Source organism: Urocitellus parryii, chromosome 5 (assembly GCF_045843805.1).
Source record: "Urocitellus parryii isolate mUroPar1 chromosome 5, mUroPar1.hap1, whole genome shotgun sequence".
NCBI lineage: Eukaryota > Metazoa > Chordata > Mammalia > Rodentia > Sciuridae > Urocitellus > Urocitellus parryii.
In genome coordinates this window covers 178366775-178438863 of record NC_135535.1, presented here as the reverse complement: position 1 = coordinate 178438863, position 72089 = coordinate 178366775, and the positions used below count along the sequence as shown (strand labels likewise).

Here is a 72089-nt window from a genome sequence, read left to right as displayed (position 1 = left end):
GCAGCACAGTTCACAACAGCTAAACTGTGAAACCAACCTAGATGCCCTTTAGTAGATGAACAGATAAAAAAATGTGGTATATATACACAATGGAATATTACTCAGCAATAAAAGAGACTAAAATCATGGCATTTGCAGATAAGTGGATGGCATTGGAGAAGATAATGCTAAGTGAAGTTAGCCAATCCCAAAAACCAAATGCCAAATGTTTTCTCTGATACAAGGAGGCTGACTCATAATGGGGCAGGGAAGGGGAACATAGGAGGAATCGATGAATTCTAGATATGATAGAGGGGTAGAAGGGTAAGGGAGGGGGCAGGGGATTAACAAGGATGGTGGAATGTGATGGACATCATTATCCAAAGCACATGTATGAAGACACAAATTGGTGTGAATATACTTTGTATACAACCGGAGATATGAAAAATTATGCTCTATATGTATAATATGAATTGTAATGCATTCCACTGTGATATATAATAAATTAAAATTTTTTTTAATTAAATATTTTGTAGCAGCCAAAAAAAATAGTTTATTATTTACAGGGAACACAATAGATGAGGCCTGCACTAAGAGATGCCTAGGCAAATAAATCACAGATAAGCACCACTCCTGTCAGAAATTGCAGGCATGGGTCATAAAACAAACCCAGACATGTCAGTGAGGCTGATGGAACAAATATGAAACAATTAAGTGACAGCACATGTCACTTTCTTATGCTCCATAAAGATGTGATGAGGTCATTCCCACCATGTCTACTTGACAAGTGCTCCCTGATAAAATGCTCTAGGAATAGTTGATCCACAATTACATGACAGGAAAAATGTTAGTCTTTAACGACTTTTTTTTTTTGTAATGAATCTCATAACTTTCTGTCTTCATGATATATGGATTTCGAAACAAATAAATAAGCTGGAGAAAATGTAGGATTCAATGAGTGTTTTACCCACACTTCATTCATAGTCATCATGAACAAAAACCAAGCATACAGACACGAAAGTCCCATTGGCTCTCTGCCTCACACCATTGCCTCCTCCCCATTAGAGACAGCAATTACCACCAAAGGATGAAATATCTGGCCACCCTGCAGTGTTTGGAAGGACCTCATAAGAGAAGAGAGCAGTGTGTTGAGGTCAATGACATAAGAGGCACCCACCACTGTTCTTCCTCAACTCCACCACAAGGCGGCGGGCTTCCTCTTGAACACAATCCTCAATGCTCCTCTTTCCCATCCCCAAATTCCTCAGGGTCATGAGGGAAAAGTGTCGGAGCTCCTTCCATTTTGTTCCATTGCTGAAAATGACTCCTAACAGAATGAAATAGATCCCAAGCAAAGAAGAGGAAACTGGGGCTGCCATTATAGCTCAGCGGTAGAGTGCTTGCCTCTCACTTGTGAGGTATTGGGTTCAATCCTCAGCACCATGAAAAAAATAAATAAGTAAAATGAATAAAAATATTTTAAAAAAAAAAGAAGAAGAAGAGGAAACTTACACAGGGTAGCTAAGATCTGTCTGAAGAGCTCAAATCTCATCCCCAGGATTACTGCCTGAAACACACTTGCACACTCATGCACATTCACACTCACCAAGTCCGTTATTAATTCTTTCAAATACTGGGAAAGTGCCTCTTCCAGAAAACGCCTCTCCTAGATCATCCAGGGCTTCCTTCACAGCTTCATATCCATGCACCACCACCATGGGCTTCCTGCCCAAATACAGTGTAAACACAGGGCCATAGACTTTGACAGCTGGAAATAGGAAAGAAATGTAAATAATAGCAAGTCATAATTTCAAAATGTGCATGATTCCAACTAACATTATTATGTTGTTGCTATTTTTATTCTGCCAAACACTACTTTTAATCTTGCTGAATTTTATACATAAATAAGATGGTGGTTGTTGATTGTTACAGCCACTACATACAGAATGACTCTCATTTGCTAGGAAATTGTCAGGGAAATTACTATGTGAATGGTCACAATTAATCAGCACCTTGAGACAGATGCATTTACTGTTTTACAGGTAAAGACACTGAGGTTCAAAGACTTTTACATTCATTTCAGTTTCCCATAACTAATAAACAGAAGATCCAAATTTGTCAACTTCTGGTACCTGAGCAATTTGTATCAGTCACCAATGCCCAGACTAGCTGCTGTGGGATACTGCTTGAGTGTCACATGATCTGACTCAATAGCCCCATGATAAATACCAGAAATCTCCATTTTTAAACAACCCTCCAGATGATTCTAATGCACAGACCAGTTTGAGATCCACCAGTATTATTAACTCAGGAAGAGAGTGGGCACAACAGAGAAATATCAGGACATGCAGGATCCCATAGAAGGACAATTCCTTCCATGCTGGACATTCATAGGTCACAGACAGGAACTCTGTGCAGTGCCCAAAAGCATTCTGATGCCACTCAGCTGGCTCTCATTAATTCTTTCTTTTATTCACATATGTTTTTATAGACCCGTGGGCATTTCCTTGACAACAGACAAATTTGCTTCTGTGAAGAAGTTTATCATGGCTAATCTAAACAAAATATACAACAGGTGCAGTAAATGATTTCTTGAATAAAATCTCTAATCTCAAAACATTTGTGCTCCCACTTACCTTCAGGCAAAAAGTCATAGCAAATGACTATGAATCAAAGAAGCTTAGTGCTTTATCATTTTGAATCTACCATACAATTTAATTATTTCTCTCCTTAAAAATGCATTATTATCATTTCACTTTATCTGACAGTGACAAATCAAAACTGATAATCCACAGGGAGTATGTGCCTTATAAAAATATCTTTTAACAATTTGCCTCCAGTGGTATATTTTATTTAAAAGAGTGAATTATTCATCCTTTGCAAGCCACTGAAGGATCATAAAGCATACTTACATTGGTTAAGGATTTGCTGATGTTCTTAACATCTACCTGCAGGATATTTCCAATAATTGGGAGAGGAGTAGGACCAGGAGGGAGCTTCCCCCTCCCAGAGCTCTGTCTCCATACTGAGAGGAGAAACAGACAGGAGAGACCAAGGACCAAGGCCACGACTAGGTCCATTGAACCTTCTCTTCTAACTGAAACAACTGTGAGCCTGCAATCCACAGCTTTTATAACACTCCCTGCTAACTTGTGACTCTTTGACACATAAGTGGCCCATGAGCTGACTGTCTTTTAATCTCTCTTCTGAGTGGACTTCGACCCATTGAAAAAACATGAAAATAAGGTGTTCCCTACACTTGCTCTCCTTCCCACAGCCCCACCCTGGAGACTCTGGCATGTACCTAGTCTGGGGAGAATCCTAGGTACTATTTTTAATGTTTTTAAAACACCCCCATTGCTTCCAATGTGCAACCAGAATTGAGAACCAATGAGACAATTTTTTTAATGAAAAAATTGTTCAACCTTCTCAGTTCTTATGAAGTGGCACCCCCTTTCTCCACTGAAAAGTCTTAACTGGGCCTCTCCAGAAATCTTCCCTATGGCTGATTTTAGGATTGTCAGCAAAAGTGTCTCTGCAAAAGGGTCCGATGTAGATAAACTTCCTATTTTCATGCCGCCCTGTTTACTTGGCCACTGGCCGAGAAGATACCAGTACTCCAGGGGCTGGGGATGTGGCTCAAGCGGTAGCGCGCCCGTCTAGCATGCGCGCGGCCCGGGTTCGATCCTCAGCACCACATACCAACAAAGATGTTGTGTCTGCCGAAAACTAAGAAATAGAATGTTAAAATTCTCTCTCTCTCTCTCTCCTCACTCTCTTTAAAAAAAAAAAAAATACCAGTACTCCAGGTGCTGGACACCCCCTTACTAGTTTTTCACAAACATATCCAGTATAGTACTTTGTAGAAACATGCAAAAAAAGGCCTCTGGTCTTGAGCTGGGCTTCACAGAGATGTCTACATTTTTAAGATAAGTTACAAATGGGCTCCATGGTAACAGCTGGCAGGGGGAGGAAAGAAAGGGAAGAAGCAACTCTCCCCTTCTCAGGTGTTGTCCTTGAAGGGTTAACCTGCCCAGAACAGTGAAAGAAAAAGCTGCTTTTATGTGAACTTCTGCAGACTGTGAACTTCTGAGCCCCTCCCTTACATGCTGGGTATACAACCCTGAAACTCCTTGAACTCGGGGTTCAGGGGATTAATTGATCGCACAGCAAAAGCGGTGCCCTCTGAACCTGGCTGCAGCCAAATAAAACTGTTTCCTGCTATCTTCGGTATCTTGCCTCGTTTGTCCCTACAACACTTAGACTTACAACCAATTGGAAATTTCTGACATTTAGGTCAATCCATGTTTTTTATCCCTTGCATATAAAATAATGATTACCCAGTCATGACTCTCAAACTCTTCATACCATTATAGAAATAACTCTTTTTAAATGTTTTGGTCTGTTGTACTAATATTACAATTGCTTAAACATGAAAAAGCTAATGTAACATAAGTCTTGAATGACTGAACATTATCAAGTAACTAGCTAAAATACACTTCTTTTACTAATAAGTCTTTTATAGAGGACTTGAACAGAGGTTATTATTTTTTTTATTTTTCAAATAAGGAAAGAAGAGTCTGGGAGAACAAGAGACTATCAGTGTCACACAGCTCAGAGATGGCAGAACTGGGATTGGAATGAGCTCTTCCAATGCCAGTTGTGGTGGGCTATGGCTTCCCCACAGCTCTTCCTGGAGAACAATTTTAGAAAAAAAAAAAAAAAAAACTTTAGTTATTGTGAATGTAAACCACCCACAAGCTGTTCACAAAATAACAGCCATACACTAGTGAGGAAATCAGATAGGGTTTCTCTCCTCTCCATCACTACAAAGTAAAACTTGCTTAGTGCAATGGAGGGAAGAACCAATCTCAGAGAAATTCAGAGGAGAAAAAAACGAAGATGATAGAACAAATAATAAGCATGTGCTTTGGTGGTGGGTAAGGGAGACAGACCATCTTTCAATAGTACACACAGCACAGAAGGACCCCATTGTGCAAACCTGAACAGAAGATGACATTCAGTGGTCATGAGGGTCTAAATATCAGTGAAATAACATACACCACTAGATCACTAATGGCAATGCTTGTACAAAAAAAAAATTACAGACAGAAGAGCACAGAGGTAGGGAAGTCTTTAAATGCACAGCACAGAATGTCCCCATCATGTGGACCTGAGTAGGATAAGATGTTTAGTGGTCACCAGGATCTAAATATGACTGGAATGATATATATTACTAGACAGGTAATGAAAAATCTTATGTATAGGCTTGTTTTCTAACAATATCATCACATTCATCCTAAATTGACTAGTGCAGTTATTTCTAAGCACATTTAATTTTTTTAAAAAAATTAAATCTGTGAAGAATGAATTACATAAGGATTTATCAGTCATGTTTACAGGGATTCTGATGATTTATAGAAGATTATCACACCTGTCATATCCTTTTTGATTCTCTCAATTTCCTTTGACTAAGATAAATTATCCTCACTGTGGAGCTGAAGAGTTGGGCCTTGGAGATGCATTGCCTTGGCCAAGGATACAGAGACTGCAGAAGGGAGAGCTGAGGCTGGATCCCACCTTCCTGACTCTTGCACCCTTCCCTCCACACCAGACATTCACTTCCACTGGATTTACTAACATCCACATGTACTTTGATTCAGTATTTCATGATTCAGTCTCAGACTTTCAAAATGAACATTAATTTAGTTAATTATTAAACTACAAGTTTATTAAAATGACACATCACATTTATTAATCAATTAAACACAAGACTTAGTGAATCCTTTATGCAGGACAAAGAGAAACAGTAATTTGCTGCCTGACTCTCATAGTTCTAAACTCTATAAGAACCACAGTAACTCTATTTAGAGCCATCATTTCATTCCTTGGGACGGCCCTCTCCACTGAGCCTGCCCTATGGGCTGGGACTTTGAACCTCCAGAACTGTGGAGGGAAAAAACAAAAACCTCATCTTCATAATAGACTCTGTCAGGTATTTCTTTACAGTGATGAAAAATTAATGTAGAAATAATAGGCATGGTCTTCAGTGGGTTCTATAACATCTTCACAGCAATAAACACACCCATTGCACTGATATTGACTCTAAACCAGATTTTCAAATAAAGGAATGAGGAGTATTTAGAGAAATGGCTAATTGCAGAATACAGACAGGAAACACACAAAGGAGTCTCAGTGACTAAATACTAAATAATAATTTAGTTAACAATTATATAATTAATTTTATTCCATAAAAGTTATTTTTCCCATGATATTGTTATAGACACTTGGATTGTTTCCAGTGTAGGGCTATTTTGAATAGTGCTAATATAAACATTTCTATTCATGTCCTTTGGATATCCCAATGGAATGCATTTTGTTCAATACATATCTATGAGTGGAATTGCTGAATATGCATATATTCTCTCTAAGTAATATTGACAAAAAACTCAGATGATTAAATCAATTTGTAATTACACTCTGAGAGTGCCAGTTGCTACAAGTTATTAACAGCACATAGAATAATCTGTCTTTATTCCATTTTAACCATTCTGATAGATTATATCATCATATTTTATTTAAGTTTTAATTTGAATTTCCATAAAGCTTAATGCTACTAGATGTTCTTTCATTTATAAAACTCTAGTTATCATATACATATATATATAGAGAGAGATTATATATATACACAGAGACACACAATTATGTATATATAATATAAAATAAATATATATTTGTATACACACACATATATGCCTACAACTGGATTCATTTTTTTTAATAATCACAACAGTAGAGAAATTGTTACTATATACAGGGAAACTTTTGCTTGAACCATATGAAAACAAATTGATAGCTGGGCACATTGGCACATGTCTGTAATTCCAGCATCTCAGTAGGCTGAGGCAGGAGGATTGCGACTTCAAAGCCAGCCTCAGCAAAAGTGAGGCACTATAGCAACTCAGTGAGACCCTGTCTCTAAATAAAATATAAAATATGATTAGAGATGTGGCTCAGTGGTAAGTGCCCCTGAGTTCAATCCCCAGTATTAAAAAAAAAGGGTAAATTAACACCATGCTCCCAAAGAACAGAAATTCAGAAATATTTTAGTGTATATTTTCTTTTAAAAAAAAGGTTTTTTCTCCTGTATAATTATACTCAAAGTATTAAAATCAGGAATTAAGTATGAATATATTGGGACTTTCTAATCCTTATTCCTAATGGTGTTTCATCAATCAGTCCCAAAGATATCCATTATATTCCATTAAAAGCTTGTAGAGAATCCAGAATCATGTTATAACTAATTGTCACATCTTTTTAGTAGACTCTAGGATACTCCTCCAATCTTTCCTTCACTTACATGACCTTCACACTCTTTAAGAGCATAGACTTCATGTTTATAAAATGCCCCTCAATTGAATTTATTAATCAGTTTCCTACTAATTAAATTCATCTTAAGAATTTCTGGAAGAAAGGTCACAGTAGGATATTTTCTTCCCTTCCTAGGTGATAAACAATTGTATCTGTTTCATTAGGAATGTTTACTTGATTAGTAGGTTCAGATATTTCTGGAAGAATTCTCCACTTTATTCCTCTCAATTTTTTTTCTTTGAAAGTATGTTGTCGAGGGATTCTTTGAAATTATTTAACTATCCCACATCAACTTTTCAAGTTAGTCATTTCTCTGTATCAATAAGAAATCAAGGATTCAATTGTGTCAGTGGGTTATAATCCATTATTATTATTATATATTTGGGTGCTTGCTGCGCCCCTCCCTTGACTCAGGCAATGGCAAGGCCCTACTGAGGTGGATGGCGCAAGGCGTCCATCCTCTGGAGGAGCGCAGTATGTTTCTGGGAATGGGCTGATTTGTTTTTGTATTCCTTTAATAAGTATAGTTGTGATTTCTCATATGACCATTAAGTATGAAGGAAAAATCATGACTTTCCCAATTAATGCAACTACTTCTAAAGCACAGATTTGTTTGCTCTAAATGCAATGATTCAGCTGTGGAGTGTAAATTGTTAATGTCTAATGAAAAACTCCCTGTATTCCTGTCAAGGAAGTTTTTGAGAAATTAAATTAAAATCTAGAGAAGAAAAATTAATGTTAAGAAGATAGATTAGTGCTTAGTACTGAGCAACTTGTTCTTGTTCCTGTGCACAATAGTTTGTGCTCTTACTTTTGTTTGATTAAAAGTAATAACAAATCAACCACTTGCCGTAACCATGGCACCGGTTCCAGTCAGTAAGTCAAGAAACAATAGTCAAGGTATAGGCCAATAGTTTGGGACATTTGTAACTATTATTAAAAGTTAACTAAGCAGAAACAGCTCAAAACAAAACACGAACTGAAAGTACAAATGCTTGCTTATGCATAAGCCAAGATACATTCTTCTATTCTAATTGTAACTACGTAATATTTTGTTTCTTTGAATAATGATTACTGTTTTGTAACCACAAAGTACTGTAAGCCTGCCAAAATGAAAAGTATATATGATCAACTTCACAAGTAAAGATGGGGATCAACACCTTCACTTTGGTGTCTGTGTTGTTTCTCCACCCCCTCTTTCGCCGACTCCTCACCATCCGTTCGTCTCCTGAGACCCCCTGTTGGAGCTGGTCTCCGACAGGTGCTCAACTTGTCTCCTAACGATTATATTTTGTGCCTTTTTCCATGTCACTAATAATCCTTAAACAATTCCTTACTTTGGGATGCAGCAACATACTCTAGGCTCGTTTGTATGTTCCCTGCCCCTACTTTGCAAGTAGCCATTTCTCCAAAGAGTCTTATTTTCTTTATTTTAAAGTCTGATTTGGAGTTAATAACAGTGCATTGGGTGTGTTTATTGCTTATGAGGATGTTACAAGATACAGCGCTTCTCAGGAAACAGAGGTAGAAAATATGTGCATTGAGAATACAGCAAATCTCTTGTGGAGAAAATGAAAAGGTAGAATTCTATTCAAAGAAGAAACAGACATTGGCCATTATCAATAAAGGCAAATCATGGCTTGCTATAAGATTTGAGATCAACATATCTTGCATACAGAGATATGATAAATTGTGGTATAAAGGTGTATTAAGAATTGTAATGCAAAAAATAATAATAATAAGAGAGCTCATGTAAAAATAAATAAATAAATAAATAAATAAGATTTGAAAAGTTCAGGTGAAAAAGACTCCATGAGCTAAGAAATGAAGAGCAAGAGACCCACAGAAAGGGTATCAAAATTCTAGGAAAAAGTGCTCAAAAGGGTCATTTTCTCATCTCAATGGCAAATTCTGTCCCTGGAACTAAAAGCTCATGATTGTTGGATGAGAACTTGAGAGGCTAAAAGAAACTTCATATGAGGACAGAATGTGGCAGACATGAGACAAAGAACCACGCAACTGGTCCAGAGCTTTTCTTTCTTGGAAGGCTTTTAATACCAACTTCATTTTCAATATCTGATATCAGCCTTTTACATTTTCTATATCCTCATGGTTCATATGTCTCTGAGAATTTGTCAATATCTTCAAGATATTGTCTAGCTTATTAGAGTATTAATTTTTGAAATAGTTTTTAATGATCCTCAAGATTTCAGAAGTATCTGTGATGTTATGTATCATTTTTCATCTCTGGTTTCATTAATTTGAGTCTTTGTTTGTTTAATTTGGCTAAGAATCTTATTTATCTTTTCAAAAAAACAACTTTTGCCTAGTACAGTGGAATGTGCCTATAATCTCAGCAGCTGGGGGATGGGGGCTGAGACAGGAGGATCAGGAGTTCAAATCCAGACTCAGCAACAGTAGAGCACTAAGCACCTCAGTGAGACCCTGTCTCTAAATAAAATACAAAATAGGGCTAGGGATGTGGCTCAGTGGTTGACTGCCCCTGAATTCAATGTCAGTGAATTCACCCACCCCACCCCCCAAAAAAAACTTGTTTCATAGGTGCTCTGTATTTTTTTTATTCTCAATTTCATTAATTTCAGTTCTGATCTTACTTATTTCCTTTCTTCTACTGAGTTGGGTATTAGTTTGTTCTTTTTCTAGGAGCTTGAAGTATAACATTAAATTATTCATTTGGTATCTTTCTATTTTTTTAATGTAGGAACTCAGTGCTCAGTTTCTCTTAGAAGTGTTTATATACTGTCCCAAAGATTTTCATAATAACTCTATTTTCATTTGTTTCTAAGAATATTTTTTATTACTCCCCTTATTTCTTCTATGATCCATTACTCATTCAAAGGTATATTATTTAATTTCCAGGTATTAGTGTGGTGGTTTCTGTTTTTAATGTTGATTTCCAATTTCATTTCATTATGATCTGACAAGATACAAAGAATTATTTTTTTATTTGCTAAGATTAGCTTTTTTCTACTAAAATATTATCTATTTAGAAAAAGTTCCATGTGCCACTAAGAAGGTGAATTCAGTTGTTGATGGGTGAAATATTCTATAGATATCTGATTTGATTTGATTAATAGTATTTTAATAATAGTTTTTCATTCTGAAGAGTATTAGTTTATATCTGCATGACCTATCTAATGGTGAAGAAAGTGTACTAAAATCACTCACTATTATTGTATTGCAGTTTTTTGATTCTTTATATTGAGAAGAGTTTGTTCTATATATGTAGGTACTTTGTTGTCTGGGGCATAAATACTGACAATCATTATACCTTAATGATTATTAACCAATATGAAGTGACTTTCTTTGTCTATTCTGATTAATTTTGGTTTGGTGTATACTTTGTCTTACTTGTACAAAGATCTCTCATAAACAGCATAGGGTTGAGTCATATTTTTAACCCAATCTGCCAATTCTATGTCTTTTGGTTGGAGAGTTTATATCATTTATTCCATGTTATTTTACAGACAGGATTTTTATTTCCTGTCTTTTTATATATTTCCAATTCTTCATTCAGACTTGATTCATCTTTAATTAACTATTCTTCTAGTACAACTCATCCCTTTGCTGGTTTTAATTTTATTTTATTTTCTTCTGCATGAAATGGTTCATTGAGTATGTTTTTTAGTGCAGACTTACAACAAAGGCCAACATCACACTGAATAGAGAGAAATTGAAAACATTTCCTCCAAAAACAATAACATGACAAAGATGTCCATTCTCACCCCTCCTATTCAACATAGTTCTAGAAACTCTAGCCACAGCAATCAGGCAAAAGAATGAAATTAAAGGGATACAAATAGGAAAAGACAAAGTCAAATTATCTCTGTTCACTCACAACATGATCCTATATTTAGAAGACTCAAAAAACACCACCATAAAACTTTTAGAGCCGATAAACAATTTAGTAAGGCAGCATACCTATTCATAATAACCTCAAAGAAATAAAATAATACATGGAATTAATCTAACCAAGGAAGTTCTTTTAGTTAGCTTCTTTGCTGCTGTGACCAAAATACATGACAAGAACAATTTTATGGAGAAAAAAATCTATCCAGGGACTTATGGTTTCAGAAGTCTCAGTCAATAGACACCTGGCTTCATGCCTGTGGGCCTGAGATAAGGCTGAAAATCATGGCAGAAGTATGTGGTAAAGAAAATCAGCTGGAAATGCGGCACCAGGAAGCAGAGAGGAAGCTCTATTCAATAAGGACAAAATATAAACCCCAAAGACAGACTCCAAATGATCCACCACCTCCAGCCAACCCTATCTACCTGTGGTAACCATCCAGTTAATCCCTATCAATTGACTAACACACTGATAAGTTTAAAGCTCTCATAATTCAATCATCTCACTTCTAAATCCTTTTGCATTGACTCACACATGAGCTTTTGAGAGACATCTCATATCTAAACCATAACAGAGGTGAAAGAGCTCTATAAAAAAACTATAGAATATCAAAGAAATAAGTTGAAAAAGATACAAGAAGACAGAAACACCACTCATGTTATTGGATAGGCAGAATTAATGTCAAAATGGCCATACTATCAAAACCATTGTACAGATTCAATGTAATCCCTATTGAAATTTCAATGACATTCTTCACAGAACTAAAAAAAATGTTCTAAAATTCATATGGAATAATAGAAGACCCAGAATAGCACAGCAATCCTGAACAAGAAGAGTGATGCTAGCGGTATCACACTACTGGACTTCAAATTATACTACAGAGCTACAGTAACAAAAGCAGCATAGTATTGGCACCAAAACAGACATGAAGGCCAATGGAATAAAAGACACAGAAACAAACATACATAGATACAGTCATGTGTACGTGACAGAGGTGCGAAAAACATACATTGGAGAAAAATTAGCCTTTTTAGCAAACGGTGCAGTAAAACTGGATATCCGTATGTAGAATAATAAAACTAGACCTCTATCTCTAACCTGCACAAAACTTGACTTAAAGTGGATCAAAGACCTAGGAATTATACCATAAACTCTGCAAGTACCAAAAGAAAATGTAGCCCCAACACTCCAACATAGTGAAATAGGCACTGACATCCTTAACCAGACTTCTAATGCAAAAGAAATAAACCAAGAATCAATAAGTGGTACAACATCTAATTAAAAAGCTTCTTCAACCAAAGGAATTAAGAGCATGAAGACAGGGCCTACAGAATAGGAGATTTTTGCCAGCTGCTCCTCAGATAAAGGATTAATATCCAGAATATATAAAGATATATCCAGATTATATAAAAATATATGAATATATAAAGAACTTTAGAAACACCAAAAAGAAAAAAAAGCTGATAGAGACTTCTCAAAAAAAGAAATACAAATGGCCAATAAATATATGAAAAAATGTTCATGATTTGTAACCATAAGGGAAATGCTAGTCAAAACTACACTGAGCTTTCATCTCACTCCAGTCAGAAGGGCAACAATCAAGAATAAGAACAAAAGTAAATGTGGGCAAAGTTGTGGGGACAAGGTATACTTATACATTGCTGGTGGGAATGTAGACTAGTACAACTACTCTGGAAAGCAGTATGGAGATTCTTTATAATAGTACCATTTGACCCATCTATCCCATCACTCAGTATATATCCAAAGGACTTAAAATCAGCGTATACAGTGACACAACCACATAAATGTTTATAGCAGTGCAAGTCACCATAACCAGATTATGGAACAAGCCAAATATCTGCCAAAAGACAAATGGACTAAGAAAATGCCATATATGTACACAATAGAGTTTTACTCAGCCATAAAGAAGAATTAAATAATGGCATTTACTAACAAATGGATGGAAATGGAGAAAACCATGCTAAGTGAAATAAACCAGAGTCAAAGTCAAATGGCAAATGTCTCCCATAGGTGGAAGCTAGAAAAAGGCAGGGCAGGGAACATCATCAAAATAGAAAAGAGGTCAGTGAAATAAAGAAAGGAGATTGAAGGGGAAGAAAGAAGGAGTCGGGAGAAACAACAGAATGAAACTGACCAAACTATCCTATGTACACATGAATATATCACAGTGAATTTCACCTTTATGTACATCTTTAATGCACCAATTTAAAATATATATAAATAAATAAGTGCATATATATATATATATATATATATATATATATATATATATATATCCATAGAATAGTGGAAACAGATTGAGGGAAGAGAGGGAAAGGGGAAATACTAGGGACTGATTTGGAAAAAATTAAATTCCATGCTTGCATACTTAGGTCAAAATGAAACCCTATCTTATGTTTAATTATCATGCACCAATAAATTTTAAAAAACACCCAAATATGAATAAGCTAGAGCTTCCAATTATGAATAATTGGGCATTTGGCAGGGAGCATCTACTCCTGATTCCTGTATGCAGGATGTTCTTCCTAAGACAAAAGGACACTTCACTTCTCTTTTGAGACCCTCCAATATGTTCTTCAACTTTATTCCCCAATCTGTTTTCCCAGGGCCCAAAGGGGGTATTTTCAAAAAAAAATTTTTAAATAGGAAGAGGTTTTCTCCTTTTCCCAAGAGTTGAATCTGAGTCCTTGCTCTTTTAGAAACAATATCTATAAAGCACAGGATCCTGGAGTAGATCCTGAGGATGAAAGCTCTGTGAGGAACCTGGTCTCTAGGTGTGGTCCCACTGGGCTCCCCACTTTTCACTGTCAAAGGATTTGCTGAGGTACTGGGTCAGAGCCTTGAAACCAGAATAAACCATCTGCCCACACTGCTCCCAGTGACTCATTGTGGGGGTAGAAGTTGGAAGCTCATTGAAGTTCAATGATGCTGTGGGAAGCTAATCCCTCTGGTCAGGGTGGAGCAGCTTCATCAGTCCCACCTTTCTATGGATAACACATTTCAATTTGGAAAATTAGTTCCAAGAACATAGTCTGTTATAGTTAAAGCTTCATCCCGGGGTTTCATAAACTGACTTCCAGACCACTCACGTATAATCAAATCAAGCCTTTATTGAAGCACACTGGTGGCGGCTGACCAGAACATAAAGCTGTTCCCCTGATCAGTCCTGAACAATTGCAAGGGCGCTCTTTATAAGCCTGAAAACCACAAAAGGGCATTTGGGGTTCTAGCCAATGCAAGCAAGCCAGGTTACAGAAGCAGGAGAATGCAGTCAGGTGGAGGGATGCTCAGCCAATCACAATTATCCCAGTCACCCAAGTTACAGAAACAGAGTCCCGTTACCCTAGTTACAGAAACAATGTCCCATTAGGTAGTTCTGTGTTCTTAAAGGTTTCTATAGCAAAAGGAAAAGAACATCTTGCCCTGGTCATGACCCTTCTAGTTGGCATGGTTGTTTTACAAAACGGAGTTACAAAACAAAATGGAGTCACTTTGGCTTGACTATCATAGTCCATGGAAATTCCTGGAGAGTCACCTAAACTAGCCAAATTTCAGAAGAGATACCCATAAAAAGGAACTACAAAGAGGGAGGTCTCTGAGTGCAGAACCAGCACTTGCTCCAGGAGTGATTTCACTTGTGCTTCCACCTCCAAACCCACAGTGCTACAGATCCAACCCAAGGCCTTGCACACACTAGGCAGTCCTTCTCTTGAGTCTTTCGCATCTTGATTACACTATAGCTTTCAGGATAGCTTTATTAAATAAACATAATTTAACATATCCTCATTCTTTCTTATATTTTACTTCATTTTTATTAACACATGTAAATTGCACATGTTAAAGGGCTCATTGTAATATTTTTTTTTTAGAGAGAGAGAATCTTTTTTGTAGATGGACACAACACATGACTTTTATTTTTTTTATGTGGTGACTTTTATTTTTTTTATGTGGTGACTTTTATTTTTTTATGTGGTGCTGAGAATTGAATCTGGGTCCCACCCATGCTAGGCAAGCACTCTACCGCTAAGCCAGAATCCCAGCCCCTCATTGTGATATTTTTACACATGCATAGAATGCACTAACAAAATCCAACCTCCCTATATGCACCCTCCCCTGTCTACCCTTCCCAACCTCTACCCACATTCCATTGTACCATCTACATAATATTAAGTAGTAAATGTTTTAGGGTAGTAAATAATTTTTAATTGTAGCAATATAAAATTTACTATTTTAACCCTTGTTATTATACAGGTTAGTGGCATTAAATAGATTCATCTTATTATGCAACCACTATCACTGCCTTCAAAACTCTGTTCATCTTGCAACACTGAACTTTGTATCATTAAACAATAACTCCCCATTCTCAACTTTCCCCTGTCCCTGATAACCACCCACATAATAACCCATACAGACTTTCTGTTATGCATTTATTTGCCTGTTTCTGACAACTCATACATACAATCACAGTATTGGTCCTTCTGTTTCTGGATTATTTCACAAAATAATGTCTTCAACTTTCATCCATGTCATAGTATGTGTCAGAATTTTCTCTCTTCTTAAGGCTGAATAATATTCCATTCACATGTACACCACACTTTATCTTTTTCTTCCTCAATGGACATGTGGGACGTTTCTACATTTTAGCTATTGTAAATAATTCTCATATGAATACGGAGATACTCTTTAATAGACTGTTTTCATTTCTTTTGGGTTTATTCAGAAGTGGAATTTCCTGATTCCAGGATAATACAATTTTGTGAAGCTAATGTCATGATACTTTTTTATAAGTAGCAAATCTTAATTCATCAAGTCAGCTCACTCTTCTCTAGATATGATATATCCTATGAGCCACCCAGGCAACAGAGTCATTAGAAGTATCAAAACACTCTTTCATGGTCTGGGGTATAATTCAGCTGACAGAGCTCTTTCCTAGCATTAGGGATGTCCTGAATTTAATTTCTAGCATCACACACACCCAAAACAAATAAACAAACAAAAAACATACAAACAACAACAAAAAGTTTCTTCCTCCTCCATTAAGTATTCTGGACCACTGTGGTAAAGAAAACCAAGAGATACTTCTAGGAAATAATCGATGTCAGCAATTTTTTTTTTAAAGAGAGAGAGAGAATTTTTTTAATATTTATTTTTTAGTTATCGGCGGACACAACATCTTTGTTTGTATGTGGTGCTGAGGATCGAACCCGGGCCGCACGCATGCCAGGTAAGGGCACTACCGCTTGAGCCACATCCCCAGCCCAATGTCAGCAACTTTTTAAGACACCCATATTTGGGTTTGGACTGGTGAAGAGATTTGTGGTATAAAAATGGGGTGTAAATATTTTTCAATAAACTGCAATTATTTCACATGAGGATGTAACCAGAAGTACAATCATTGGATCACATGATCATTCAATTTCAATTTGTTTAGGAACCACTCACTGTACTCTGTTTCACAGTGGCTGCATCATTTTTCATTCTCCACATATGCACAGGCCTTCCAACCTCTATATATTCTCACCGACACTCCTGTTTCCTTGTTCTTGTTCTGTCTCCTTCCCTCCCTCTTGTAACAGCCATCCTCATGTATGCAAAGTGGTTATCTCATTGTGGTTTTGACCTATTTTTCTTTTCATTCTACATTTTGCACAACAATAAATTTCTGAGAACGGATCCAGCAACAACAGTACATTTTATTCAGAACATGCAGGGAATTCATGGCTCCGAATTGTCATAGATTAGTTATTGTGCTGTTTTACCATGATAACATGTTAGTAACTGAGTATTAGAACCTGTGGTGGTCAATGCAAGAGTTACAGAGTACAGGGAATAGCAGACTTATTTATGCAGTGATCCAGAAAACACTTCTTAATGAAGGCTGCATGTTCATTGGATCAGGAGGGGATGGGGATGTGAGGGAGAGCTGAGAGGAGGTATCCCTGAGAGTAAGAAGGGGGATGATGCCTCCAAGGAGGAGAAGTGGCAGGTGATGATGGCATAGCAGCAGCCAGTAGCCCTTCTTCAGACAGGAATGAAGCAGAGCTGGTACAAAGGTGGCACATGGCCAAATGAACTGGCAATGGGGGTGGTGTCAATGTCCTTGGGGTCAATCACAGGTTTCAGCTTAAAATTCTGTAAAATGGTGGTCAGGAACAAAAACAGCTCCATGCGGGCCAGGCCCTCTCCCACACACATACGTTTTCCTAAAGATGACAAACACAGAGTTTTCCCTCCTTAAACATTAGGTTCTGAAATGTTTTAAAGAATATGCAGTAACTATACAATGAATGATTATTTATGTATATGGATCAAAGACAGAATGGTTAGAGATAGATGCACAGAAAATTAGTCACAGTCGATACCCACTTGTATCTCATTTTATCAGGCACCCTGTGCTAGACAGGTTTTTGCTCTTATACTTCCTTCATGACCTATGTCCTTGTCATATCCTCTTTACAATGCATGCTTAGAAGGTGGTAGACTCTAAGCCTCTATAAGTTTTCTCATAATAGTCATGCTTCCACAGAAGCATGGCTCACTTCAAATCCTACTTTCTCTTATTTTGTTTTATCCAGCTAAATATGAGTGACTTAAAAGAAGGGCTCCATCCTTAACATCTGGATATGGACAGTACCAGGCCCAACATGGGCATCAAAATCCATAGCAAAAAAATGAAGGTGACTCCATGTCTAGAGTCTTGGCACACACAATTTAACAATGAGACAGAATTCTAAATGCATGATCATGAGAAGAGGAAGAGGATGGTGCTCTGGAATCACTGCAGACTCTCCTTCCACATTCCCAAGGTTTTGTTCAGCCTTCATTTACCTGGTATGCTCTGACCCCCTAGATCTATAGAAAACATTCTCTCCTGGACTCCATTACTTCTGTAAGGTGCCCTGACTTCTCTTCTTCCCTTGCTCCCCACCTCCTGTAAGCCAGCTCAACCCTCTTTCCCTTGTATCTGGTGACCTGTGCTGGGTTCACAAATCTGACTATTCCAATAATTTAAGAAAATGGCAAAGGAAGCATGGAAACACACAAAAAAGTACCTTTTCAAAATCCAGGACAGCTCTCCAACCTTAGGGGTCCATGGAAAGAGAGAGCCACTGGAATTCTTTATTCTTACATAGGAGACATACAAGGGGAGATTCCATGGAACATTCTATCCCAAAAAGGGCAAGAGGTAGGATTACAAAGGAAGAGGTGAGTGTAACTCAATCCCACCTGGTAGTGCCTACTCCTGGAGCCAGGCCTTATTATCCAGAGCAGAGGTAAAGCCCAAGTTATTGTGGGGCACAATAATTATTTAGCATCTCTTGCTCAGGACTTAAGGGCATGTATTTCCAGAGTAGCTCCCAACATACTTGTTAGAATGTTCTGGGATATAAAAAAGCAGAATGAAAGCAACTTCATCCTCTGCCTCCCCAGAAACCTGTGCTTCCCTCTCTCACAGCACAGGTTTTCATGATTACAATGATCTGTTTGTTCATCTGCTTCCTAACTCAGGAGTGAGACTCTTAAGAGCCCATTATGTGTGCTAGGCTACTTGGCATCTAAGAGTGAAACTCTTAGAAGTTTCAGCTGAGTAGCTTGTTGATAAAGCCAGAGGCACAATTCAACCAAACTAAACTATAGCTTTATCAATTTGAAAAACTGGGTCAGACACTCCGGAAAGTCCCACCAAAGGGACCCAGTAGTGAAGATGCATCACTAATAAGGGAAAGTGCAAGGGTATTGGAGTGGAGCTCCAATTTGATAATGTACAATGAGCAAATATACCAGCTCCAAAGGAGGCACCCATGTAAGTTGCATCTTTTCCTAAAAAAATTATCTTGTTCCCTAAAGTTACAACTGGAAATGAATTTTTATTACCTGATGAGAAAGGCATAAAATAGTCACTTTTCTTAAAGTTGCCACTCTTATCCAGAAAGTGACCAGGGTCGAACACCTCTGGATTAGGGAATTCCTTATTGTCATGCAGCACGGAAGTCAGTGATGTTATTATTCTTGTTCCCTGGAAACAACAGACAGATAAAATTAGTTATAAAAAAGTTGAATGGAGGGTTGGGGTTGTGGCTCAGTGGTAGAGCGCTTGCCTAGCACGTGTGAGGCACTGGGTTTGATTCTCAGCACTGCATATAAATAAATGAATAAAATAAAAGTCCATCAACAATTAAAACAATGTTTTAAGTCAAATGGAAAGAAATAATAGAATTCACCTGATCTATATTTGAGGAAATCCAGGTCCAAGGAAACACAGTGACATTTCCAGAAAGACAAACCAGGCAAGAGTTTAAACCCACAAGCAGTAATTTCGTGAAAGCATCCTCTGTGAGCAGTTGTAGGGCTGAGTACTTGGGAATATGGATTCTAGACCTTCTGAATTCTACTTAGCACTAAGCTGGGACCTTGGTGTCTGTCCCCACCTGTTGTTCTATTTCATCAATTCAGTTTTTGCATATCTCACATGTGGTTTACGGTTTAAAATAGAATTTTGGGCTCACTCTTGATAAGTCAAGAGTATTTAGAATTTTTTCATGTGAATTTTTTAGAGCTCTGGTCTGATTTAAAATGACTACTGGTGAGATATTAACAAGTACACTAACACCTATTGAGCACTTATCATTGGAATGTAATATGTTTCATTTTATTTCAAACATGGAGGAACTCTTCACAGATGAATCCTATCTTAAAAACACAGCTGGGGTGAAAATTAGAAAAATCGCCATGTTGTAACAATTCAGGTAGGATCATCAAGTCAGGCACGGATCATCAATTAGTGTTAAAACTTCTTGTTGAAGTAGATGGGGTAGAGAGAAAAGATGGGAGGGGAGGGAAGGTACCGTAACCCGGCTGCACGAGCTGCCGCAACCCGGCTAGACACAGAAACACGAACCGCTCAAGCGGGAAACAAAGCTTTATTTTAAAAAATCCGCCAGCGATCCCTGTGCGTCTTGCTAGCAAGCCGGTCCACCCACGTGTGTCACCAGAACCGGGCGCGCGCACCTCCCCCGGAAATTCCCTCCTACTATCCTTCCCCAACCAATGGGAACTCTCCCATTACATGAGTGACATGAGTAACCTGAGTCCCGTAACAGGCCGAGGTGAACAGCAGGAGTCCAATTTTCATATGAATGTAAAACTTAACATAATCATAATCTCAATGGCTAGCTGGCAGCCACCTAAACCAAAGGTACCATGTATCAATATTTTTGCTGTGGCTCCTAGCAGGAAGGGAGGATAGTAGAGGATAGGAAAGGTAGCAGAATACAACAGTTACTAATAGGGCATTATGTAAAAATGTGGATGTGTAACCAATGTAATTCTGCAATCTGTATTTGGGGTAAAAATGGGAGTTCATAACCCATTTGAATCTAATGTATGAAATATGATATGTCAAGAGCTTTGTAATGTTTTGAACAACCAATAAAAAAAAGAAAAAAAAACTTCTTGTTGAGGGCTGGGGTTGTGGCTCAGTGGTTGAGCATTTACCTTGCATGTGTAAAGCACTGGGTTCAATCCTCAGTGCTTATAAATAAATAAAGATATTGTGTTCATCTACAACTAAAATAAAATAGTTTTTTTAAAAATGTTGGTTGAGTTATTGGAAACAAGTTATTCATGACGGACGTCGTTTTTATTTTTATTTTTAATAACAGAACCTCAGGCCGCCCCGCCCGAACCCGCAGTGGGCCTCCGCCATCCGGGCTTCCCCGGAAGGCATAGCGCTCGCTCTGGGAGCAGCTGTTTCTCCATCCCGGTCCCTAACCACGCGGCCACAGCTAACTGGCTCCACAGGTGGCAACGCGGCGGGTGCAGAAGTCAAGTCCCGGAGCCAGCAATCGTTTTTGCAGCGGCGGTTACCCTGAGCGGCTTGGGCCACCCCGCCCGAACCCGCAGTGGGCCTCCGCCGTCCGGGCTCTCCCGGAAGGCATAGCGCTCACTCTGGGAGCAGCTGTTTCTCCATCCCGGTCCCTAACCACGCGGCCACAGATAACCGGCTCCACAGGTGGCAACTCGGCGGGTGCAGAAGTCAAGACACGGAGCCAGCAATCGCTTTTGAAACGGCGGTTACCCTGAGCGGCTTGGACCGCCCCGCCCGAACCCGCAGTCGGCCTCCGCCGTCCGGGCTCTCCCGGAAGGCATAGCGCTCACTCTGGGAGCAGCTGCTTCTCCCCCCGGGTCCCTAAACACGCGGCCACAGATAACCGGCTCCTCAGGTGGCTCTGCGGCGGGTGCTGAAGTCAAGTCCCGGAGCCAGCAATCGCTTTTGCAAGCGGCAGTTACCCTGAGCGGCTTGGGCCGCCCCGCCCGAACCCGCAGTGGGCCTCTGCCATCCGGGCTCCCCCGGAAGGCATAGTGCTCGCTCTGGGAGCAGCTGTTTCTCCATCCCGGTCCCTAACCACGCGGCCACAGCTAACCGGCTCCACAGGTGGCAACTCGGCGGGTGCTGAAGTCAAGTCCCGGAGCCAGCAATTGCTTTTGCAATCGGCGTTCACCCTGAGCGGCTTGGGCCGCCCCGCCCGAACCCGCAGTGGGCCTCCGCCATCCGGGCTCCCCCGGAAGGCATAGCGCTCACTCTGGGAGCAGCTGCTTCTCCCTCCGGGTCCCTAACCACACGGCCACAGCTAACCGGCTCCACAGGTGGCACCGCGGCGGGTGCAGAAGTCAACTCCCGGAGCCAGCAACCGCTTTTGCAAGCGGCGGTCACCCTGAGCGGCTTGGGCCGCCCCGCCCGAACCCGTAGTAGGCCGCCGCCAATTTCCAGCGAAATCGAGGGGCTCCAGACAGATTTCCATCGTGCAAAGTTCGACTGCGGGAGCTCCTTTTCTCCGCACGGAGGGGCGCATAGCCTGATAGGCAATCGCCCTGCGGCTGGAGTCTGTGGCGCGCACTGGGGAGCTACAAGGTGCCGGAGCGGGGGGAGCAAAGATACCTGCGGCCCACTGGAAAGACAGGCCAGGGGGTAAATTTCAAAAACACAACAGTTGCACCAAGCAGAAAGAAACGCGAGCAGTATGAAAAGACAAGGAAAGAAAGGACTACAAGCTATGCAGGTCAACTCAACATTAGAAGAGGTAATAGCTGCAACTGATGGAATGTCAGATAAAGAGTTCAGGATATACATGCTTCAGATTATCTGGAGTCTCAAGGAAGATATGAGACAGCAAAATCAGACAATGAAAGATCACATTGACAAACAAATCCAGGAAGTAAAAGATCAATTTCACAGGGAGATAGAGGTAATAAAAAACAAACAAATAGAAATCCTAGAAATGCAGGAAACAATAAACCAACTTAAAAACTCAATTGAGAATACTACCAGCAGAGTAGATCACTTAGAAGAGAGAACATCAGACAATGAAGACAAAGTATTTCAACTGGAAAAGAACATAGACAGCTCAGCAAGTCTGCTAAGAAACCATGAGCAGAACATCCAAGAAATATGGGACAATATCAAAAGACCAAATTTAAGAGTCATTGGGATACAAGAAGGCACAGAGCTCCAAACCAAAGGAATAAACAGTCTATTCAGTGAAATAATAGGAGAAAACTTCCCAGAATTGAAGAATGAGACAGAATCCCAAATCCTAGAAGCCTACAGGACGCCGAATATGCAAAATCATAAGAGATCCACACCTAGACACATTATAATGAAGATGTCCAACATACAGAATAAGGAGAGAATTTTAAAAGCTGCAAGAGAAAGAAAGCAGATTACATTTAGGGGTAAACCAATCAGGATAACAGCTGATCTCTCGACACAGACTCTGAAAGCTAGAAGATCCTGGAATAACATATTTCAAACACTGAAAGAAAATGGGTTCCAACCAAGAATCGTGTATCCGGCGAAATTAAGCTTCAGGATAGAAGATGAAATTAAAACCTTCCACGATAAACAAAAGTTAAAAGAATTCGCAGCTAGAAAACCATCTCTTCAAAAAATCCTTGGCAAAACATTACAGGAAGAGGAAATGGAAAATAACATTGAAAACCAACATTGGGAGGTAGGACAGTAAAGGGGGGAAAGTAGTCAAAGAGGATAACAAATCAGGTTTAGTAACATCAATAAATAAATATGGCTAGAAGAACAAACCATATCTCAATAATAACCCTAAATGTTAATGGCTTAAACTCACCAATCAAGAGACACAGGCTAGCAGAATGGATCACAAAACAAGACCCAACAATATGCTGCCTACAGGAGACGCATCTGATAGGAAAAGATATTCATAGACTGAAGGTGAAAGGTTGGGAAAAATCATACCACTCATATGGACTGCGGAAACAAGCAGGAGTGGCCATACTCATATCTAATAAAATAGATTTCAAACCAAAGTTAATCAAAAGGGATAAAGAAGGACACGTCATACTGCTCAAGGGAACCATACACCAACAAGACATAACAATCATAAATATAAATGCCCCAAATAATGGCGCAGCTGTGTTCATCAAGCAAACTCTTCTCAAGTTTAAGAGTCTAATAGACCACCATACAATAATCATGGGAGACTTCAACACACCTCTCTCACCACTGGACAGATCTTCCAAACAAAAGTTAAATAAGGAAACTATAGAACTCAATAACACAATTAACAATCTAGACTTAATTGACATATATAGACTATACCACCCAACATCAAGTAGTTACACTTTTTTCTCAGCAGCACATGGAACCTTCTCAAAAATAGACCATATATTATGTCACAGGGCAACTCTTAGACAATATAAAGGGGTAGAGATAACACCATGCATCTTATCTGATCACAATGGAATGAAACTGAAATTCAATGATAAAAGTAGGAAGGAAAAATCAAGCATCACTTGGAGAATGAACAATAGGTTGCTGAATGATCAATGGGTTTTAGAAGACATCAAGGAGGAAATTAAAAACTTCCTAGAGTTAAATGAAAACACAGACACAACATATCGGAACCTATGGGACACATTGAAAGCAGTTCTAAGAGGAAAATTCATTGCTTGGAGTTCATTCCTCAAAAAAAGAAAAAACCAACAAATAAATGATCTCATACTTCATCTCAAAATCCTAGAAAAAGAAGAGCAAAACAACAGCAAAAGAAGTAGAAGGCAAGAAATTATTAAAATCAGAGCTGAAATTAATGAAATTGAAACAAAAGAAACAATTGAAAAAATTGACAAAACTAAAAGTTGGTTCTTTGAAAAAATAAATAAAATTGACAGTCCCTTGGCCATGCTAACAAAGAGAAGAAGAGAGAGTACCAAATTACTAGCATACGGGATGAAAAAGGCAATATCACAACAGACACTTCAGAAATACAGAAGATAATCAGAAATTATTTTGAATCCTTATACTCCAATAAAATAGAAGATAGTGAAGGCATAGATAAATTCCTTAAGTCTTATGAACTGCCCAGATTGAGTCAGGAGGATATAGACAACCTAAACAGACCAATAACAATAGAGGAAATAGAAGAAACCATCAAAAGATTACCAACTAAGAAAAGCCCAGGACCGGACGGGTATACAGCAGAGTTTTACAAAACCTTTAAAGAGGAACTAACACCAATACTTTTCAAGCTATTTCAGGAAATAGAAAAAGAGGGAGAACTTCCAAATTCATTCTACGAGGCCAACATCACCCTGATTCCGAAACCAGACAAAGACACCTCAAAGAAAGAAAACTACAGACCAATATCTCTAATGAACCTTGATGCAAAAATCCTCAATAAAATTCTGGCGAATCGGATTCAAATACATATCAAAAAAATTATACACCATGATCAAGTAGGATTCATCCCTGGCATAACATTCTAGCAATGTGTTTTTAGCTTTGTGTGCTAATAATATGTCATCCATATAGTGAAATATTTGTAGCTCAGGATTTTGATTTCTAAGTGGCTGGATTACTTTGTTAACATAAATTTGACACATAGTTGGGCTGTTAGCCATCCCTTGAGGGAGTACTTTCCATTCATATCTCTGATCAGGACCTTCATGATTTAGTGCAGGGATAGTAAATGCAAAACGTGGACTATCCTCAGGATGAATTGGAATTGAAAAAAAACAATCTTTAATATCTATAACTAAAACATACCAAGTTTTTGGCAAAGCAGACAACTGAGGAATCCCCGATTGAGCAGTTCCCATAATGACCATTTCATTATTAATGGCTCTTAAATCTTGCAATAATCTCCATTTACCAGATTTCTTTTTGATGACAAAAATGGGAGTATTATGGGGAGATACGGAAGGTTGTATATGTCCTTCCGCTAATTGCTGTTTGACCAGGTCATGGGCTACTTGTATCTTTTCTTTAGTTAGGGGCCACTGAGGAACCCACACTGGTCTTTCTGATTTCCAAGTAATTTTGATTGTCTCAGTGGCCCTTTTTGAAAACCCAATCCATGTTTATTTATTTCTTGATTTATTTGTATTGGTGCTGCTATACCTTGTTCTTGTTTTTCTAATCTTTTTCCTTTCCTAAAACCTTGTCTAGCCATAATAGTGGGTGCATTTTGATTGATATTATTTGTTAATGTTAAACCTAATTGATCTAAGACATCTCGTCCCCATAAATTTACAGGAAGATGATCCAATTCATATGGCTGTATAGTTCCTTCACATCCTTCAGGATCCTTCCAATCTAATACCATTGCACTTTTATCGGGATTATTCGCCACTCCTAGGCCTCGAAGCGTTTGAGTGGCTTGTTGTAATGGCCAATGTTTTGGCCATTCTTGATGAGAGATAATGCTAAGGTCTGCACCTGTATCCATTAACCCATTAAATTCATGTCCTTGAATATTTAGTTTTAGCATGGGGCGAGAATCTAAATTTAAAGAAAGCATAGCCCAATCTACACCTGTGGAGCCTAATCCCTTGGAACCTCTTTCTACAGCATGACTGGAAAATTTATCATGTAGGCATGGTATTATTAGTAACTGTGCTATTCTATCTCCTGGTGAAATTACTGATATACCCTTTGGAGAACTGGCAATAATTTTTATTTCACCTTCATAATCGGGATCAATTACTCCAGGACTTATCAAAAGTCCTTTTAGAGTAGAAGAGCTGCGTCCCAATAATAAGCCTACTGTTCCTTTGGGAAGAGGTCCTTTCACCCCTGTGGGAATGATTTGAACTCCCATCTCTGGAGTTAGTACTGATTTGACGGAGGCGCAGATGTCCAACCCTGCGCTCCCTCTAGTCTGTCTGATGAGGGATCTGATGCCCTGGGCACTACCCTGATGGGGTTGCTGGGGTTGCTGGGTTCCTCCAGAGCCCCGTATATTTGTGGTTTGGGGCCCCGGAGCATTGGGGCCCCCTGTCCGTTTTTTGGCAACGGAGCCCGATGCCTTTGTCCACGATATTGTGGATAAAAACCTTGTCCTTGCTCATTTTTTGATAATGGAGTACCCTCTATGGTGGTTTGAGAACGGCATTCATTAGCCCAATGTCTCCCTCTACGGCATCGTGGGCAAATACCCGGTATTCTATTCCTTTGATACCTAGTATTGTTAAACCCTCCTCCTATGGGGCAATTCCTTTTAAAATGTCCTGCTTGTTGACAATTGTAGCATGTTCTTGGCCCGGCATCTAAAGCCTGTTTTACTGCAGCTGCCACAATTTGCCCTTGTTCATTAATGTCTCTGGCATCTAAAGCCTGTTTTACTGCAGCTGCCACAATTTGCCCTTGTTCATTAATGTCTCTGGCATCTAAAGCCTGTTTTACTGCAGCTGCCACAATTTGCCCTTGTTCATTAATGTCTCTGGCATCTAAAGCCTGTTTTACTGCAGCTGCCATGACTTGCTCTTGTTCATTAATGTCTCTACACAATTTAATATATTTGTTTAAATCTTCCTGTTTCCATGGTCTAATGATATCTCTGCACCAACGATTCGCTTGGTCATAAGCCAGTTGTTTTATTAATGGCATTGCTTGTTCTGTATTCCCAAAAACTCTGGTAGCTGTTTGAATAAGCCTATCTACAAATTCAGCATAAGGTTCATTAGCTCCTTGTATTATCTTAGATAATTGACCTTGTAAACCTCCATGTCCTTGTAAAGTCTTCCATGCCTTAAGTGCATCTACAGCAATTTGTGCGTATACACCAGGATCATATGCAAGTTGTTGCTGCCGATCCTCATAAGGTCCCTTTCCTAACAACATATCTAGATTTCTCTGAGGATAACCAGCTGCTGCATTTCCCATAGCCGTCTCCTTGCAAAATTCCTCATTAGCAACCTTCCATAACAGGTATTGTCCTCCAGTTAGCACAGCTTTACACATATTAGCCCAATCTGCTGGCGTCATATTTAAGTTGGTAATGGATTCGATCAAGCTTACAGTGAAGGGTGCTTGAGGACCATAGGTTGTTACAGCCTCTTTTAGCTCCTTCACTGTTTTGTAAAATAAACCCTGGTGAATTCGCTGCCCTCCTACCTCAAATACAGGGCATACTTGAGATCCTGTCTCAGGATCCCAACTATCAACTGCGGGGGTTGGGAGCCTCCTAGCATATGGAGGTGGTGCTGTTGGTTGGAGACTTTCACTCTCTAATAGAAAGATGTTATTAACAGTCTCCTGTTGTAACTTTTCCCCTGATGGCTTTTGCTGCTCTAAACTTCCTTCCTCTACCTTTGAACTGAAGGCTTTGGACTAAGCAAACCAGATACGTTCGCCCACAATGTCAATGTGCCAACTGGCAGAGTCCCTGGGTTGTACTTTTCTATTCTTTTTAAATCTTCACCATGATGGTTCCATTGTGATATATCTAACAACTCCTCCTTAAAAAGCCATGGGCTATATTTTTGTATTGTATCAACGTATGCTCTGACTGCTCTTGATTTTACTGGGATGCCTCCTTCGTCTAACAATTTACTTAACACTCTTTCGGTTTGTTTTTTACTAATTGCTGATCCCGTATTTCTACTATAATACAACCCAGCAAGATAACACCAAAGCAAACCGAGACAGAATCCAATAAAAATGGAACAACAAAATTTCATTATAGTCTTTCTATCCTCCTGACATGTGCATCCGTCCTTTCTCCCTATCTGTTCCTCAGACGTAAATAGTTTTTCCTCAAATGTGAGCGGTTTTTCTTCCGTCTCACTCATCTCCAGGGACTGAAATGTCCATCCTTCCTTTCTCCCTATCTGTTCCTCAGACGCAAATAGTTTTTCCTCAGATGTGAGCGGTTTTTCTTCCGTCTCACTCATCTCCAGGGACAGGCAACTTAAAACAAAAATGAAGCAAAACAAAAGAGTAAACTTAGAATGGCTACCCATCCTCTCGCCCTGCCCTCAGGGGCGAGCAGTTTACTTACCCTCAGTCGTTCCCCGTGCGGGCCACCAAATGCCGCAGTCTGGCTGGGCACAATTCAGGAGCTACTTGTCAAAAGAAACAAACTTTATTTTTAGAACTACAAACGCCAAACAAAACAGCTCCTCAGGAAAAACCCTCAGAGCCCAACTGCCACCACCGGCTTCCACAAGCCTCTCCACACACCAACCACCACCTCCCCCAATCCTCCTGCTCTTGAGGCCGATTGGCTAGGTCGCGTGGGCGGAGCCAAAGAAGTCCCCCAATGAGCAGTTCCGTAGTCTGAAGGGCAGGGAAACAGCCCAATGAACATGACCGCAGAGGAGCCAATCAGCTAGATGTTGCTGGGGCCACTGTGAGCCAATCATCAGCTGGCAGCTTGAAGGGCAGGGAAACAGCCCAATGAACATGACTGCAGAGGAGCCAATCAGCTAGATGTTGCTGGGGCCACTGTGAGCCAATCATCAGCTGGCAGCTTGAAGGGCAGGGAAACAGCCCAATGAACATCACGGCAGAGGAGCCAATCAGCTAGATGTTGCTGGGGCCACTGTGAGCCAATCATCAGCCGGCAGCTGGAAGTTTGCTGGAAGCTGGAAGTTTGCTGGGGCCCCTTTGGCTGTGGCTCTCAACAAAGAACCATGTAATGTTATGAACGACCAATAAAAAAAAAAAATAACAGAACCTCAGCAATAAAGAGATCTGGCAAACATTCCCATACTAAGTGTGAATCTTAGTAGCACCAATAATGGAACAAACTGAAATCATGTGATACCATCCACAATCTAATACAGTAGGACATACATGATATCACCTATATAATGTTCTTTTCCAAAACACAAAACTGGCTTCTAATCTCCGAGAAAACATTCACACAAAATCAAGCTGAGGAACATTTTACATGACCGTGGATTGAACTCTTCAAAAGTGTCAGGGTGGGGCTGGGGTTATGGCTCAGGGGTAGAGTGCTCGCCTTGCATGTGCAAGGCCCTGGGTTCGATCCTCAGCACCACATATAAAAAAATAAAATAAAGTTTAAAAAAAAAAAAAGTGTCAGGGTACGCTGCTACATTGTTGGTGGCACTACAAATTAGTACAACTACTCTGGATAGCAGTGTGGAAATTCCTCAAAAAACTAAGAGTGAATCCACCATATGACCCAGGCACTCCTTGGCATTTATCCTAAAAAAAAAAAAACTAAAATCCGAATAATATAGCAATACATTCATTTTGATGTTTATAGCAGTACAATTCACATTAGCCAAATCAGGGAATTATCCCAGATGCCTGTCAATATATGAATGAATCAAGACAATAATTAAATTCACCATTTCTGTACATTGTGATCCAACTGTAAATATCTTGATAGCAAATATTTGTTTTTTAGGGTTTATATTGTTTATAATAGGATCTGTTAACATTGCCCTTAACCTCAAATGAGAGGTATTAGAACCTTACAAGGGCACTATAAGCCTATAGGGTAAAAACCATAATGCCTCAGATCCACAGGGCTAGAAAGGAAGACACACAAGCAACATGAAAGTCAAGGGAAGAAAGTGCCCCAAACAAATCAAGATACCACATTATTAGAATCCATGGCCAGCACTGCAGAAAAAGTGACAGAGAAGGAGTTTAGGACGTATATAATTAAAATGTCCTGTGAATTAAAGGATGATATAAGAGAGCAAATATAGGCAGCAAAAAATCACTTTGACAAAGAGCTACATAAACAAATACAGAAAGCAAAAAATTACTTCAATAAGGAGATAGAGGTTCTAAAAAAATCCTTGAAATGAAATAAACAATGAACCAAATTAAATGTTCAATTGAAAGCATTACCAACAGAGTAGACAACTTGGAAGACAGGACCTCAGACAATGAAGATAAAATATATAATATTGAAAAGAATGTAGACCCACACAGTGAAAATGGTAAGAAACCATGAGCAGAACATTCAAGAAATATGGAATAGCATAAAAAGGCCAAATTTAAGAGTTACTGGGATAGAGGAAGGCACAGAGTTACAAACCAAAGGAATGAGCAATTTATTCAATGAAATATCAGAAAATTTTCCAAACATAAAGAATGAATTGGAAAATTAAATGCAAGAAGCTTACAGAACACCAAATATACAAAATCATCATAGACCCACACCAAGGCACATTATAAAGAAAATGCCTAACATAAAAATAATAAGGAGAGAATATTAAAAGCCATGAGAGAAAGGAACCAGAGTAAATATAGTACATATATATATAATTTAAACTAATTAGATTATGTGCAGGTTTTTCAACCAAGACCCTGGAAGCTAGAAGATCCTGGAACAACATATATCGAGCTCTGAAAGAAAATGGATGCCAACCAAGAATCTTATATCCAGAAAAATTAAGCTTTATATTTGATGATGAAATAAAAACCTTCTATTAGAAACAAAAGTTGAAAGAATTTACAACTCAAAAGCCTGCACTACACAACATCCTTGGCAAAATATTCCATGAAGTAGAATTAAAAAACAAAAATAAAAATCAACAAAAGGAATTATTATACTAAAGAAAAAACTAATCAAAGAAGAAACCAAGTCAAGTAAAATGCCAAAAATAAACAAAAATGGCTGGGAATATAAACCAGGCCTCAATAATAATCCTGAATGTTAATGACCTAAACTCACCAACCAAAAGACATAGACTGGCAGATTTGATTAAAAAAAAAATAATATGCTGCTTCCAAGAGACTCATCTCATAGGAAAAGACATCCACAGACTGAAGGTGAAAGGTTGAAAAACATCATACTACTCACATGGACTGTGGAAGGAAGCAGTACGTATCAAATAATGTAAACTTCAAGTCAAAGTTAACCAAAAGGGGAAAAAAACGAATATTTCATACTGCTTAAGGGAATCTTATCAACAAAACATAATAATAATAAATTTATATGCCCCAAACAATGGAGCATCTGTGTTCATCAAACAAACTCTTCTCACGTTCAAGAGTCAAATAGACAACAACACAATAATTCTGGGAGACTTTTAACAGTCCCCTTTCACCACTGGATAGATCATCCAAACAAAAGCTGAACAAAGAAACTATAGAACTCAATAATACAATCAATAACTTAGACTTAACTGACATATATAGAATAATTCATCCTTCAATGAACAAATACACTTTCTTCTCAGCAGCACATGGATCCTTCTCTAAAATAGACCATATATTATGCCACAAAGCAACTCTTAGCAAATATAAAAAAGTAGAGATACCTGCATTCTATCAGATCATAATGGAATGAAATTAGAAATCAATGATAAAATAAAAAATAGAAGCTACTCCAACACCTGGAGACTAAATAATATGCTACTGAATAAACAATGGGTTCCAAAAGACATTAAGGAGGAGATTTAAAAATTCTTAGAGATGAATGAGAATACAGATACAACATATCGAAATCTCTGGGACACTATGAAGGCACTACTAAGGAAAGTTCATTGCATAGAGTTCATTCCTTAAAAGAAGAAAAAGTCAACAAATAAATGACTTACCATTACATCTCAAAACCCTAGAAAAAGAACAAAACAACACCAAAATTAGTAAAAGACAGGAAATATTAAAATCAGAGCTAAAATCAATGAAATTGAAACAAATGAAGCAATTGAAAGAATTGACAAAACAAAAAGTTGGTTCTTTGAAAAAATAAATAAAATTGATAAACTCTTAGCCATGCTAATGAAGAGAAGATGAAAGAAAACTGAGAAAACTCAAATTACTAACATACATGATGAAAAAGGAAATATCACAAGCAGAGGTTTCCATCCTCATATCAAATAGACTTCAAGCCAAAGACCTACAGAAATCACAATAGATACTACAGAAAAACAGAATTAGAAATTATTTTGAAAACTTGTACTTTAATATAAAATATCAAAGGCATTGAAAAATTTCTAGACTCATATGATTTGCCCAAATTGAATCAGGATGATATATACAATTTAAACATATCAATTTCAAGCAATGAAATAAAAGTCACCATCAGAATTCTACCAACCAAGAAAAGCCCAGGACCACATGGATACACAGCTGAGCCCTACAAGACCTTTAAAGAAGAACTAATACCAACACTATTCAATTTATTTCAGGAAATAGAAAAAGAGGGAGCACTTCCAAACTCATTCTATGAGGCCAATATCACCCTGATTCTAAAACCAGGCAAAGACACAACAAAGAAAGAAAACTTCAGACCAATATCTCTAATGAATAGAGATGCCAAAATTCTCAATAAAATTCTGGCAAATTGAATACAAAAACATATCAAAAAGATACTTGGGGCTGGGGTTGTGGCTCAGTGGTACAGTGCTCATCTACTATGCATGAGGCACTGTGTTTGATCCTTAGCACCACATAAATATAAAATAAAGATATTGTGTTGACCTAAAACTTAAAAATAAATTTTTTTTAAAAAAGATAGTGCACCACAATCAAGTGGGATTCATTCCAGGGATGAAAGGTTTGTTCCACATACAGAAATCAAAAAATGTAATTTATCACATCAATAGACTTAAAGATAAGAATCATATTATCATCTCAATAGACGCAGAAAAAGCATTCAACAAAATACAGCACCCCTTCATGTTCAAAATACTAGAGAAACTAGGGATAACAGGAACATATCTCAACATTGTAAAGGCTATCTATGCTAAGCCCCAGGTAAACATCATTCTAAATGGAGAAAAATTGAAAGCATTCCCTCTAAAAACTGGAACAAGACAGGGATGCCCTCTTTCACCACTTCTATTTAACATAGTTCTTGAAACACTGGCCCGAGCAATTAGACAGATGAAAGAAATTAATAGGAAAAGAAGAACTCAAATTAGCACTCTTTGCAGGTGTTATGATTCTATACCTGTAAGACCCAAAAAGTTCCATCAGAAAACTTCTAGAACTAGTAAATGAATTCAGCAAAGTAGCAGAATACAAAACCAACAGCCATAAATCAAAGGCACTTCTGTTATCAGTGACTAATTCTCTGAAAGGGAAACAAAGAAAACTATGCTATTAACAATAGCCTCAAAAAAAAATACTTGGGTATCAACCTAATGAAAGAAGTGAAAGACCTCTACAATGAAAACTACAGAATCCTAAAGAAAGAAATTAAAGAAGACCTTAGAAGATAGAAAGATCTCCCTTGTTCTTGGATAGGCAGAATTAATATTGTCTAAATGACCATACTACCAAAAGCATTATACAGATTTAATGCGATTCCAATCAAAATCCCAATGGCATTCCTCATAAAAATAGAAAAAAATAGTCATGAAATTCATCTGGAAAAATGAGAGACCCAGAATAGCTAAAGCAATCCTTAGCAAGAAGAATGAAGCAGGTGGCATCACTATACCAGACCTTAAACTATACTTTAGAGCAAAAGTAACAAAAACAGCATGGTATTGGCACAAAAATAGATTGGTAGACCAATGGTACAGAATAGAGGACACAGAGACTAATCCACATAATTACAGTTATCTTATGTTAGACAAAGGTGCCAAAAACATACATTGAAGAAAAGAGTCTCTTCAACAAATGATGCTGGGGAAAACTGGAAATCCATGTGCAACAAAATGAAATTAAACCCATATCTCTCACCATGCACAAAACTCAACTCAAAGTGGATCAAAGACATAGGAATTAAACCAGAGACCCTGCATCTAAATGAAGAAAAAGTAGGCCCTAATCTTCATCATGTCAGATTAAGCCCTTACTTCCTTAATAAGACTCCTACAGTGCAAGAATAAAATCAAGAATTAATAAATGGGATGGATTCAAACTAAAAAGCTTCTCAGCAAAAGAAACAATCAGTGAGGTGAATAGAGATCCTACAGCTTGGGAGCAAATTTTTACCACTTGCACATCAGATAGAGCACTAATCTCTAGGGTATATAAAGAACTCAAAAAGCTAAATACCAAAAAAACAAATAACCCAATCAATAAATGGGCCAAGGAACTGAACAGACACTTCTCAGAGGTGATATACAATCAATCAACAAATATATGAAAAAATATTTAACATCTCTAGCAATTAGAGAAATGCAAAATAAAACTACTCTATGATTTCAACTCACTCCAGTCAGAATGACTGCTAATAAGAATATAAACAACAATAAGTGTTGGCAAGAATGTCGGGGAAAAGGCATGCACATATATTGTTGGTGAGACTGCAAAATGGTGCAGCCAATATGGAAAGCAATATGGAGACTCCTTGGAACACTGGGAATGGAACCACCTTTTTTTAAGTATTTATTTTTTAGTTGTAGTTGGACACAATACCTTTATTTCACTTATTTATTTTTATGTGTTGCTGAGGATCAAGGCAAGTGCTCTACCGCTGAGCCATAACCCCAGCCCTGGAATCACCTGTTGATCCAGCTATCCCACTCCTTGCTCTATACCCAAAGGACTTAAAAACAGCATACTACAGGAACACAGCCACATCAATGTGTATAGCAGCACAGTTCACTATAGCTAAACTGTGGAACCAACATAGATGCCCATTCATCAGTAGATGAATGGATAAAGTACATATGCGTATGTACATACACACAATGGAATACTACTCAGCAATAAAAGAGAATAAAATCATGGCATTTGCAGGTAAATGGATGGAATTGGAGAAAATAATGCTAAGTGAAGTTAGCCAAACCCCCCCCCCAAAAAAAAAAAACAAATGCCGAATGTTTTCTCTGATATAAGGAGGCTGATTCATAATTGGGTTGGAAGAGAGAGCATGGGAGGATTAGACAAACTCTAGGTAGAGCAAAGGGGTGGGAGGGGAAGGGAGGGAGCATGGGGGTAGAAAAGACAATGGAATGAGATGAAAGTACACGTGTGAAGACACAAATGGTGTGAATATACTTTGTATACAACCATAAATATGAAACCATAGATATGAAAAATTTTGCTCTATATGTGTAATATGAATTGTAATGCATTCTGATGTCATACATAAAAAATTAGAATAAAAAATTTAAAAAAAGAAAAATGGGAATTCTTCCCCAAAATATTAAATATTAGTGTTAAATGCAATTTCACCAAAAATATCCACCAAGCTTTTTTTCTTTTTCTTTCTTCTTTCTTTCTCTCTCTCTCTTTCTATTTTTTTTTTTTTTTTTTTTTTGCATTGGGTATTGAACCCAGGGGCACTTAACCACTGAGCCACATCCCCAAACCCTTTTTTAATACCTTATTTAGAGACAGGGTCTCACTAAGTTACTTAGGACCTTGCTAAGTTCCTGAGGCTGGCTTTGAACTCACAATCCTCCTGCCGCAGCCTTCTGAGCCCCTGAGATTACAGATGTGCACCATTTTACCCAGCTTCACTGAGCTTTTTGAAGAGCTGATAAACTGATTCTAAATATATATGGAAGAACAAAAAACCAAGGACAATCAAGAATATTTTGAATAATGTGAGACTTTTTTCCAGTTATCAAGACTTACTATGAAGGTACTGTGATTAAGATATTGCTACTGAGATACGTTTTGAATCAAAATGAAAATCAAAAAAAAGACTCCCACATCTATAAAAATACAATGCAAAACAGCTGGGATCAATAAAAGGAAGAAGATTTAATAAATGGGTGGAGATTTTTAGCACAGTTGGTTTATTATTAAAAATTAAAATAATATTTAAAAATTTTTTAAAAATTAAAATTGAAAAAAGAAAACCACTTTCACATACTTGTCTAAATTTATTCTTATACATTTCAAAAAAAATTTGTGATAAATGTTACTTAAAAATACAAAATGAGATATATTTTCAGCAAATAATGCTGAGACAATTGGCTATTCATAAAAAGAAGTGACGGACATCATTACTTCACAGCATAAATAAAAATGAACTTTTGGGGCTGGGGATGTGGCTCAAGCGGTAGCGCGCTCGCCTGCCATGCGTGCGGCCTGGGTTCGATCCTCAGCACCACATACCAACAAAGATGTTGTGTCTGCCGCCGAGAACTAAAAAATAAATATTAAAAAAATTCTCTCTCTCCTCTCTCACTCTCTTAAAAAAAAAAAAAAAAAAAAAAAAATGAACTTTTAAAGATACATAGACCTAAATGTAATAGTTAAAACTATAAAACTTAAAGAAAATGGCAAAGAGTAAATAATATTTTAGATAGGACACAAAAGCATAAATCATAAAAGAAGTTATTGGTGAATTGTACTCCATAAAATTATATATCTTCTGCTCTTTTTAAAAAATATATATATTTATTTTTTAGTTGTAGTTGGACACAATACTTTTATTTATTTATTTTTATGTGGTGCTGAGGATCCAACCCAGGGCCTCACACATCCTAGGCAAGAGCTCTACTGCTGAGCTCTACCCAGTCCCTGAAGACATTCCTTTTAAAAAAAATTTATTTTTTAGTTGTAAATTGACACAATACCTTTATTTCTCTTATTTATTTTTATGTAGTGCTAGGCAAGTGTTCTACCGCTGAGCCACAACCCCAGCCCCCCAGCCCCCCCACCCCCGAAGAAAGAAAAGGAATTAAAACAAAAGTCACACAGACTGGGAATAAATAATTGCAAAACTTATCTACCATAATGAGCTTTAATTTTTAAAAAAAAAAACCCTTAAAAATAGGAATATAAACAACCCAATAAAAAATAGGCATATAATTTAAACAGACACATTAACAAAGAAGATATATGAATGGCCAATCAACATATGAGAAGAAGCCAACATTATTTATGAAGAAATAGAAGGGAAAACAAAATGTGGTACCACTGCAGTGGCCAAAATACAAAAAGACTAACAACGACAAGGGGTGTGGGATACCTGGAAGGGAGATTTAAAACATCACAGCCACATCACAAGACCATTTGGTGGTTTGGCCTAAAGTAACCACATAAGCAAAAAATCCCATTACTAAGTATTCTCCAGTAGAAAGGAAAACATGTCCACATAAGAACCTGCATGCAAATGTGCATAGCACCTGTAGTCAAGTAGTTAAAAACTGGAAATACACAAAATGTCCATCAATTATTGAACTTCAAACTGATAACCAATGTTTGATACTCCTTATGGAATCCCATTCAAAATAAAAAGGAGCAAACTTAAGATACAGCAATAAGAGCCAGACTGTAATCCCAGCAGCTTAGGAGGCTGAGGCAGGAGGATCACAAGTTCATATTCTGAATATTAATCCCTTACTGAACAAATAGTTTGCAAATACTTTCTCTACTGTTTGTTTCCTCACTCTGTTAATGATTTTCTTGGCTGAAGAGAAGCTTTTAGTTTGATATAATTCCACTATCAAAACTTCTTTTGTTAAAGGTTCATACAGTTTAGAAATCAGTCCAGTTTTTTTATACACATAATTCACCTAAAAATAGGTGCATAAATATATAAATGCACATATATGCAATATAATATATCATATATGTATATGATTTTTGTATGTTCATTTTTATCCTGCAACTTTTCTGAATTTATTTGTCAGTTCTAATTGGAGCTTTTTAGATTTTTCTATATATAAAATCATATCTACAAACAGAGGATAATTTGACCTCTTCTTATTATTTGGATGCCTGTCTTCCTCTTGCTGACATTGCTCTCAGCTATGTTGACTAAGAATAGCAAAAGCAGGCATCCTGATCTTATGGGACATGATTTCAGGTCTTCCTCATTCGATATGATGTTGGTTGTGGGTCTGTCATATTTAGCCTCTATTATGCTGACATACATTCATTCTTTATCTAATTTGTTGAGGGCTTTTGATTAAAAGAGGATGTTGAATTTTATCAAAGGCTTTTCTGTACCTATTGAAAAAATCATATGTTTTTTTTGTCCTTCATTTTGTTGATATGATGTATTACATTTATTGATTATATATTGAACCATCCTTACATTCCTGGAATACACCCCACTTGATCAGAAAGGTTAGCTAATGGCTACAGACAATTTTTCATATTCTGCAAGAAGGGAAGAATTCATCTGCTGAGTGGAGGAGAGACAAATACTTTATGACCAAATAAACCTCATCTAAGATTCTGCATTTGTTCAAATGTAATAATTGACACCAAAACAAAACATATTGGCATTCCAAAGCAAACGAACACAAAAAAAGTACACATAATGAAGTAAAGGCAATCAAATATAGCCACAGCAGGGAACATTAACTACCTTATTTGTGAAGCCATCACTATCCTAATGCCAAAAATTTGAAAAAGAAAATTTGAGAAAAAAAATATTGGAGACTAATGTCTCTGATAAATATAAACACAAATACCCTGAGCAAAATGTAGCAATTCAAACTGAGCTGTGGGTGTATGTATTTTTAAAATAAAATAAATAACTTTGCAGGTATTTGTGTTTGTATTTTTAAAATACATACAAACACAAATACCTGCAAAGTTATTCTATATGTACAGGCAGGCCAAATATATGACAATATTGACAGATATAGAAAATATATTTGATCAAATTGTACATGCATTTTGATTAAAAAGAAGGCATAAAAGTAAAAGAATAGGGCAAATAAAACAAATATTAACCAGATCACAGAATCCTATACACTAAAATTATAAATCAATCTACAAATTGTTAGCAATGATAAGTGAATCTAGCAAGGTTTCTAGATGTAAAGTCCTCTCATGTAAATTATATCTCCATATGCCAGAAACAAAGAAATAAAGAAAGTATTTTTAAAAGTATACAAGTCACATTAACATCAAAAATATCATTTATTTTGGGAAAAAGGAAGATAGGAAAGCCACTGCATTGAAAACAAAACAATACTGAGAAAACTAAAGAAAGCTTAAATGAATTGGGAGCATAATTATATCCATGAATTGAAAACTTCAACACATCAAAACATGCTTTCCAAACGTATTGATAGATTTAATGTCACTAATAAATAAGCAAACATGTTTTGGGAAATCGACAAATTCATACTTTTGATACATATTTTGAAATGTGAACACCTAAGTGCAGCCAAAAAATTAATAGAAAAAGTTTTAAGACACAAATCAAGACTTGTTATATAACTTTAGAAACCCAAACTGATAACAGAAGTTTAATTAGCTGCCACACATATGAGTTTTGCACTTACCTCATCTAGTGTTGATAAAGGATCAGAAACATACACTAAAATTGGGAACTTGAAGAGGATTGAAGCACAGTGTAAGAGACAAGCTCACCTTGGGAATGAAGTAGTTTCTAAATTTAACATCACAGGTCACTGCATGGGGCAGATTGGTGGGGATGAGATCAATGTATCTCTGGATCTCCTGTAACACAGCCTCTGTGTAGGGCATGCGGCTCCTGTCCTGCATGCAAGGGCTGCGGTGTCTGCCAATCACTTGGTCAATCTCTTCTTGGACTTTAGCTGAAAAGACAAAATTAAGAATTGAAGGAAAAGGAGAAAATGGCATATTTGTCATAACATTTCAGGACTACAGGAAGCATAATGGTGTGCCAACAGCATTATAAAGCCATAATTATATCTAGATTTGCTTTAACAGGTACACAACAACTCTCTTCCAATGTAGGCATTAAGACAAATCTGTAAACACATTCACAATAGCATATAAGATAACAATAAAAATAGGAATGAAAAAATAACTTGAATTATATAAATAATTAGCACGTGAACTGAAGAAATTACTGTCCTTGCAGGAAAAAAAAACACAAAATAAGAATTAATTTCATGGTCTAGGGCTGTAGCTCAGTGGCAGAATGCTTGCCTAGCATGGGTGAGGTACTGGGTTCAAATCTTAGCACCATATAAAAAATTTTTAAATGAATGAATAAATAAAAAAGTAAAATAATAAAAAAGAATTAATTTCATATCAAACTAATACAATAAATACAAACATTCTGAGCAAAATGCATCAAATCAAACTGACTCCCTTCCCACCTATAGTATCACCTTGTCCATCCTGAAGTGGCTACTCCCTCGACCTGGGGCCCAGCACACTCCCATCTTTGTATATGAGTTATTCTGATTCCTGGAGCCTATTACTTTAGTTCACTTGATTTCAGATATTTGGATAAAGAATAACCTCTAGTATCTTTGTGAGAAAATAAAAACATAGAAAGACATAAAAAGGGACATCAAGAATTTTAAATGTGAGGATAAATGGAGAGCACATGTAGAGTTTTTTTTTTACTAGCATATTTTTCTGATTTTTTATTAATTAATTTATTAATTTGTTCTAATTTGTTATACATGACAGCAGAATGCATTTCAGTTCATAGTAATCAAAACTTTCAAAATTATATAAATAAATGGAAATTAAATAACTTACTGTTGAACAACCAATGGGTCAAGGGTGAAATCAAAGGGAAATAAAATTTCTTTAAACAAATTAAATGTTTATAACAACCAATATCTACATTAATCAATCAGAAAGAAATAGGAGGGATGCTGGACACAAGGTGCACACCTATAATCCCAGCAACTCTAGAGAATGAGGCAGGAGGATCACAAGTTCAAAGCCAGCTTCAGTAACTTAACAAGACTCTGTCTCAAAAATAAAAAATAAAATGGAGTAGGGATGTTGCTCTGTGGTAAAGTGCCTCTGGGTTCAAATCCCACTACCAAAATAATAATAATAATAATAATAAAAAATGGATATCAGTAGAATAGAGCAAGCAAATCAGGAAAAGAGGGGGGAAAGAAAAATAAAGACACTGGGGAATAATATTGATCAAATTACATTGTGTGCACATACATATGGCATGAAGAATCCCACTATTATGTATATAATTATTATGAACCAATAAATTCTTTTTAAATCAGAAAAAAACTCAAATAAACAGCCTACTATTGCATCTCAAGGAACTAGAAAAACAAGAACAAACAAAATCCAAAATTAGGAAAACAAAGAATAAAGATCAGAGCAGAAATACATAGAGACTTAAAAAATGACAAGGATCAATGAAACAAAAATCTAATTCTTCAAAAAGAAGAAGTTGAAAAACTCTGAGATAGTCTAACAAAAAGAGAACAAAGACAGAAATAAATAAAAACAAAGATGAAAAGGGAGACATCACAACTGACATCACAGAAAAATAAAAATCATTAGAGATTATTATGAATAACTATCCACAACAAATTTGACAAACTAATAAAAAAACAATTGGACAAATTTCTGGACCTATACATCTTACCAACATTGAATCTTGAAAAAATAGAAAACCTAAGTAGACCTATAAAAAGTATCCAGATTGAATCCACAATTAAAAAGTCCCCCATCAAAGAGAAACTCAGAATCAGATGATTTCATTGCTAGTTCTACCAAACACTTAAAGATGTTCGATAATTCTTAATTTGTTCCCAAACATTGAAGAGGAGAGAATTTCTCCAAGCATCTTTTACAAGGATAGCATTACCCTAATACCAAAATCTGACAAGGGTACATTAAAAAAAAAAACTACAAGTAATATTCTTGATGAACAAAGATCTGAAAATCCTCAACAGCATACTAGCAAACAGAATCCAAAAGCATGTTTAAAAGATTATTCACCATGATCAAGTGGGATTCAGAGAAGCAAATATGATTCAGTATTTGCAAATCAATGATATGAAACAAAATATCAGCACAACAAAGAATTAAAACCATATGATCATCTCAGTTATACTTCATGACAATGAATGAGGAAAAGCTGAATGTTTCTAAGATCTGGCATAAGACAAGAATACCTACTTGTCACTTTTCAACATCGTACTAAAAGTCCTAGCCAGATCATTCAAGCAAGAGAAAGAAAGAAATGTCCTCCAAGTTGGAAAAGGGAATTCTAATTTTCTAATTATCACCGTTTGCAGATAACATGATCTCACACACAGAAAACCCAAAGATTCCACACACAAAAAAGCAAAAGTTAGAAAAAAATGAATTAAACAAGGTTGTAGGATACAAAACACAAAAATCAGTAGCGCAGCTATATGCCAATAGTAAATTATCCGAAATAAAAAGCAAGAAAGAAACTCCACTTACAATAGCTTCAAAAAAATAAACAAAATATCTAGGAATAAATTTAACTGAAAAGGTAAAAGATCTATACAATGAAAACTATAAGACATTGATGAAAAGAATTGAAAAGGACACACAAAAAAATGGAAAGACATTCTGTGTTCATGGATTAGAAGAATCAGAAATTTTTAAATGTCATAGTACCCAAAGCAATCTACAAGTTTAGTGCAGTCCCTATGAAAACACCAGTGGTGATCTTTTTAGAAAAAAACAAGCCTAAAATTTGAATGGATACACACACACACACACTCAAACACCCTGAATAGCCAAAATAATCTTTTGGGGGAGGGAGAGGGTACTGGAGATTAAACTCAGGGGCACTCAACCACCAAGCCACATCCTCAGCCCCATTTTGTGTTTGATTTAGAGACAGGGTCTCACTGAGTTACTTCGAACCTCAATTTTGCTGAGGCTTCTGTTGAACTCACAATCTTCCTGCCTCCACCTCCTTTCTGTTGCTGAAGCTGGCTTTGAACTCACAATCCTCCTTATCAGCCTCCCAAACTTCTGGGATTACAGGTGTGCACCACCACGCCCAGCACCTGGCAACAAAGTCATCTTAAGCAAAAACAGGAAGCATTACACTGTCCGAATTCAAAATATACTACATGACTGAAGGAACCAAACAGTGTGGTATTGGCATGAAAACAGACACAGAGACCAATAAATGGAATAAACATCTTAGAAGTAAACTCATTCATCTACAGTCAACTGATTTTTCACAGAGCTGCTAAGAACAATAATTGGAAAAAAGACAGTCTTCTCAAAAAATAAAAATTGGGTATCCATATGCCACAGACTGAAACTAGACCTGTATCTCTCGTTATTTACAAAATTCAACTCAATATGGATTAAAGACATAAATATAAGACCTGAAACTATGAAATTACTAGAAGAAAACATAAGGAAAATGTTTTAGAACATCAGAATTGGCAAGGATTTTTTGGACAAGACCACAAAGGAACAGAAAACAAAAGCAAAAATAGACAAATGAGATGATATCAAAATAAAAATTCTACACAGCAAAGAAAATAACCATCAGAGTAAACTGGAGAGTAAATTTTTTCATCAACTTGTAAATACGAAGCTATCCTTTGCCTATGAGTACACAAGCTGACAGCCACTTGTGAGAATTTTAATACCATTTTGATTCTTAATCTTTATATATTACTTGATTTATCTCTGAAAGTATTGGTAATTTCTCCCTTAAGTGTAGTGTTCTGAAATTCCATGGGTGGATATTTTCATTACATTTCCTTTTCTGGACATTCAATGAGCATTTTCTTTATAGATGGCAAAAAGAGAGAGAGAGAGAGAGAGAGAGAGAGAGAGAGAGAGAGAGAGAGAGAGGTCTTTCCTCTGGCACTACTCTTTCTCTAGAGTTTATATCTGGCTGCTGAATTTCAGAAGCATAATGGAGACGGAGGTAAGGACCTTGGAATTTGCTTCTGTTCACCCCTTCTCTCTGTCACTCCTATTTTGAAAAATTATCTTATTATTATGCTTTCATTATATTTGCACAAATTATAGCTAGTGACACAGAAATTTCAATACTGGAGCTTCTCAGAGACCCAAGATAGAGGACACTATCAGTGTCTTCACATCTTTCTGAAATTCACCCTGCTCACTGTATGTGGTCATACCTGTGATCTCTGTATGCTTTAGCAGGAGCAAAAGTCCATATCTCATAGTGGTGCTTGTTGTCTCCGTTCCCGCTCCAAACACATCAGTTACAGTGGTTAACAAGTTTTCAATGGTAAATTCAGACTGTTGATTGTTCTTTTCCTAGGAAATTACATGATTATTTTATTATTTGACAACTTTCCAGCATATTTATTATAATGAATCCAAATAACTCAGATTGTTCTAAAAAGAAAACTTCAACAATACAGAATTTAGTATTAAAATTGTAATAATCACATAGTATAGCAGTGACTGTAGCACCCCAAAGGAGGAGGAGCAGAAGGTAGCTCATGTACAAAATGTAGTAATGAAAAATGACAAGCACCTGAGTCCCTAATGCTTCAGGGCTAGTGCACTAGTTCTAGAGCAATCAACATGAGACTCCTTATATGTGAAATAAATACACTATTTTGTGAAGCCATTGTTAAACTGGGTTTTCTCCTGTTTATATACACACACAATTTTAACTAATAGAAATGTTTATGTTAGAGCCAAATCTTGAAAAAATGTTATAAGCCAGGGGGAAAAAAAGTTTGCAATTCTGCAATTGGGCAAAAAAAAAAGGCTCCTGACTCTCCCTTTACACATGTATGCACTAAGTAAACATCTATTTCTATATCAACTACCTGTGAGATAAACTCAGAATCAAGTGGAGTGATTCCAGCACACTAAGCAACTGAGAAAACGTCTACATCTAACAAGTAGGAAAAACTCTTGTATACTTATGCCTGATCCCACTCCAAACACTGTACCATAGAATCTGGGATGAAATCCCCAACACCCAGAGGAGAGGCAGGTTTGGATCACAATTATAACACCCTAATTCAAAGGTTCCTCCCAGTTTTCTCGAAATTTACTAACTCTCAGAGTGGAGGAATTAGGCATATAGGAGTCTCTCTAAACCACAGGGGGGTGGGGAAGTGGTTTTATATAGGAGCACAAGCACTTCCAGGGGATTTATACCCAATAATTGAGGCAGATAAGGGCATAAAAGTCAAACTTCCTATCTGCCACTCACAAATGAGCTTCTAATTAACCTGCATCAGAGAGCTAACCAACCCAACAAGTAGATTTCTGACAGCCTGAGAAGAGCTTGGTACTTCCTTTGTCTTCCCTCATGATGCCCCCTCTCCCCATGATAAAAAACAAGTCAACCCATTTGCACTAGACGGGGCTTGTCTATGCACTGAGCACCACAATTCCTATAGCTTTCACCTCAGGGACCACTTTCTTAATCAACACAAACAACTCTGGTTGTGTCCTTAAATCACAGAAAACAAAGAGAAGAATATACAGTAAGCCCACTTCCAGCAGCTATCTGCCCAGGATCAGAGAGAATGATTGGAATTTGAGTGCAGGCATTTGTGGATCCTCCCCCTAGATTAATAGAGAGAGAGTTAAAGATAAACACCTGATCCCAATTTCACGGTGAGGAAAGTGCATTAATAAATAAGACCCAAGGGGCTGACCTTGTACCTCAGTGGTTGAGCACTGGATTCAATCCTCAGCACCACATTTTTTTTTAAATAAATGAATAAATAAATAAATAAAACGAAGATATTAAAAAAAAACAACTAACAATATTTCTGAAAAAAAAAAAAGACCTAACTACATGATACATAGATAAGACTCACTTCACCTTCAAGAACACTCCAACTGAAAGTGAAGGGATAGAAAAAAAACATTCCATGAAAATGAAAACCAAAAGACAGCAGGGATAGCTACATCTACATCAGACAAAACACTGGGTCAAACACTAAAAAGAGACAAAGAAGGTCATTATGAAGTGATAAAGTGACTAATTCATCAAGAAGATGTGACAATTATATATACACCCAACATTGGAGCATGTAAACATTTAAAGCAAACATTAAGAGATCTGAGGGAATGCATAGATTACAACACAAAGATAGGAGTGATTCCAGTACTCCACTTTTAAAAACAGACAGATAATACAGACAAAAATTCAGTATAAAAATATTGGACTACACTTTAGACCAGATGGACTTAATGGACATAAAAAGCATTCTATCCAACAGTGGTATGCTCATCCTTCTCAAGTGCACATGGAACATTCTCCCAGGTGGATCATGGATTAGGCCACAAAACTAGTCTTAACAAATTTAAAAAGACTGAAACTTTATCAAATTATCTCTTCAGACCATAAAGGTATGAATCGAAAAATCAATAATGAAAGGAATCAAGGCTAGAAATCACAAATGCATGGAAATTAGACAAGATATTCCAGAATATTATTGGGGTAAAGAAAAAATTATTAGCAAAACTAAAACATATCCTGCAATAAATGATAATGGAAACAATACATCATAACTTATGGAACACACCAAAAGCAGTTCTAAGGGGAAGTTGGAGGAGCAGGAGAAAATTGATAATAACATGAAGCAATCTGAAATACTGACCTCAGGAAGTGTCTTTAACAAACACCATCCAATTTAACATTCCTACTCAGTGCTACAGATCAGCATTAATTTAATAAGGTTTCTATAATTCTGAATTTCATGACTTTGGTTTAGGTAATTGTTTCTTAGTTATGATCCCAAAAAAAAAATCACAAGCAATCAAAATGTAATTTCACACATAAAGAAAACTTTTCTATTTCAAAAGACATTTTAAAGAAATTGAAAACGTGGGCTGGGGATGTGGCTCACGCGGTAGCGCGCTCGTCTGGTGTGCATGCGGCCCGGGTTCGATCCTCAGCACCACATACAAACAACGATGTTGTGTCCACCAATAACTAAAAAATAAATATTTAAAAAATTCTCTCTCTCTCTCTCTCTCTCTCTCTCTCTCTCTCTCTCTTTCTCTCTCTCTCTCTCTCTCTCTCTCTCTCTCTCTCTCTCTCTCTCTCCCTCTATCACTCTCTCTTTAAAAAAACTTAAAAAAAAAGAAATTGAAAATGTGATGCACAAAATGGGAGAAAATATCTTCAATCCTTATATCAGCATAAGGAACTTGCATCTAGTATATATAGGCCCAAGGCAACTTAAGAAGACCCTGTCTCAAAATTAAAAAAATAAAATAAAAAGGGTTAGGGATGTAGCTCAGTGGCAAAGCACCAGGGTTCAATTCCTGGTATCAAACACCAACACACCACACAAACACACACACACACACACACACACACACACACACAGTGAAAGAATACTTCACACCCTCTAGGATGGCTGAAATAAAAAAAGATAGACACCTTGGTGAGAAGGCAGGAAAACTGGAGCAATCAAACACTGCAGAGAGATTTTAAAATGGTGGAGCCAATTTCATGCCTATGTCTTTTTCTAGGTTTTTCATATTTTTAGCTCTTACATTTAGGACCCTGCACCTCAAATGCTAAACATAGAGATGCCATATCAGGGAGCAATTCCACTATCATGTGGAATCCCTAGAAAAATGAAAACATGTATAACCAATACCTTATACACAAAGATTCCTAGTATTATTTATAATAGACAAAGAACGGAAACAATTCAAATGTCTATCAACAGATGAATGAAAACATTAAATGTAATATATCAAGAAACTGAAATATTTTTCTACCATATAAAGGGATGAGGTACTGATACATGCTACATCAATGAACCCTTGAAAGGTTTATGACAAGTGAACAAAGCCAGTCACAAAAGACCATACACTATGTAGTTCCATTCATATGAAACGTACAGAAGAACAAACCTATAAAGACAGAAAGTAAGAGTATTAAATTATACTTAAAATCTATACAGAGATAGTATGTAAATGAGAGCTAATAAAAATATCAACAAAAAACAAAATAACACATTTTTAATACTATACTGCGCTCCAAGGAGCAACATAGTTTTAAATACAGTTTTGAGGCAACAGCCTTTGCTGACTGAAGTAAAAAAAAAGATCTTGGAGGTCACTGTAACCTGAGCTTAATGGTGAGGCTTAATAGCATTAAGAAAATCCCTCTCAATGTGTATCAAATGTAAAGAACTCATGTAGGTCCATGCTTTTGGTAAGGTTCCATACTTTTAATGATATTTTCAAATTAATAAGACCCTGCATGATAATTGTGCCATAGAAACAGACAAGACAGAGAGTCAAAGTGATTTGCTTCTTCTCTTCACCATTTTCTTGGAACTATTCCCTCTTCTTCACTTCATCTACAACAGGCCAATCAAATTCAAACACAATTCCCAAGAAAATTTTAGAAAAGTCACCCTTTGATTCCTTGCCACCTTAGCCCACAGCCCAATGACTTACTTTTTTCAAAGTGTTACAAAGTGGTAGAGTCAAATATAGTGGATACAAAGGATGGATTTATTCTCTAGAGTTGGTTCTTTTTAGATTCTTCTACATTTGTCCTCTTCCAGTAAATAGAACTTTGTACCTATACAAGTATGCTTGTGTACTTCTCAGTTTCCAAATTGACCCTACCACCATTCACGTTCACTATCCCAGTCTTTCCCTACTTGGTTAAACTTATCAAATGGCATAACTGTCTTGATACTGAAATTTCCCACACAGTTCCTATTATTTGGCTCCCATCTACGCCACTAAAATAAAAATCTATTAATCTCTGAGAATATTATAAAATGGATACCTTGAATTTCAGAATCTGCATTTCTATAATCCAGACATTTATTAATCCAAAGTGCAAAGAGATGAAAAATCCCATAGCTAGTCTATAAATTCAACTGTCACCATACAGACCATTCTACAGAACTCCCAGGATAATTTTCCTTGCATAACATTGTTATTCTGGCCCACACATACCTGACCAAATCAAAACTCTCCATGCCAACAATCAGGTTTACAGAATATTTAACAAGTATCTTCAGATTCAATTCCAGTAGCACTCAATTAAGGCTTCTCTCCTCTATCTCTGCCACCACACACATTTGAATTTCTCACTATATCACTATCCATCTAAAATTCTGTCCCATGTTTCTCACTGCAAATACTTGAAGATTTATTTTAAACCTCAGGAAATGTAGGAAGTGCACTATTACAGTTTGAATACATGGTCTTGAAGATCTATATTAAACCTCGGGAAATGTAGGAAGTCCAACATTACAGTTTGGATATGTGGTGTCCCCAAAAAGATCAGAGGTGAAATGATTAGGTGATGGGAAGTGTAACCTAATCAAAGACTTAATCCACTAATGTGGATTAACAAAGTGGTAACTGTAGGTAGGTAGGATGTGGCTAAAGGAGGCAGGTCACTGGGGATGTGTCTTTGGGATTTATATTTTGTCCCTAGTGAATGGAGTTCCCTCTCTGCTTTCTGGTGGCTCTATCCTGAGCTGCTTTTCCCTCCACACTCTTCCCATGATGCTCTGCCTCACCCTAGACCCAGAGAAATGGAGTCGGCTGTCTATGAACTGAGACCTCTAAAACCATGAGTCCCAAACAAACTTTTTCTCCTTTAAAATTGTTCTTGTCAGGTCTTTTGGTCACAATGATGAAAAAGTTGACTAAAAAATATCCCACCTAGGTTAAACCCTCCTTTTTTTATTCTCCCATATGATGTGTGATGTATCTGTGTCAACTTTTATATTATGGCTTGATATTTTATATTTTCTATAGGTTTGAATTTGCATCTTACCTGAGATATACATTCTGTCTTTACTCAAAGAGATTATTAGTGCTTAAAAACAGTGTCCATGTACTCTAAATGTTAATTCCATTTTAAATCTTCCAGATGCTTAGTTCAGATCCATGTATGTATACAACAGGCACTTATGTGCTTATCAAGTATTTCTTGCCTGACCAGTTACATCCCAATAAGTAAAGATATTATCAATGAACCACAAAATGCAAGCAGATAACATTCTACCTCTTTCATTTTGATCAGGAAGCAATCAATGAAGTCCCGAGGATTGTTGACATCCAAAGATTCTTGGTGCTCTTTTATTTTCTCCAAAACATAACTTTTTACATAATCAAAATTTTTAATAACTGTGTTATGACTCCCCGGGAGATAATCCATGAGAGCAGGGAAAATATTGCAGACCTTAAAAATTAAATGACATTTATTAAATTAAAACCATGTAATGAAGGCATAGGTAAATATAATAATCCAACTTAAGCCCTGGTTAAAAACTGGAGTGAACAAAAAATGGTCTCCAACTTGAGCAGCATATGATTTCATGTATGAAGGAGTCCTTCACGCTGACAGGAAGATGGGAATAAACAGACCACGTCATCAAACATGAGAAGAATGTCCCATCCTGATACATTTTTTACAGCATTAGGGCATCTTTATGTCACTTCTCTCACTTGCAACCTTGAAACACAGAAGGCCATGAATTGCTCTGATTCACATGTAACACATGAGCACAGAGGTTAAGGGCATTTGGACAACCTGATACAGAGCACACAGCCACTCCCTGCTATTTCTTCCACCAGCAATAAGCCTCAGGAACAGAATCACGATTTTGTAACTGGGAGGGGTGCAAAGATACCATGAAAACCAGCACTGCATTTTATAGACAGCACTTGTACACAAGAATGGTTAAATGACTCCTATAAAATCATGCAATTATCTTTTAGGCAGAGTTTATGGCACAGCAGCTCAACACAGGGTAATAGTGTGATGTTTGCTTATGGTTCATTCACACCAAAAGCCAATCATTCTGGGATTTTGACCCTGGTCACTTTCTCAACTAGGATCCCAGCTGAAGCCTCAAACACACTCACTACTCAGAGGATCCTGGCAGCAGCTGTGTCCCTAACATTCTCCATCCTTGATATTCTAAATTACAATATTGCTGCCAAGTAATGTCATGAAGAGCTCCTTAGTGTTGACTGGCAGACCAGCCTGTGGGTCATGGAAACTTTTCAACAAGAGCCTGGACGTCCACTGTGTGCCTGGGCATGCTTTGGGGCAGTCACCAAAGTGCTGCCTAGAAACAGAGGTTTGGTGGGAAAACCACTAGCCACTGGGCTTGAATTCTACCCCAAGATTCAGGCATTTGTTGTCTTTGTAAAAATGAAGGGCTGTCTACCTTTTTGAGAGGTTCACATATGATACTAAGATCTGGACAGAACTGTGGTGTCTAAACATTTACTTCACAGTAGGCACAGTAGAGAGCCCATCCACCACAAAAGAAAAATTTAAAAATATCTTGGAAAAGCTGCAGAATCAACTTTATCAGAACTCTGGAAGACAGTCAGATGTTTACAAAGGGTAAACCAAATGGAAAAAAACAAACAAACCAAAAAAAAAAAAAAAAAAAACTAAAATCTCAGAGAGCTTTGTGGCATTGCTTCTGCTCCTCCCACCACCCTCCCTGGCCTTGGCAGTGGCCTTAAAGTGGGCAGCCCTGTTCCCAGTGAGGGACCCTGGTTCTTGGTTCCAGAGGAACAGAGATTGTGTTTCTCTATTGTAACCTATCGAGGACTACCTGAAAGACAGAAGTAAAGCCTTTGTATCTGCTTCATCTGAGTCAGAACTCACTGGGGCAGAAAAGCAATGACAATATCAAAAACCTCATAATGCCCCATTTGGAAAAAAATTATTTTATAATGCCACTAAGCAACCCTGAGCAAGCCAGGGCAAAAGAATACAGTGAAGGCACAGCAGCCTAGGAAGGAAAGTTAGGGAGAGGGTTCTTTGAAAAATTAGGACATTTGAGAGCTCCCACACGTTCTGATAAATTCAAACAAATTACAAACAGGCCCAGGGCAAGACACAGGCTAAGAAAAGACTTTAAGTTTTTAACCTCTGCTGACCTCTAGCCTGCTTAAGAGCAAGTGCAGGCTATTACAAGGAATGCCCAGCACAGAGCCAATCTGGAGGGAGTTCCTCTCTCTCTCCCTTTATTTCTTTCCTTTTTCTTTCTTCACTTCTTTTCATCCTCCCCTCTTTCTTTCTCTCTCCCCTCCTCTTTCTATTTTTCCCTCACTCCCCTTATTTGTCTCTAACTCTCCTCTTCCTCCTCCAACTCCTCCTTCTCCTCCTTTCTCTCTCTCCTTCTTCTCCTTCTCCTCACAGCCAAGGAAATCTCTATCAAAACTAACCTACCAGGGTGGTGCAAGCCTATAATGTCAGCTCATCAGGGGACTAAGGCAGAGGATCCTAGTTTAGCAAGACCCTGTCACAAAACAAAAAAATTGTAAAGATCAAGGAAGTAGCTCTGTGGTAGACCACTTGGCATAAAGCTCTGGATTCAATTCCCACCCAGTACCAAAAACTAGCTGAACTCAAGAATCAGAGACTTCAGAGATAATACATGACAAAGAACAAATTTTTTAAAAAATATTTAGAAAGGGCTTGGGTGTAGCTCAGCGGTAGACCGCTCGCCTAGCATGTGTGAGGCCCTGGGTTCGATCCTCAGCACCTCATAAAAAAAAATAAAAAATATTTAGAAAGTAACTAAATATTGACAGTCTATGGAACACAAAAAAAATAAATAGCAACAATGAAAAAGAAAATAAAAACAACACTGGCAAAAACAATTTTTAAACCCCAAAGAGAAAGGGAAGTGTAAGATCCAGGATTGCCAAATCAGAGTATACAAAATATCCAGTTTTCTTGCAAATCAAAACCACCTTAAGAAACCATCTCACTCCAGTAAGATTGGCAGCCATTATGAAGTCAAACAACAATAAGTGCTGGCAAGGATGTGGGGAAAAGGGTACACTTGTACATTGCTGGTGGGACTGCAAACTGGTGCGGCCAATTTTGAAAGCAGTTTGGAGATTCCTGGGAAAGCTGGGAATGGAACCACCATTTGACCCAGCGATTGCCCTCCTGGGTCTATTCCCTGAGGACCTTAAAAGAGCATACTATAGGGATACTGCCACATCAATGATCATAGCAACACAATTCACAATAGCTAGACTCTGGAATCAACCTAGATGCCCTTCAATAGATGAATGGATAAAAAAAAATGTGGCATTTATACACAATGGAGTATTACGCAGCACTAAAAATGACAAAATCATGGAATTTGCAGGGAAAAGGATGGCATTAAAGCAGATTATGCTAAGTGAAGCTAGCCAATCCTTAAAAAACAAATGCCAAATGCCTTCTTTGATATAAAGAGAGCAACTAAGAACAGAACAGGGAAGAAGAGCATGAGGAAAAGATTAACATTAAACAGAGACATGAGGTGGGAGAGAAAGGGAGAGAGAAGGGAAACTGTATGGAAATGGAAGGAGACCCTCATTGTTACACAAAATTACATATAAGAGTTTGTGAGGGGAAAGGGAAAAAAACAAGGGAGAGAATTGAATAACAGCAGATGGGGTAGAGAGGGTACATCCACAGACTGGGATCCTAATCAGAATAAGATATATTCCATGCTTGTATAATCATATCAAAATGGGCTCTACTATTTTGTAGAACTAAAAACTAATAATAATAATAATATTTTTAAAAAAGATGAACAGCTCAAGATCACTCAGTGGTCTGAGCAGAGGAAGCTCAGACCTTCAGTGACTGCTCCAAACTTCACTAGGGAACTACTGAAGAGGCACAGAGGGCACCTGTACCTTTTGGATCATCCTGCACCTCAGATTGAGTAGCAGTGAACTCAAGAGCCAGAGCAGTTCATTCACCCTGAAATTCCTCTTTGGTCACAGTATTTTGAGCAGTGCCTACTCTTTCTTTTCCATCTCCTTGGGATCTCTGTGGAAGTAGAGATCGGGTATAACCGCCCCTGGGTATTCACAGGAGATGGTGCTGTACATACACAGACCCTCCCAGGGCAGCATTCACCACATCAGACCCATAGAGTAAGCTCCCCTGTTGTTGCATAGAGTGGTGATGTCCACGCAGAGCAGAGGAGAATCTGTGTTGCACAGAGCAAAGGCAGGCAGATTGACATAAGATGCCTCAGACAGACTGGTGGTCAGCCCTAGGATCAGTAACCACCAGAAGACACACTTCCTGGAATGCAGCCTAGAACTGGTTAGTGACATTCCAGGAGTAAAGCAAGCAGCAATAGGAGTGGCTCCGGGGGTAGTGGCAATTTTCAGCACAGCCCACTGGACTGTATTCCTGGAGGAAGTGACACTGATGTCAGCAGGATTTTCAGTGGTAATGGCACAAGCTGCCAGTAGAAGCTCTTCAGATTTATGATGGAGATGTCATCACTTTTCCTTTTGTAGGTATATTGTTCTATCTAGAAAGAAAGGTTGGTGCCACCAAAGTGGGTTCCTACAGTAAGGAGTTTGAAGATATCCTTCTCCTTCATTTGCAGGACATTAAGGGCTCTGGACATTCTGACAGTTTCCCTTTAAGTTATAACAGGAATCAACAACACCACCACCATATGGACTCCTCCTTGAGCAGCACGGATATAATGAATAATTTAAGGAACTGTATTTAGAAGCAGGAGAGGGTAAGACTAAAGAGAGAACAACAATAAGAAATGCAGGAATTAGATAGTACAAATGCAAAAAGGCAAAAGCATCCATGTTATATGAAAAGAAAAACTAATGAAAATGAGCACAGATTATAAAATGGATTTTGCTCACCTAAAATAAAAGTGAAATAAGAAAAGTTCATTTTAAATTAAATCACAGGGTAAACACAAAAGGTTAAATTGATAGAGTCATTTTATTTCTTTATTTCAATATTGAACGGAAAAAAAAAATGTCCTGTCCTAGGAAATAGTGTCAACCCTCACCACAGCCCAGATTTAATTTACTTGGGCAAAGCCTGCCCTCTTGTGGAATTCATGAGTTATCACTGTATGTTATACATTGTTTAAATTTCACAATCATTTAGGTCAATTCCATCATTTTATAGAAAAAGAAAAAGCAGATAAAACCTTTCCTTTCTTTTGGACATTTAAATTATATTGTTGTAATTAAATCAAACTTTAAATTTTAAAAGCCCACAAGTTTAGATTATAGATGTAATCAAGAGTGAATCCAAAGTGTTGTACAGACTATTCACACCTGTCAAAAGATGAACTCAACAGAGATGTCCACAGGGATGAATGGATAAAGCAATTGTGACATATATGCATGAGAGAATTTTATTCATACACAAAAAAGTTAAATTCTGTCATTTGCAGATGAAATTGGAAAACATTATGTTAAGTGACATAAGCCAGGCACCAAAAGACAAACACTGCAAGTTCTCACTCATGCATGGAAGCTAAAAAAGGTGATCTCATAGAATACGAAAGTAGATTTGTGGTTACTAGAGGATAAGAAGGGTAGGGAGGAAGGAGAACAGAGAAAGGTTGGATAATGGATACCAAAATATAGTTGAATAGGAGAAATAAATTCCAGTGTTCTACAGCACAGTAGGATAACTGTAGTTTGTATCAAATTATATATATTTTACAAAGCACTAGAAGAAAGGAATTCAAACTGCCCCAACAAAAAACTGATAAATGTTTATAGGGATAGAAAAGCTAATTACCTTAATTTGATCATTAAAAACTACATACATAGGGCTGGGAATGTGGCTCAAGCAGTAACTCGCTCACCTGGCATGCGCAGGGTGCTGGGTGCGATCCTCAGCATCACATAAAAATAAAATAAAATAAATAAATAAATAAATAAAGATGTTGTGTCCACCGAAAACTGAAATAAATATTTAAAAATTCTCTCTCTCTAAAAAAAAAAAAAAAAAAAAAAAAAAACAAAAAAAAAAACTAGATACATGTGTCAAGTTACCACATGGCACCCCAAAATATGTACAAAATATGTACAATTATTATGTGTCAGTTTTTTAAAATGTGAAGAATAAAGGGAATTCAACAATAGAAGCATCTTTAGTAGATAACCGTTCTTATGCTAGGTTCCTTGTCAGCTGAGACAAAAGGGCACTAAAATTTTATTCCAGCCTGCAAGACGGGGGATAATTTACAATTGTCAATTTGAGATTTCTGGTGGTGGGGGGAGAGTGTGACTCACAGTGAAAATCTGATTTTCAATCTTACCTTTTACCTCCTTGAGAAGATTAAATATCAGAGTAATTTAAAATTCAAGCTGAAAATCAGATTTATTGTGACAAGCATTTCATAGACAAGTAGAATGGACAATGGGAAGCAAATAATTACCATAAAAAATCCAATTGTTATAAAATTCACCCAGGATTTTGTTTTTATTCAGATATGGTGAGGTCAACAGATGAGGCTGCCCTTGAAAAGATGGTTTGGTACTATTACCAAGGGAAGGAAGCCGCCACACCACAATGGAGCAGGCAGCACAAGAAGAAGCATCACAGTTGGACAGGAGGCAGAAGGGGCAAGGGAAAACAGGGGACCTTTATTTATTGGGGTTTGCATGGGAAGGAATGAGTGAGGCAGAATAGGTGCGCTGAGTATTCTTAGATTGATAGTTTGAATACTCTCAATGTGCTCTGGGCAATGGGGATAGTCACTAACTGTCCCATAACTGTCCCTGGGGTGATTTATGGCTCTTAAGAATATTGGCTTGGTGTAAAAAAATTTGGTATAGTAGGTAGTTGGGGGTATGGGTTATGGTTGTTTTGTACACCAAAATCTTGTGATAGGAAAGCTATTTGCTATCTCTGGGAATTAACTACCCGTGGCAGAGATATTCCAATATGTCAAACCGTCATAAAACACAGAAAACAAAAAAAGTGATTACTACACAAATAAAAATAGAAAATAACACAAGGAAAGTAAAAACAGAATCCTCTTACAATTAGGAAATTGGGATAAAGAGTTAATAATGAGAGTTGAAATTCAGTTCAACAAATTTGAAGGATTATACTAGAGTACAAATTTTCTTAAAATATATAAAATAATGCAGCAAGTTGTGAGAAAGAGTAAATAACTCAAACTGATAGTTTTTAAATAGTTATTGTTCACAAGGAAATCACAATAAACAAAGACGCATTAAAGATGCCAAGGGAGTCAAAACCACAGATCAGCACAATTACTGGTGAAGACTGTAGGCACAGGCCTCGAAAGAACCTTCCAGACATGTCAGTCCGTGAAGCTGATTGTACGCATGCAGACCAATTAACCGAAAGTACATGTGTGTTATTTCATGCTCCACAAAAGTAGCAGATTACTACAATCAGGGCTACTTGACAAGTGTTTACCAGTGAAATGTTTTAAAATACTTAACCCATAATTACACTATAGGAAAAACATGATTCTTTCACAATTTGAAAAATAAGACTCGAACTTTCTTGGTGACATGATTCAAAACGAAGTTTGACACAAAACAGCATTAAATGACCACACTTTAGGGGATGGAAATATAGCTCAGTTGGTAGAGTGCTTGATTCGCAGGCACCAGGCTCTGGGTTCAATACCCAGCACCACCCAAAAATAAATAAATAAACAAAATGACCAGAGTTTATGCACCGTGTGTACAAACACAACAAGCACAGATACACAGAAGCTCCCTTGGCTCTCTGCATCACACCATCCCTCCTGCACATGAAGACTAACAACCACTACTCTTAATGAAAGATTTGGCTGCCCCTAAAGTATTTCCAGGGATGTTGTTAGAGAAGAGAGCAGTCTGATATGGTCAATAATTACAGAACAAAGAATTACCACCCACCATTCGTTTTCCTCAACTCCTCCACAAGGCAGCAGGCTTCCTCCTGAACTCGGTCCTCAATGCTCCTCTTTCCCATCCCAAAATTCCGAAGGGTCATGAGGGAGAAGCGACGAAGCTCCTTCCATCTCTTTCCATTGCTGAAGAGGATTCCTACCAGAATGGGAAGCAAAAGCTAGAAGGGAAATCCCAGGCAAGGAAGAGAAAACTGACATGTAGCAGCTACATGGGTGGCCAAAATCTGCCTGGAGATCAATTCAAGCCTCATACCAGAACTACTGTCCAACACATGCATGCACACTCATGCACAGGCACACTTACCAAGGTCTTTATTAACTTTCTCAGACAGTGGGAAACTGCCTCTTCCAGCAAACTCTTCTCCTAGATCAACCAGGGCTTCCTTCACTGCATCATATCCATGCAATACCACAGAAGGCTTCAAGCCCAAATACAGAGTGAACACAGGGCCATACACTTTTGAGAACTGGAAGATGGAAAGTAGATGCAAAGAGCAACAAAAGAAATCAGTATTTGGTCTACATATTGTTCATGATTCAGACCAATATTATTGTACTGTTGACATTTTTGTCAAACACAACTTCAAATATTTCTGGATTTCATATATAAATAAGATGGTGATTGTTATAGCTTCTACATAAACAATGACTCCCATTTGCCAGGGAACTGCCAGGGAAATTACGAGGCAGACTGTCAAAAATAAATCAACATTTTGAGGTAGCTTTATTTATTCTGTCATATAGATAAAGAGACTGAGGTTCAAAAATTCAAATTCATTTCAGTTTCCCATAGCTAATAAATAGACAACCCAAACTTGAACCCTTGCTTAGTTGATCTCTTCTACCTAAGGCAATTTCACAGTCCTCAATGTCCACATTTGGACCAATACCCAGCTGCTATAGGACACAGCTTCAGCATCACCTGCTAAGCTCTTCCCCTGAGGATCTGACTCATCAGCCCTGTGATAAATACCAGAAATCTCAATTTTTAAACATCTCTCCCCAGATGATTCTAATGCACAGACCAGTTTGAAATCCACCAACATTATTAACTCAGAAAGAGAGTGGACACAGCACAGAAATGTCAGGATGTGCAGCATCCCATGGAAGGACAATTCTTTCCATGCTACACATTCACAGGTCACAGGACCAAAATATCCTGATATTACTCAACTATCCCTCACTAATTATTTATTTCATTCACATTTACTTATTGTAGACCCACAGTATTTCCTTGACACTACACATAATTTGCTTCTCTGGAGAAGTTGAACTATTATAACTAATCTAAACAAAATACACAACATGTACAGCAGATGACTTCTCGCATAAAATCTTTAATCTCAAAACTGCCAATACCATTTACCTTCAGACAAAAGAAAAATCACAGCAAAAGATGGGAAACCAAGAAAGTAACAGAACTTTATGATTTTGAGTCCACCTTAGAACTTAAATAGTACCCTCCTAGGAAAACACATGATATCATTCCACTATTTCTGACAGTGACACACCAAAAATAATAACTCACAGGGATTATTCACTTTACAATAAAATAATCTGCCTCCAACAATCAATTTTATTAAAAGTAGGAAATAATTATTCAACTTTTCCAAGCCACCAAAGGATCATAAAGCATACTTACTTTGGTTAAAGATTTGCTAATGTCCTTAACATCTATCTGCAGAATATTTCCAATAATTGGGAGAGGAGTGGGACCAGGTGGGAGCTTCCCCCTCCCAGAGCTCTGTCTCCATACTGAGAGGAGAAGCAGACAGGAGAGACCAAGGACCAGGGCCACGACTAGATCCATTGCAACCTCCTCTTCTTACCGCAGACAAGAGCAAGCTTGCAATGCAAAGCTTTTACAACACTCCCTGCTAATTCAATATGTGAATCACTGCACTGTTTGATGCAGTGACCAATCACCTACATGCACTTTAATCTCCTTCTGAATGGACTCTGGCCAACTGAAAAACATGAAAATAGTGTGTTCTTATTCTTACTCTCCTTTCCACAGCCCCACCCTGAAGATTCTGGTGTAACTAGTCTGGGGTGAGGCCTTGGTATTGGTTTTATTTTTTTAAACACCTTAAGCAGCTCTAGTGAGCTGCCAGAATTGAGAACAAATGAAGTAAAGTATCTGATCAAAAAAATTGTTCATTCTGGATTCTTAGACTGATGGCCATTTGGGAGTTTATGACATTGTTTTAGCCATGTGTTTTAGACCTTATACAAAAAATAATGTTTCTCCAGTAATGCCTCTCAAACACTCAGGTATTTTCCTTGAAAATGAAAGTCTTGTGAAATATTTTAGGGTACTGTGCTAACATGTCTAACATGAAGCCTCTAACATAACACACATCTTGAATAACCAGCACTCAGCAAGTAGCTAAGTAAATATACACACCTTTCCTTTCTTTCCTATTTTTTTCCTCCCCACCGCCCACATCCCTCCCTGTAAAGAACTTGAAGACAGAGATTATATTTTTTTTTTCAAATGAGGAAAAAAGACTCTGAGAGAACCAGAAGGAGACACTTCAGTGTCACACAGCTCAAAGGTGGTGGAACTGGGTTTGGAATGAGCTCTTATGATGCCCTGGCCTTGCCACAGCTGCCTAGAGAACAGTTTCTGGGGAAAATTATTATTATTATTATTATTATTATTATTATTATTATTATTATTTTATTGTGAATGTCCAACACACTGGCTGTTCACAAAATGGCAAGGCCAAATCCTTAGAGACCAAGTAAAAATAGAAGTCAAAATTAGCGTTTCTCCCTTTTCGTTATTGCAGAAGTGAAATTTTGCACAGCTAACTAAGGGTGCAAAGTCCAGGGCTCCCGTGCCTCCCTTTCTCCCGAGGGGACAGGACGTCTCTGGGCCGCGCTGCCCCGGGCTGGGGAAGGGTGACAAGAGTAATGCCTAACTGTTCTTTCTGCCCTTTTCAATGTGACTTTTCCTGTCTTTATGCCATACTCAGGTGCTGTGGTCCCTCACCTGCTTTCCTTAGCCCTGGTGAAGTCATTTCACCTGTGGATAGTTTTCAAATCGGTGTTTCTCTTGAGGAAGATGCTCAGTGGCAGAAGAGTCTATTCCAGTCTTTCTCTGCTCTCTCCTGGAGAAAGCAGGTTTCTCCGAGTGGAGAGGGTTTAAGAAACCATGCCCCAGTCGCCTCCTGCCACAGCTCCTGCTTCCGTTCTTTTCTGTCCTGACATTGTCAGGAATGAAGGAATAAAGTAACGCGCAGCAAGCAAGGGAGATGATAGACAGAACATCAGGCAGGTGCTTTGGTGAGGGATGGGACCACCGTACAGAAGGGTCACAATACGCACACCTGAATCCGAGGTGACGTTTAGTGGTCATGAGGCTCCAAATATCACTGGAATGATAAGCATCCCTAGATCACTAATGGCGATGCTTTGCAAAGACGTATTTTGCAAAGTCATCTTGTATTTGTCCTAAATTGATTACTGCAGTTGTTTCTTTTTTTTTCTTTCTTTCTTTTTTTTTTTTAAGTTGTAGATGAGGATGGAACCCAGAGCCTCACGCATGCGAGGCAAATGCATTACCACTGAGCTACAGCCCCAGCCCCCAGTTGTTTCTATTTTAAATTTTACTTTTAATGTATATACTTGCCGGGTGGGTGGCACACACCTGTAATCCTAGCGGCTGGGGACACTGAGACAGGAGGATTCCAAATTCAAAAGCCAACTTCAGCAACTTAGCAAGACCTTTTCTCAATTTTTTTTTTTTACACAATACCTTTATTATAGTTATTTGTGGTGCTGAGGATCCAATCCAGGGCCTCCTACATGCCAGGTGAGTGCTCTACCACTGAGCCACAACCCCATCCCTCAAATATTTAAAATAAAATAAAATAAAATAAAAAGGAGCTGGGGATGTGTCTCAGTGGTTAAGTGCCACTGGGTTCAACCCTTGGTATCAAAAATAAAACAAAATAATGTGTATACTTAAAGCATACATGATGTTTTGATATACCTAGTGAAATGATTACTAGTAATCCATCAATTTTCATAGTTACCTTTTCTTTTGGAGTAAAAACACCTAAAATCCATCATTATAGCAAATTTCCTGTATACAGTACAAAATTATTAGCTATAGTCCTTGATCTCTATACTTATTTATCCTAATTGCAAATTGTACAATTTGACCTACTTCTCCCCGTTTCCTCTTCCTCCCCACCCCTGGAAACAACCATTCTACTCTCAGCTTCTATTATTTAACTTGGTTTTTTAATATGACATAAAAGTGAGCTCATCCAGTATATTCTTTTTTAGTTGTAGATGGACAGCATACCTTTATTTTTATTCATTTTTATGTGGTTGCTGAGATCGAACCCACTGCCTTACACATGCTAGATAAGTGCTCAACCACCCAGCCCCATACAGTATGTTTCTTTGTCTGCTTATTTCACTTAGCATGAGTCCTCCAAGATTCATTAATCTTGCCCAAATGGAAATATCTTCTTTGGTAAGGCTGAGTAATATTACATTGTGTACATATACAATTTCTTATCCATTCATCTATTGCTGAATGCAAGCTATTTTCATGCACTATTTCTACTGTACATAATGTGAAATTAATGTAGTTATTTCAAATTGAAGTAGAAAAAAATTAAGTTTTGTCAAGTCCCCAAATACACAATGTTTTATCAGTCATGTTTACAGGTACTCTGGAAATTCACAGAGAATTTTCACACCTGCTAATGTCTGGGCTTGGCACTGAATCACGAGCCACCACACACTTGTAGATTCAAACAGCAATTCTTTATTCCCGAACTCACACCGGCTGGCCATCTACAAACACGTTCAGGGGCAATCTCCAATCTGCCACCGCTTCACCTACTCCACGAGGCTTTTTTCCAAATCCCATTTGAATCTCACGAGAACTCAACGGGAACAAGCAGCAGGAACACCCTAATCCAAGCAGCAATAATCTTCAACCTCCAACTTCCCTAAAACCCCTATTGTCTTCAACCGGGAATGCCTAAAACTCAAGGAGCAGGATACTTCCTCAAACCTGATCAGCTCTAAACCCGGATCTTCCCTGGTCCTTGAGCAAGGTCACCTTACATGCAATGTCAACAGCGAAATCCATTTAACAGGGGGTACGCTGGCAAGGAAATTTTGATGCGTCATTCCTACTTGGCAATGGCCCTCAGCACACACCCATAATATCTCTTTAGAGTCTCTTAATTTCCTTTCCCTAAAGTAAAATTATTCCCTTTGTAAGACTGAGGAAGTTGGGCCTTGGAGATGCAGTCCCTTGGTCAAGAACATACAGATGGCAGGTAGGGTGGAGGGGAGGCTGGAACCCAAGTCCCCTGAATCTTGGACTTTTCATTCCACACAAAACACCTCGTTTGGGCTGATTAATATTTACTGATTGTGTGCCATGATTCAATATTTCGTGATTCAGTCTACTCATTGACTTGCAAAATAAAGATAAATTTAGTTAATCATTACAGTACCAGTTAACTAAAATGACCATCTCTGGAGGTCAGAGAAGTTTAGTTTTATAACCTTTAGAATTTGAATGGTCATACTACCAAAAGTGTTACACAGATTGAATGCATTTCCTATTAAAATCCCAACCACATTCTTCATACAAATAGAAAAAACAGGGGTTGTAGTTCAGTGGTAGAGCTGACACACAGGGAAGGTGCAGACAGACAGAAGGATGGTAGACAAAAGGATGCCTACCCCTCTCTGCCATTGTCTCTTTTTTTTTATTGGTTGTTCAAAACATTACAAAGATTGCAGAATCACATCGGTTACACATCCACATTTTTACATAATGCCATAATAGTAACTGTTTTATTCTGCTACCTTTCCTATCCTCTACTATCCCCCCTCCCCTCCCCTCCCATCTTCTCTCTCTACCCCATCTACTGTAATTCATTTCTCTCCTTATTTTTTTTCCCATTCCCCTCACAACCTCTTATATGTAATGTTGTATAACAATGAGGGTCTCCCTCCATTTCCACACAATTTCCCTTTTCTCTCCCTTTCCCTCCCACCTCATGACTCTATTTAATGTTAATCTTTTCCTCCTGCTCTTCCTCCCTGCTCTGTTCTTGGTTGCTCTCATTATATCAAAGAAGACATTTGGCATTTGTTTTTTAGGGATTGGCTAGCTTCACTTAGCATAATCTGCTCTAATCCCATCCATTTCCCTGCAAATTCCATGATTTTGTCATTTTTAGTGCTGCGTAGTACTCCATTGTGTATAAATGCCACATTTATTTTATCCATTCATCTATTGAGGGGCATCAGGGTTGGTTCCACAGTCTAGCTATTTGTGAATTGTGCTGCTATGAACATCGATGTGGCAGTATCCCTGTAGTGCACTCTTTTAAGGTCTTCAGGGAATAGTCCGAGAAGGGCAATAGCTGGGTCAAATGGTGGTTCCATTTCCAGCTTTCCCAGGAATCTCCATACTGCTTTCCAAATTGGCCTCACCAGTTTGCAGTCCCACCACCAATGTACAAGAGTACCCTTTTCCTCACATCCTCGCCAGCACTTGTTGTTGTTTGACTTCATAATGGATTCCAATCTTACTGGAGTGAGATGGTATCTTAGGGTGGTTTTGATTTGCATTTCCCTGACTGCTAGAGATGGTGAGCATTTTTTCATGTACTTGTTGATTGATTGTATGTCCTCCTCTGAGAAGTGTCTGTTCAGGTCCTTGGCCCATTTGTTGATTGGGTTATTTGTTTTCTTATTGTCTAATTTTTTGAGTTCTTTGTATACTCTGGATATGAGGGCTCTATCTGAAGTATGAGGAGTAAAAATTTGATCCCATGATGTAGGCTCCCTATTTACCTCTCTTATTGTTTCTCTTGCTGAGAAAAAACTTTTCAGTTTAAGAAAGTCCCATTTGTTGATTCTTGTTATTAACTCTTGTGCTATGGGTGTCCTATTAAGGAATTTGGAGCCCGAACCCACAATATGTTGATCGGAGCCAACTTTTTCTTCTATCATAAGCAGAGTCTCTGATTTGATATCTAGCTCCTTGATCCACTTTGAGTTAACTTTTGTGCATGGCAAGAGGAGGGGATTCAGTTTCATTTTGTTGCATATGGATTTCCAGTTTTCCCAACACCATTTGTTGAAGATGCTATCCTTCCTCCATTGCGTGCTTTTAACTCCTTTATCAAATATAAGATAGTTGTAGCTTTGTGGATTAGTCTCTGTGTCCTCTATTCTGTACCATTGGTCCACCTGCCTGTTTTGGTACCAGTACCATGCTGTTTTTGTCACTATTGCTCTGTAATATAGTTTGAAATCTGGTATCGCTATACCGCCTGATTCACGCTTACTGCTTAGAATTGCTTTTGCTATTCTGGGTCTTTTATTTTTCCATATGAATTTCATGATTGCTTTATCTATTTCTACAAGAAATGCCGTTGGGATTTTGATTGGCATTGCATTAAACCTATAGAGAACTTTTGGTAATATCGCCATTTTGATAATGTTAGTTCTGCCTATCGATGAACAGGGTATATTTTTCCATGTAGCTATACCTAGGTGAAATCTCCATACCTAGGTGAAATCTCAATTGCAATGTTTAAAAACTCCACAGTCAAAAAATAAAACAGTCAAAAAATAAAACTGATCAGAAAAACATTAACCTAGGTTTGTATGAGCTCAAAATATAAAGTAAAATAAAATAGAACTTTATGATGTGGGAAAAATGCAAATAATAAAATAGATATTGAAAAAGGCACCGTGGTAAATCACTGTCACAGATGTAAGAATAGCCAGGCTGGAACTCTGGATATCAGCTGTTATGGATTTGAGTCAAATCATCTTCTTTTTCTGTAGAAATTGTTTTAGTTAATCTCTCTGGAATCCAAATTGGTTGCTGTTCTTCCTGTGGAAAGACACAGACAGAGCCCCGACTCCAGACTATTACTGGATCCAGGCCTTTCCATTGTCCTGTTAGAATATCTTTCCAAAGTACCTTAGACTTATGTACATTTTTCGGATACATATGTCTTTCCGCAACACTAAGTCCTGATGAATCCAAATTTAGAAAGTTTAGAGTAAAAAGGGTTATTTTAACTTTATCTTTGGGGGATATATACCCCTTTCCAATTCCCTCCTTTTGTTTTAATAAGTACATTTTAATAGTTTGATGAGCTCTTTCAACTATGCCTTGTCCCTGTGGATTGTATGGGATTCCTGTTATATGAGTAATGCCAAATGATGAGCAAAATTGTTTAAAAGACTTGGAGGTGTAACCAGGACCGTTATCAGTTTTTAACTGTTTAGGAACACCCACAGTGGCAAAATTTTGTAAGCAATGAGCTATAACATCTTTAGTTTTTTCTCTGGGATGAAGGGAGCCCATCAAAAATCCGGAAGAAGTATCAACTGTAACATGTAAATATTTTAATTTTCCAAATTCTGGCAAGTGTGTGACGTCCATCTGCCAAATATGGTTAGGTATCAGTCCTCTAGGATTGACTCCAAGATTAACTTGTGGTAAAAATGTCACACAATTTTGACATTGTTTTATTATATGTCTGGCTTGTTCTTTAGTTATTTTAAAACGTTTTTGTAAAGTATTAGCATTGACATGGAACCTTTTATGAAAATTTATAGCTTCTTCTATTGTGGATAAAATATGTATGTCATGTGTAGATTTATCTGCTAGTTCATTACCCAAACTAAGGGCTCCAGGCAATCCTGTATGTGCCCTGATATGTCCTATAAAGAATGGATCCTTTCTGTCCCAGATTAGACTTTGTATAGCAGAAAACAAAGAGAAAACAGTAGAGGAAGGAGAAATCCTACCAGCATCTTCAAGAGATACAATAACATTAACTACATACTGACTATCAGAAAATAAATTAAATGTAGAATCTTTGAACATCATAAAAGCTTGCAATACTGCATTGAGCTCTACCTTTTGAGCTGATTGTTTGGGTACTAAAAATGTAAAAGTTTGATCAGGAGTAACTACTGCTGCTGTACCATTGTTTGACCCATCAGTGAATATATTTGGAGCATTTATGATAGGAGTTTTTCTTGTCATTTTTGGAAAAACTACAGGATGCTTAGACCAAAAAGACAACAAAGGATTAGATGGCAAGTGATTATCAAATGCAACACTAGATTTACACATGATTATTGCCCAAGTATTTAGCTCATTAGCTAACTCATCAATTTGATCCATAGTATATGGAGTAATAATTTTATTGGGAGAAATCCCAAATACTCCTTTTGCTGCTTTTATTCCTTTGAGTATTAATTGCCCTACAGCCTCAGGATAGCTAGTAAGAATAGTATTAGGAGAATAAGATAAATGTATCCATAATAATGGACCTTCTTGCCAAAATACTCCTGTAGGAATATTTTTCGTCGGTAGTACAATAAATAATAAAGGCAAACTTATATCAATTCTATCCAAATGCATATTTTCCATATATGTCTCAATGATTTTTAATGCCTTTCTAGCTTCAGGCGTTAACATGCAGGGTGAATTTGGATCTGATGGACCTTTTAGAATATCAAATAAAGGTCCTAACTCTCCTGTTGGTATGCCTAGATAAGGCCTTATTCAATTTATGTCTCCCAATAACTTTTGAAAGTCATTAAGCGATTTGAGTTGATCTACTCGTATTTGAATTTTTGGTGGACGGACCATGGTTGAGGATAATAGAACTCCTAAATAATTAATTGGAAGATTTAATTGTACTTTATCTATTGCTATCTCTAGATTATAATTTTTTAATTAGTTTGTAAGCGTGGCATAACATTCTAGCAATGTGTTTTTATCTTTATGTGCCAATAACACATCATCCATATAGTGAAATATCTGTAGTTCAGGATTTTGATTTCTAAGTGGCTGGATTGCTTTATCAACATAAATTTGGCACAAAGTTGGGCTGTTAGCCATCCCTTGAGGGAGTACTTTCCATTCATATCTCTGATCAGGACCTTCATGATTCAGTGCAGGGATAGTAAATGCAAAATGTGTACTATCCTCGGGATGAATTGGAATTGAAAAGAAACAATCTTTAATATCTATAGCTAAAACATGCCAGGTTTTTGGTAGAGCAGACAATTGGGGAATCCCTGATTGAGCAGGTCCCATAATAACCATCTCATTATTAATGGCTCTTAAATCTTGTAATAATCTCCATTTACCAGATTTCTTTTTAATGACAAAAATGGGAGTATTATGGGGAGATACGGAAGGTTGTATATGTCCTTCCGCTAATTGCTGTTTGACCAGGTCATGGGCTACTTGTATCTTTTCTTTAGTTAGGGGCCACTGAGGAACCCACACTGGTCTTTCTGATTTCCAAGTAATTTTGATTGTCTCAGTGGCCCTTTTTGAAAACCCAATCCATGTTTATTTATTTCTTGATCTATTTGAATTGGTGCTGTTATATCTTGTTCTTGTTCTCTTAATCTCTTTTCTTTTCTAAAGCCTTGTTTTGCCCTAGTAGTGGGCACGTTAGGATTGATGTTATTTGTTAATGTCAATCCTAATTGATCTAGGACGTCTCGTCCCCATAAATTTATGGGGAGATGGTCCAATACATAGGGCTGTATAGTTCCTTCACATCCTTCAGGATCCTTCCAATCTAATACCATTGCACTTCTATGGGGATTAGTCGCCACTCCTAGGCCTCTAAGCGTTTGGGTGGCTTGTTGCAATGGCCAATGCTTTGGCCATTCCTGGCGAGATATGATGCTGAGGTCAGCACCTGTGTCCAGCAGTCCATTAAAGTCATGTCCTTGAATATTTAATTTTAGCATAGGGCGAGAATCTAAATTTAAAGATAGCATAGCCCAATCTACACCTGTGGAGCCTAATCCCTTGGAACCTCTTTCTACATTACAACTGGAAAATTTATCATGTAGGCTTGGTATTATTAATAACTGTGCTATTCTATCTCCTGATGAAATTACTGATATACCTCTTGGAGAACTAGCTATAATTTTTATTTCACCCTCATAATCGGGATCAATTACCCCAGGACTTATCATAAGTCCTTTTAGTGTAGAAGAACTGCATCCCAATAATAAGCCTACTGTTCCCTGGGGAAGAGGTCCTTTTACTCCTGTGGGAATGATTTGAACTCCCATCTCTGGAGTTAATACTGCTCTGGCAGAGGCACAGATGTCCAACCCTGTGCTCCCTCTAGTTTGTCTGATGAGGGATCTAATGGATAATGCATCCTGGGCACTACCTTGGTGGTGCTGTTGGGTTCCTCCATTGCCCCGTATATTTGTGGTTTTGGGCCCCGGGGCATTGGGCCCTCCAATCCGTTTTTTGGCAATGGAGCTTGATACCTTTCTCCACGATATCGTGGGTAAGCACTTGATCTTTGCCCATTTTTTGATAATGGAATACCCTCTATGGTGGTCTGAGAATGGCATTCATTAGCCCAATGTCTCCCTCTATGGCATCGTGGGCAAATACCTGGGATTCTATTCCTTTGATACCTAGCTTTGTTAAACCCTCCTCCCATGGGGCAATTTCTTTTAAAATGTCCTGTTTGATTGCAATTATAGCATGTTTTTGGCTTGACATCTAAATCCTGTTTTACTGCTGCTAAGACTTGCCCTTGTTCATTAATGTCTCTACATAATTTAATATATGTGTTTAAATCTTCATGTTTCCACGGTCTAATGACCTCTTTGCAGTAACGATTTGCTTGGTCATAAGCCAGTTGTTTTATAAATGGCATTGCTTGTTCTGTATTTTCAAATATCTTAGAGGCTGTCTGAATAAGTCTAGCTACAAAATCAGCGTAGGGTTCATTAGTTCCTTATATTACCTTAGATAGTTGACTTTGTAAATCTCCTTGTTCCTGCACAGTTTTCCATGCCCTAATAACATCTATAGCAATCTGTGCGTATACACCAGGGTCATATCCGATCTGTTGCCCTTGAGCTTCATAAGGTCCTTTCCCTAAAAGCATTTGTATATTTCTTTCAGGGTAACCGGCTATTGCATTTCGCCTAGCTGTCTCCATGCAGAATTCCTCATTGGCAATTTTCCATAATAAATATTGTCCTCCATTTAGCACAGAGCGACACACGTTAGCCCAATCTGCTGGTGTTAAGTCCCAGTTGGTAATAGATTCGACCATGCTGATTGTAAAGGGGGCTTGAAGGCCATAGGTTGCTACAGCTTCCGTTAATTGCTTTATTATTTTGAAATCTAAAGGACGGTAAACTCTTTGCCCTTCCGCTCGCTCAAGTACAGGGCATTCTAACTCTTGGGGTCCTGCCTCAGGATTCTGACCATCATCTAAGGAAACTGAGGGCCGCTCAGCTGCAGGTAGAGTTGTTGGTTGAATTACGCCCTCTGGTGATAGAACAGAGTTAGTAACAGCCTCCCTACCTGATGGCCGTTTTTCCCCTGAGCTTGTTTTCTTTAAATCTCTCTCTGTCTGACTAGCTTGAGGGACCTTTTCTTTTGCTTGACCTAATATGTTTTCTACCATAGCCTGGACCTCTAACAATTTACTTAACAGTTTTTCGGTTTGTTTTTTATTAGATTCTAATCTACTATAAAGGTAACGTAATCCAATAAGGTAGGATAGAAGAAGGCCAAGACAGAATGAGATAGAAACGAAGAGGAGAATGGTTATATCAATTTTCTCTCTCTCAGGGCCGAATAACTTCAAACCTTGAGCCAACCATTTTTCCCAGTTCGCCTGAAAAAAATCTAAGGCTAGGGAGCTTGAAATAAAAGCAAAATAAATCAAAATAAGAATACCCATTCTGTTGCCTTTCCTCCCCGGCGAGCGAATACTCACCTCTAATTTTCGGGCGTTCCCCGTACGGGCCACCAAACTGCCGCAACCCGGCTGCACGAGCCGCCAGCAACCCGGCTAGACACAGAATCACGAACCGCTCAAGCGGGAAACAAAGCTTTATTTAAAAAGGCCGCCAGCGATCCCTGTGCGTCTAGCTAGCAAGCCGATCGACCCACGTGTGTCACCGGAACCAGGCGCTTGGACCTCCCCCGGAAGTTCCCTCCTACTATCCTTCCCCAGCCAATGGGAACTCTCCCATTACATGAGTGACATGAGTAACCCGAATCCTGTAACAGGCCGAGGTGAACAGCAGGAGTCCAATTTCCATATGAAATGTAAAGCTTAACATAATCATATCCTCAATGGTTCGCTGGCAGTCACCTAAACCAAAAGAGCCATGTATCAATACTTTTGCTGTGGCTCCTAGCAGCTGGGAAAACTGGAAATCCATATGCAACAAAATGAAACTGAATCCCCTCCTCTCGCCATGCACAAAAGTTAACTCAAAGTGGATCAAGGAGCTAGATATCAAATCAGAGACTCTGCGTCTGATAGAAGAAAAAGTTGGCTCCGATCAACATATTGTGAGTTCGGGCTCCAAATTCCTTAATAGGACACCCATAGCACAAGAGTTAATAACAAGAATCAACAAATGGGACTTTCTTAAACTGAAAAGTTTTTTCTCAGCAAGAGAAACAATAAGAGAGGTAAATAGGGAGCCTACATCATGGGATCAAATTTTTACTCCTCACACTTCAGATAGAGCCCTCATATCCAGAGTATACAAAGAACTCAAAAAATTAGACAATAAGAAAACAAATAACCCAATCAACAAATAGGCCAAAGACCTGAACAGACACTTCTCAGAGGAGGATATACAATCAATCAACAAGTACATGAAAAAATGCTCACCATCTCTAGCAGTCAGAGAAATGCAAATCAAAACCACCCTAAGATACCATCTCACTCCAGTAAGATTGGCAGCCATTATGAAGTCAAACAACAACGAGTGCTGGCAAGGATGTGGGGAAAAGGGTACTCTTGTACATTGCTGGTGGGACTGCAAACTGGTGAGGCCAATTTGGAAAGCAGTATGGAGATTCCTGGGAAAGCTGGGAATGGAAACCACCATTTGACCCAGCTATTGCCCTTCTCGGACTATTCCCTGAAGACCTTAAAAGAGCTTACTACAGGGACACTGCCACATCAATGTTCATAGCAGCACAATTCACAATTGCTAGACTGTAGAATCAACCCAGATGCCCTTCAATAGATGAATGGATAAAAAAAAAAATGTGGCATTTATACACCATGGAATATTACGCAGCACTAAAAAATGACAAAATCATGGAATTTTCAGGGAAATGGATGGCACTAGAGCAGATTATGCTTAGTGAAGCTAGCCAATCCCTAAAAAACAAATACCAAATGTCTTCTTTGATATAATGAGAGCAACTAAGAACAGAGCAGGGAGGAAGAGCAGGAAGAAAAGATCAACATTAAACAGATACACTAGG

The 72089-nt window shown here is 37.8% G+C and overlaps 2 protein-coding genes across 2 annotated transcripts; both read right to left on the bottom strand.

The window, feature by feature from the left end:
• Positions 1–1133: 1133 nt before the first annotated feature.
• LOC144255086 (cytochrome P450 2C28-like) lies at positions 1134–3059 on the bottom strand. The gene is made up of 3 exons (XM_077799109.1): positions 2888–3059; positions 1586–1747; positions 1134–1306 (listed from the first exon to the last, which is right to left on the bottom strand). Exons 1-3 carry the CDS (start codon positions 3057–3059, stop codon positions 1134–1136), a joined length of 507 nt encoding a protein of 168 aa, XP_077655235.1.
• A 13856-nt stretch (positions 3060–16915) lies between these two features.
• Positions 16916–59596, bottom strand: LOC113178372 (cytochrome P450 2C18-like). The gene is made up of 10 exons (XM_077799108.1): positions 59406–59596; positions 58068–58230; positions 57750–57899; positions 51647–51698; positions 51004–51145; positions 50077–50253; positions 44219–44360; positions 39738–39925; positions 19118–19259; positions 16916–17445 (listed from the first exon to the last, which is right to left on the bottom strand). The coding sequence occupies exons 1-10, from the start codon at positions 59571–59573 to the stop codon at positions 17264–17266; spliced, it is 1506 nt and encodes a 501-aa protein (XP_077655234.1). The 5' UTR covers positions 59574–59596; the 3' UTR covers positions 16916–17263.
• Between the last annotated feature and the right edge of the window lie 12493 nt (positions 59597–72089).

What these genes read in the sequence shown, in the direction of transcription:
- LOC144255086 (XM_077799109.1), bottom strand. Translation starts at nt 3,059, where the DNA reads ATGGACCTAGTCGTGGCCTTGGTCCTTGGTCTCTCCTGTCTGTTTCTC. An exon ending in CAAATCCTTAACCAATGTAA is followed by an intron (nt 1,748 to 2,887) that starts GTATGCTTTATG and finishes TCCTATTTCCAG; the next exon opens with CTGTCAAAGTCTATGGCCCT. An exon ending in AAGAATTAATAACGGACTTG is followed by an intron (nt 1,307 to 1,585) that starts GTGAGTGTGAAT and finishes TCATTCTGTTAG; the next exon opens with GAGTCATTTTCAGCAATGGA.
- LOC113178372 (XM_077799108.1), bottom strand. Translation starts at nt 59,573, where the DNA reads ATGGATCTAGTCGTGGCCCTGGTCCTTGGTCTCTCCTGTCTGCTTCTC. An exon ending in GCTTTACTTCTGTCTTTCAG is followed by an intron (nt 51,146 to 51,646) that starts GTAGTCCTCGAT and finishes CTCTGTTTCTAG; the next exon opens with GCAGCACTTTGGTGACTGCC. An exon ending in TTTTATGCCTTTCTCATCAG is followed by an intron (nt 17,446 to 19,117) that starts GTAATAAAAATT and finishes TGTCATCTTTAG; the next exon opens with GAAAACGTATGTGTGTGGGA.